General features: G+C 43.0%; 2 protein-coding genes across 2 annotated transcripts; both read right to left on the bottom strand.

The window, feature by feature from the left end:
* Positions 1-32,470: 32,470 nt before the first annotated feature.
* LOC145465566 (uncharacterized) lies at positions 32,471-33,920 on the bottom strand. Its single transcript, XM_081449340.1, has one exon. It carries the CDS (start codon positions 33,865-33,867, stop codon positions 33,013-33,015), a length of 855 nt encoding a protein of 284 aa, XP_081305466.1. The 5' UTR covers positions 33,868-33,920; the 3' UTR covers positions 32,471-33,012.
* Positions 33,897-56,025, bottom strand: LOC145466218 (uncharacterized). The gene is made up of 10 exons (XM_081449954.1): positions 52,629-56,025; positions 46,341-46,487; positions 45,772-45,899; positions 44,658-44,802; positions 44,292-44,373; positions 40,754-43,968; positions 40,276-40,430; positions 38,175-38,296; positions 34,063-37,184; positions 33,897-33,941 (listed from the first exon to the last, which is right to left on the bottom strand). The coding sequence occupies exons 1-10, from the start codon at positions 52,638-52,640 to the stop codon at positions 33,897-33,899; spliced, it is 7,173 nt and encodes a 2,390-aa protein (XP_081306080.1). The 5' UTR covers positions 52,641-56,025.
* Positions 56,026-72,089: the final 16,064 nt, after the last annotated feature.

Genomic DNA, 72,089 nt, shown 5'->3' with positions numbered 1-72,089 from the left:
AACTTTTTAAACGGTCAGTTTCGAGCTTCTGGGCCGAAATATAGTCCCACTTCACTTTAAGACTGAAACAATAGCCAAGATCGCGTTTCGCGCATCGTGATTTTGACCAACTTCGGATCGATATCCCGGAACTTGGGGGATATTTTCCAGTCCCACGGACTCTAAACTAACTCCTGATCGCCTTGCTTTGCATTGAAACTGACAGAGCAAAACGTTGTGAAGACTCACCTTCAAGCTTCTGGGCCGAAATATAGCCCCACTTCTTTTTAAGAGTAAGAGTAGCCGAGTCTGTCTTACGCAAATCGTGATTTTGACTAACTTCGGCTCGATTTGCCGGAACCTGGGGGATATATTCCAGTCCCGGGAACACTAAACTAACTCCTGATGGCCTTGGTTTCCAGTGAAATGGACACAGCAAATTTTTTTGAACCCTTACTTTGGAGCTTCTGGGCCGAAATAGAGCCCCACTTTATTTTAACACTAAAAGAGTAGCCGAGACGGCCTTACGCGCTTATTTATTTTGCCAAACTTTGTCTCGATATTTCGGCACTTACGGGATATTTTCCAGTCCCTGGGACTCTACACTAACTCTTCGAAGTGAAATTGACACAGGAAAACTTTTTGAACGCTCACGTTCGAGCTTCTGGGGCGAAATATAGCCCCACTTCACTTTAAGACTGAAAGAGTAGCCGAGATCGCCGTACGCGCGTCGTCATTTTGACCAACTTTGGCTAAATTTCCCGGAACTTGGGGGATATTCTCCATTCCCGGGGACTCTAAACTGGCCCCCGACGTCCTTGGTCTGCAGTAAAATAGACACAGCAAAACTTTTTGAACGCTCACTTTCGAGCTTCTGGGCCGAAATATAGCCCAACTTCACTTTAAGACTGAAAGAGTAGCCATGACCGTCTTACGCGCATGGTGGTTTTGACCAACTTCGGCTAGATTTCCCTAAACTTCGGGAATATATTCCAGTCCCAAGGACTCTAAAGTAATTCCTGATGGCCTTGGTTTGCAGTGAAATGGACACAGCCAATTTTGGTGAACGCATACTTTCGAAATTCTTGGGAGAAATATAGCCCCACTTCACTATAAAACTGAAAGAGTAGCCGAGACCGCCTTAGGCGCATCGTGATTTTGACCAACTTCGGCTCGAGTTTCCGGAACTTAAGGGATATTTTTCAGTCCCGGGGACTCTAAACTAACTCACGATGGCCTTGGTTTTCAGTTCAATTGAGAGAGCAAAACTTTTTGAACGCTCACTTTCGAGCTTCTGGACCGAAATATAGCCCTACTTCACTTTAGGACTGAAAGAGTAGCCGAGACCGTCTTACGCGCATCGTGATTTTGACCAACTTCGTCTCCATTTCGCGGAACTTGGGGGATATTTTCCAGTTCCGGGGACTCTAAACTAACTGCTTATGGCTTTGGTTTGCAGTGAAATGCACACAGGATAACTTTTTGAACGCTCACTTTCGAGCTTCTGGGCCGAAGCATAGCCCTACTTCACTTTAAGACTGAAAGAGTAGCTGAGATTGCCTTACGCGCATCATGATTTTGGGTTACTTCGGCTCGATTTCCCGGAACTTGGGAAATAATTCCCAGTCCCGGGCACTCTAAACTAATTCCTGATGGCCTTGGTTTTCAGTGAAATGGACACAGCCAAACTTTTTGAACGTTCACTTTCGAGCTTCTGGGCCGAAATATAGCCCCACTTCACTTTAAGACTGAAAGAGTAGCCGAGATCGCCTTACGCGCATGGTAAATTTGTCCAACTTCGGCTCTATTTCTCGGGGTTTGGGGGATATTTTCCAGTCCCGGAAGCTCTAAACTAACTCCTGATTGCCTTGGTTTTCAGTGAAATGGACAGAGGTAAAAGCAGCGCACGCTAGGTTTCCAGGTTGTAGGCCGAAATCTAGCCCCACTTTATTTTAAGACTCAAAGGGTAGACGAAACCGCCTTAAGCGCATCGAAATCTTTAGCCACTATGGCTCGATCTGCCAAAACTTGGGGGATATTTTCCAGTCCCGGGTACTCTAAGCCAACTCCTGATAACCTTAGTTTTCAGTAAAATGGTCACAGGTAACAGGAGCGCACGCTCCCTGTCAAGCTTCTAGGTCGAAATAAAGCCCCACTTCATTTTAAGACTGAAAGAGTAAACGAAACTGCCGTACGCTTATCGTAATTTTAAGAAACTATAGCTCAATTTGCCGAAACTTGGAGGATACTTTCCAGTCTCGAGGCCTCTAAACTATCTCCTGATGGACTTAGTTCTTAGTGAAAAGGACACAGGCAAAAGGAGCGCACGCTCGGTGTCAAGCTTGTAGAACCGAAATATGGCCCCACTTCATTTTCAGAGTGAAAGAGTAGCCGACACCGCCTTACTCGCATCTTGATTTTGAGCATCTTTGGCTCGATTTGCCGGAGTTCGGGCAATATTTTCCAGTCCCGAGGACTCTATGCTAACTCATGATGAACTTAGTTTTCAGTGATATGTACACAGGCAAAAGGAGCGCACGCTCGCTCTCGAGCTTCTCGGCCGAAATATAGCCCCACTTCATTTTAAGACTGAAAGAGTAGCCGAGACCGCCTTACGCGCATCGTGATTTTGAGCAACTTTGGATCGATCTGCCAGAATTTGGGGAATATTTTCCAGTCCCAAGGACTCTAAACTAACACCTGATCGCCTAAGATGTCAGTGAAATGGACACAGGTAAAATTAGCGCACGCCTGGTCTCGAGCTTCTAGGTCGAAATATAGCCCCTTTTAATTTTAAGACTGAAAGAGTAGCCGAGACCGCCTTACGCGCATGCTGATTTTGGGCCACTTTTGCTCGATTTCCCGGAAGTTGGCGAATAATTTCAAGTCCCGGGGACGCTAAACTAACTCCCGATGACCTTGGTTTCCAATTTAATGAACACAGCAAAACATTCTGAACGCTCACCTTCGAGCTTCAGGGTCGAAATATAGCCCTACTTAAATTTAAGACTGAAAGAATAGCCGAGAGCCCGTTACGCGCACCGTGATTTTGATCAACTTGGGCGCGATTTCCTGCAACTTGGAGAATATTTTCCACTCCCGGGGACTCTAAACTAACTCCTGACGGCCTTGGTTTTCAGCGAAAGGGACAGAGCAAAACTTTTTCAACGCACACTTTCGAGCTTCTTGGCCGAACTATAGCCCAACTTCACTTTAAGACTGAAAGAATAACCGAGAGCGGCTTACGCGCATCGTGACTTTGACCAACTTCGGCTCGATCTGGCGGAACTTGGGAAATAGTTTCTAGTCCCAATGGCTCTAAACTAACTCCTGATTGCCTTGCTTTGCAGTGAAATGGACACAGCAAAACTTTTCGAATGCGCACTTTCGAGCCTCTGGGCCGAAATATAGCGCAGCTTCACTTTAAGACTGAAAGAGGAGCCGGGACCGCCTTGCGCGCATCGTGATTTTGACCAACTTGGGCTCGATTTCCCGGAACTTCGAGGATATTTTCCAGTCCCGGGATTTCTAAACTAACTCCTCATTGTCGTGGTTTGCAGTGAAGTGGACTTAGCAGAACTTTTTGAACGCTTATCTTCGAGCTTCTTGGCCGAACTATAGCCCAACTTCACTTTAAGACTGAAAGACTAACCGAGAGCGCCTTACGCACATCGTGACTTTGACCAACTTCGGCTCGATCTGGCGGAACTTGGGAAATATTTTCTAGTCCCAATGGCTCTAAACTAACTCCTGATGGCCTTGGTTTGCAGTGAAATGGACACAGCAAAACTTTTCGAATGCGCACTTTCGAGCCTCTGGGCCGAAATATAGCGCAACTTCACTTTAAGACTGAAAGAGTAGCCGGGACCGCCTTGCGCGCATCGTGATTTTGACCAACTTGGGCTCGATTTCCCAGACCTGGGGGGATATTCTCTACTTCCGTGTACTCTAAACTAACGCCTGATGGCCTTGGTTTGCAGTGAAGTGGACACAGCAAAACTTTTTGAGCGCTCACTTTCGAGCTTGTGGGCCGAAATAGAGCCACATTTCACTTCAAGACTGAAACAGTAGCCGAGACCGCATTACGGGCATCCTGATTTTGATCAACTTCTGCTCGATTTCCCGGAACTTGGGCAATATTTTCCAGTCCCAGGGACTCTAAACTAACCCCTGAAGGGCAAGCTTTGGAGTGAAATTTACACAGCACAAGTTTTTGAACGCACACTTTCGAGGTTCTGGACCGAAATAGAGCCCCACTTCACTTCAAGACTGAAAGAGTAGCCGACACCGACTTACGCGCATCCTGATTTTGACCAACTTCGGCTCGGTTTCCCGGAACTTAGGGGATATATTCAAGTCTCGGGGACTCTAAACTATCTCCTGATTGTCTTGGTTTGCAGTGAAATGGACACAGCAATTTTTTTTGAACGCTCACTTTGGACCTTCTGGGCCGAAGTAGAGCCTCACTTCACTTTAAGACTGAACGAATAGCCGAGATGGCCTTACGCGTATCTTCATTTTGACAACCTTTGTCCCTATTTTCCCGCCCTTAAAGGGTATTTTCCAGTCCCTGGGACTCTAACCTAACTTCTGCTCGCCTTTGTTTGCAGTGAAATTGACACAGGAAGACCTTTTGAACGGTCACTTTCGAGCTTCTGGGCAGAAATATAGCCCCGCTTCACTTTAAGACTGAAAGATTAGCCGAGACCGCCTTACGCACATGGTGATTTTGACCAACTTCGGCTAAATTTCCCGGAATTTGGGGGATATTTTCCACTTCCTGGGTCTCTAAACCAGTTCCTGATGGCTTTGGTTTGCAGTTAAATTGACACAGCAAAACCCTTTTAAACACTAACTTTAGAGCTTCTGGGCCGAAATATAGCCACTTCACTTCAAGACTGAAAGAGTAGCCGAGACCGCCTGACGCGCATCGTGATTTTGATTAACTTCGGCTCGATTTTCCGGAAATTGGGGGATATTTTCCAGTGCCGGAATCTCGAAACTCAACCCTGATATCTTTATTTTTTGCTGAAATGGACACAGGATAAAGAAGTGCAAGCTAGGTGTCGAGCTTCTAGGCCAAAATATAGCCCCACTTCATTTTAAGACTAAAAGAGTAGCCGAGACCGCCTTACGCGAATGGTGATTTTTGAGCATCTTTGGCTGGATTTGCGGGGACTAGGGGGATATTTTTCAGTCCCGGGGACTCTAAACTAACTCCTGATTGCCGCATTATTAAGTGAAAAGGACAGAGGTAAACGAAGCGGACGCTAGGTGTGGAGCTTCTAGGCCGAAATATAGCCCCACTTAAATTTAAAACGGTAAGAGTACCATAAACTCTTACGCATATCGTGATTTTCAGCAACTTTGGTTGATTTGCCGGATTTTGGTTGATATTTTACAGTCCCGGGGACTCTAAACTAACTTCTGATGGCCTTAATGTTTACTAAAATGGACACAGATAAAAGGAGCGCTCGCTCGGTATCGAGCTTCTAGACCGAAATATAGCCCCACTTCACTTTAAGACGGAAAGAGTAGCAAAGAACGCCTTCCGCGCATGGTGATTTTCACCAACTTCGGCTCGATTTCCCGCAACTTCGAGGATATTTTCCAGTGCCGGGATTTCTAAACTAACTCCTCATTGTCGTGGTTTGCAGTGAAGTGGACTTAGCAGAACTTTTTAAACGATCACTTGTGAGTTTCCGGAACAAAATATAGTCCAACTTTACTTTAAGACTGATCGGGTAGCCGAGACCGGCTTACGAGCATGGTAATTTTGACCAAATTTGGCTCGATTTCCCGGAACTTGGGGGATATATTCCAGTCCCGGGGACTCTAAACTAACTCCTGATGGCCTGGGTTTGCAGTGAAATGGACACAGGAAAACATTTTGAACGCTTCCTTTCGAGCTTCTGGGCCGAAACATAGCCCCACTTCACTTTAAGACTTAAAGAGTAGCCGACACCGCCTTACGCGCATCGTGATTTTGACCATCTTCGGCTTGATTTCGCGGTACTTGGGGGATATTTTCTAGTCCCGAGGATTCTCAGCTAAGTCCGGATGGCCTTGTTTTGCAGTGAAATTGAAACAGCCAAACTTTTTGAAAGCAGAGTTTCGAGCTTCTAGGCCGAAATATAGCCCCACTTCACTTGAAGAGTGAAAGATGAGCCGAGTCCGCCTTACGCGCGTCGTGATTTTGACGAACTTCGGCTCGATTTGCAGGAACTTAAAGAATATTTTCCAGTTCTGTGGACTCTAAACTTATTCCTGATGGCCTTGGTTTGCAGTGAAATGGACACAGCAAAACTTTTTGAACGCTTATCTTCGAGATTCTGGCCTAAAATATAGCCCAACTTCACTTTAAGACTGAAAGAATAGCTGAGACCGCCTTCCGCGCATCGTGATTTTGACCAACTTCGGCTCGATTTCCCGGAATTTGGGGGATATTTTCCAGTCCCGGAGACTCTAATCCAACTCCTGATCGTCTTGGTTTGCATTAAAATAGACACAGCCAAACGTTTTGAACGCTCGAGCTTCTGGCCCGAAATATAGACTGAAAGAGTAGCCGAAACCGTCTTGCGCGAATCGTGATTTTGACCAACTTCGGGTCGATTTCTCGCAGCTTGGCGGATATATTCGACTCCCGCGAGCTCTAAATGAACTCCTTATAGCCTTGGTTTTCGGAAAAATGGACAGAGCAGAACTTTTTTAACACTCACCTTCTAGCTTGTGGGCTTAAATAGAAGCCCACTTCACTTTAACCCTGAAATAGTGGCGGAGACCGCCTTACGCGCATTGTGATCTTGACCAAGTTCAGCTCGATTTCTCGGAACTTGGGGGATATTTTCCGGTCCGCGGGACTCTAAACTAACTCCTAATGGCCTTCGTTTGCAGTGAAATGCACAGAGCATAACTTTTTTAACGATAACTTTGCAGCTTCTGGGCCGAAATATAGCCCCACTTCACTTTAAGACTGAAAGAGTAGCGGAGACCGCCTTACAGGCATCCTGATTTTGACCAACTTCAGCTCGATTTCCCGGAACTTGGCAGATATTTTCCAGCCCGGGGGACTTTAAACTAACTCCTGATGGCCTTTGTTTGCAGTTAAATGCACAAAGCGTAACTTTTTAAACGGTCACTTTCGAGCTTCTGGGCCGAAATATAGCCCCACTTCACTTTAAGACTGAAACAATAGCCGAGATCGCGTTTCGAGCATCGTGATTTTGACCAACTTCGGATCGATATCCCGGAACTTGGGGGATATTTTCCAGTCCCGGGGACTCTAAACTAACTCCTGATCGCCTTGCTTTGCATTGAAACTGAAAGAGCAAAACGTTGTGAAGACTCACCTTCGAGCTTCTGGGCCGAAATATAGCCACACTTCTTTTTAAGAGTAAGAGTAGCCGAGTCTGTCTTACGCAAATCGTGATTTTGACTAACTTCGGCTCGATTTGCCGGAACCTGGGGGATATATTCCAGTCCCGGGAACACTAAACTAACTCCTGATGGCCTTGGTTCCCAGTGAAATGGACACAACAAATTTTTTTGAACCCTTACTTTGGAGCTTCTGGGCCGAAATAGAGCCCCAATTTATTTTAACACTAAAAGAGTAGCCGAGACGGCCTTACGCGCTTATTTATTTTGCCAAACTTTGTCTCGATTTTTCGGCACTTACGGGATATTTTCCAGTCGCTGGGACTGTAAACTAACTCTTGATGGCTTTGGTTCGAAGTGAAATTGACCCAGGAAAACTTTTTGAACGCTCACTTTCGAGCTTCTGGGGCGAAATATAGCCCCACTTCACTTTAAGACTGAAAGATTAGCCTAGGCCGCCTTACGCCCTGGTGATTTTGACAAACTTCGGCTAAATTTCTCGGAATTTGGGGAACATTTTCTACTCCCTGGGTCTCTAAACTAACTCCTGATGGCCTCGGTTTGCAGAGAAATTGAGAAAGCAAAACTTTTTAAACACTCAGTTTCGAGCTTCTGGACCGAAATATTGCCCCCCTTCACTTTAAGACTCAAAGAGTAGCCGAGAGCGGCTTACGCGCATCGTCATTTTGACCAACTTCGGCTCGATTTCCCGGAACTTGGGGGATATTTTACAGTCCCGCGGACTCTAAAGTAACTCCTGATGGCCTTACTTTGGAGTGAAATGGACACAGCAAATCTTTCTGAACGCTCACTTTCAAGCTTCTGGGCGGAAATATTGCCCCAGTTCACTTTAAGAATGAAAGAGTAGCCGAGACCGCCTTACGCTTATCGTGATTGTGACCAGGTTTGGCTCGATTTCCCGGAAAATGGGGGATATTTTCCGGTACCGGGGACTTTAAAGTAACTCCTGATTGCCTTGGTTTGCATTGAAATGGAGAGAGCAAAACTTTTTGAACGCTCCCCTTCGAGCTTCTGAGCCGAAATATAGTCCCACTTCACTTTAAGACTGAAAGAGTCGCCGAGACCGTCTTACGCGCGTCGTGGTTTTGACCAACTTCGGCTAGATTTCCCGAAACTTCGGGGATATATTCCAGTCCCAAGGACTCTAAAGTAATTCCTGATGGCCTTGGTTTGCAGTCAAATGGACACAGCCAAATTTTTTGAACGCATACTTTCGAAATTCTGAGGAGAAATATAGCCCCACTTCACTTTAAAACTGAAAGAGTAGCCGAGACCGCCTTAGGCGCATCGTGATTTTGACCAACTTCGGCTCGAGTTTCCGGAACTTGGGAAATACTTTCTAGTCGCAAGGGCTCTAAACTAACGCCTGATGGCCTTGGTTTGCAGTGAAATGGACACAGCAAAACTTTTTGAACGCTCACTTTCGAGCTTGTGGGCCAAAATATAGCCCCACTTTACTTTAACACTAAAAGGGTAGCCGAGCCCGCCTTACGCGGATCGTGATTTTGACAAACTTCGGGTTGATTTCCCGGAACTTGCGGGATATTTTCCAGTCCCGGGGACTCTAAACTAACTCCTGCTTGTGTTGGTTTGGAGTGAATGGAAACAGCAAAACTTTTTGAACGCTGACTTTCCAGCTTCTGGGCCCAAAAGTTTAGCCCCACTTCATTTTAAGATTGAAAGAGTATCCGAGGCCGCCTTACGCACATCGTAATTTTTACTAACTTAAGCTCGATTTTCGGAAACTTCGGGGATATTTTCCAGTCCCGGGGACTCTAAACTAACTCCTGATGGCCTTGCTTTGCAGTGAAATGGACACAGGAAAAATTTTTTAACGCTCTTGTGCGAGCTTCTGGGCCAAAATATAGCCACACCTCACTTTAAGACTGAAAGAGTAGCCGAGACCGCCTTATGCGAATCGTGATTTTGACAAACTACGCCTCGATTTCCCGAAACTTGGGGGATATTTTGCATTCCCGGGGACTCTAAACTGACCCCCGACGTCCTTGGTCTGCAGTAAACTGGACACAGCAAGGCTTTTTGAACGCTCATTTTCGAGTTTCTGGAACGAGATATAGCCCCACTTTACTTTAAGACTAAAAGAGTAGCCGAGCCCGCCTTACGCGCATCGTGATTTTGACCAACTTCGGCTCGGTTTCCCGGAACTTAGGGGATATATTCAAGTCTCGGGGACTCTAAACTATCTCCTGATTGTCTTGGTTTGCAGTGAAATGGACACAGCAATTTTTTTTGAACGCTCACTTTGGACCTTCTGGGCCGAAGTAGAGCCTCACTTCACTTTAAGACTGAACGAATAGCCGAGATGGCCTTACGCGTATCTTCATTTTGACAACCTTTGTCCCTATTTTCCCGCCCTTAAAGGGTATTTTCCAGTCCCTGGGACTCTAACCTAACTTCTGCTCGCCTTTGTTTGCAGTGAAATTGACACAGGAAGACCTTTTGAACGGTCACTTTCGAGCTTCTGGGCAGAAATATAGCCCCGCTTCACTTTAAGACTGAAAGATTAGCCGAGACCGCCTTACGCACATGGTGATTTTGACCAACTTCGGCTAAATTTCCCGGAATTTGGGGGATATTTTCCACTTCCTGGGTCTCTAAACCAGTTCCTGATGGCTTTGGTTTGCAGTTAAATTGACACAGCAAAACCCTTTTAAACACTAACTTTAGAGCTTCTGGGCCGAAATATAGCCACTTCACTTCAAGACTGAAAGAGTAGCCGAGACCGCCTGACGCGCATCGTGATTTTGATTAACTTCGGCTCGATTTTCCGGAAATTGGGGGATATTTTCCAGTGCCGGAATCTCGAAACTCAACTCTGATATCTTTATTTTTTGCTGAAATGGACACAGGATAAAGAAGCGCAAGCTAGGTGTCGAGCTTCTAGGCCGAAATATAGCCCCACTTAAATTTAAAACGGTAAGAGTACCATAAACTCTTACGCATATCGTGATTTTCAGCAACTTTGGTTGATTTGCCGGATTTTGGTTGATACTTTACAGTCCCGGGGACTCTAAACTAACTTCTGATGGCCTTAATTTTTACTAAAATGGACACAGATAAAAGGAGCGCTCGCTCGGTATCGAGCTTCTAGACCGAAATATAGCCCCACTTCACTTTAAGACGGAAAGAGTAGCAAAGAACGTCTTCCGCGCATCGTGATTTTCACCAACTTCGGCTCGATTTCCCGCAGCTTCGAGGATATTTTCCAGTCCCGAGATTTTTAAACTAATTCCTCATTGTCGTGGTTTGCAGTGAAGTGGACTTAGCAGAACTTTTTAAACGATCACTTGTGAGTTTCTGGAACAAAATAGAGCCCAACTTTACTTTAAGACTGATAGAGTAGCCGAGACCGGCTTACGCGCATTGTGATTTTGACCAAATTTGGCTCGATTTTCCGGAACTTGGGGGATATATTCCAGTCCCGGGGACTCTAAACTAACTCCTGATGGCCTGGGTTTGCAGTGAAATGGACACAGGAAAACATTTTGAACGCTTCCTTTCGAGCTTCTGGGCCGAAACATAGCCCCACTTCACTTTAAGACTTAAAGAGTAGCCGACAGCGCCTTACGCGCATCGTGATTTTGACCATCTTCGGCTTGATTTCGCGGGACTTGGGGGATATTTTCTAGTCCCGAGTATTCTCAGCTAAGTCCGGATGGCCTTGTTTTGCAGTGAAATTGAAACAGCCAAACTTTTTGAAAGCAGAGTTTCGAGCTTCTAGGCCGAAATATAGCCCCACTTCACTTGAAGAGTGAAAGATGAGCCGAGTCCGCCTTACGCGCGTCGTGATTTTGACGAACTTCGGCTCGATTTGCAGGAACTTAAAGAATATTTTCCAGTTCTGTGGACTCTAAACTTATTCCTGATGGCCTTGGTTTGCAGTGAAATGGACACAGCAAAACTTTTTGAACGCTTATCTTCGAGATTCTGGCCTAAAATATAGCCCAACTTCACTTTAAGACTGAAAGAATAGCTGAGACCGCCTTCCGCGCATCGTGATTTTGACCAACTTCGGCTCGATTTCCCGGAATTTGGGGGATATTTTCCAGTCCCGGAGACTCTAATCCAACTCCTGATCGTCTTGGTTTGCATTGAAATAGACACAGCCAAACGTTTTGAACGTTCGAGCTTCTGGCCCGAAATATAGACTGAAAGAGTAGCCGAAACCGTCTTGCGCGAATCGTGATTTTGACCAACTTCGGGTCGATTTCTCGCAGCTTGGCGGATATATTCGACTCCCGCGAGCTCTAAATGAACTCCTTATAGCCTTGGTTTTCGGAAAAATGGACAGAGCAGAACCTTTTTAACACTCACCTTCTAGCTTGTGGGCTTAAATAGAAGCCCACTTCACTTTAACCCTGAATTAGTGGCCGAGACCGCCTTACGCGCATCGTGATTTTGACCAAGCTCAGCTCGATTTCTCGGAACTTGGGGGATATTTTCCGGTCCGCGGGACTCTAAACTAACTCCTGATGGCCTTGGTTTGTAGTGAAATGCACAGAGCATAGCTTTTTTAACGATCACTTTGCAGCTTCTGGGCCGAAATATAGCCCCACTTCACTTTAAGACTGAAAGAGTAGCGGAGACCGCCTTACAGGCATCCTGATTTTGACCAACTTCAGCTCGATTTCCCGGAACTTGGCAGATATTTTCCAGCCCGGGAGACTTTAAACTAACTCCTGATGGCCTTTGTTTGCAGTTAAATGCACAAAGCGTAACTTTTTAAACGGTCACTTTCGAGCTTCTGGGCCGAAATATAGCCCCACTTCACTTTAAGACTTTAACAATAGCCGAGATCGCGTTTCGAGCATCGTGATTTTGACCAACTTTGGATCGATATCCCGGAACTTGGGGGATATTTTCCAGTCCCACGGACTCTAAACTAACTCCTGATCGCCTTGCTTTGCATTTAAACTGAAAGAGCAAAACGTTGTGAAGACTCACCTTCGAGCTTCTGGGCCGAAATATAGCCACACTTCTTTTTAAGAGTAAGAGTAGCCGAGTCTGTCTTACGCAAATCGTGATTTTGACTAACTTCAGCTCGATTTCCCGGAACCTGGGGGATATATTCCAGTCCCGGGAACACTAAACTAACTCCTGATGGCCTTGGTTTCCAGTGAAATGGACACAGCAAATTTTTTTGAACCCTTACTTTGGAGCTTCTGGGCCGAAATAGAGCCCCACTTTATTTTAACACTAAAAGAGTAGCCGAGACGGCCTTACGCGCTTATTTCTTTTGCCAAACTTTGTCTCGATTTTCGGCACTTACGGGATATTTTCCACTCCCTGGGACTCTAAACTAACTCTTGATGGCTTTGGTTCGAAGTGAAATTGACCCAGGAAAACTTTTTGAACGCTCACTTTCGAGCTTCTGGGGCGAAATATAGCCCCACTTCACTTTAAGACTGAAAGATTAGCCAAGGCCGCCTTACGCCCTGGTGATTTTGACAAACTTCGGCTAAATTTCTCGGAATTTGGGGAACATTTTCTACTCCCTGGGTCTCTAAACTAACTCCTGATGGCCTCGGTTTGCAGTGAAATTGAGACAGCAAAACTTTTTAAACACTCACTTTCGAGCTTCTGGGCCGAAATATTGCCTCACTTCACTTTAAGACTGAAAGAGTAGCCCAGACCGCCGTACGCGCGTCGTGATTTTGACCAACTTTGGCTAAATTTCCCGGAACTTGGGGGATATTTTCCATTCCCGCGGACTCTAAACTGGCCTCCGACGTCCTTGGTCTGCAGTAAAATGGACACAGCAAAACTTTTTGAACTCTCACTTTCGAGCTTCCGGCCCGAAATATAGCTCCACTTTACTTTAAGATTGAAAGAGTAGCCGAGACCGGCTTACGCGCATCGTCATTTTGAGCAACTTCGGCTCGATTTCCCGGAACTTGCGGGATATTTTACAGTCCCGCGGACTCTAAAGTAACTCCTGATGGCCTTGCTTTGGAGTGAAATGGACACAGCAAAACTTTCTAAACGCTCACTTTCAAGCTTGTGGGCGGAAATATTGCCGCAGTTCACTTTAAGAATGAAAGAGTAGCCGAGACCGGCTTACGCTTATCGTGATTGTGACCAAGTTTGGCTCGATTTCCCGGGAAATGGGGGATATTTTCCGTTACTGGGGACTCTAAAGTAACTCCTGATTGCCTTGGTTTGCATTGAAATGGAGAGAGCAAAACTTTTTGAACGCTCCCCTTCGAGCTTCTGAGCCGAAATATAACCCCACTGCACTTTAAGACTGAAAGAGTAGCCGAGACCGTCTTACGCGCGTCGTGGTTTTGACCAACTTCGGCTAGATTTCCCGAAACTTCGAGGATATATTCCAGTCCCAAGGACTCTAAAGTAATTCCTGATGGCCGTGGTTTGCGGTGAAATGGACACAGCCAAATTTTTTGAACGCATACTTTCGAAATTCTGGGGAGAAATATACCCCTACTTCACTTTAAAACTGAAAGAGTAGCCGAGACCGCCTTAGGCGCATCGTGATTTTGACCAACTTCGGCTCGAGTTTCCGGAACTTAAGGGATATTTTTCAGTCCCGGGGACTGTAAACTAACTCACGATGGCCTTGGGTTTCAGTTAAATTGAGAGAGCAAAACTTTTTGAACGCTCACTTTCGAGCTTCTGGACCGAAATGTAGCCCTACTTCACTTAAAGACTGAAAGAGTAGCCGAGATCGCCTTACGCTCATCGTGATTTTGACGACCTTCGTCTCGATTTCGCGGAACTTGGGGGATATTTTCAGTACCGGGGACTCTAAACTAACTCCTGATGGCTTTGGTTTGCAGTGAAATGGACACAGGAAAACCTTTTAAACGCTCACTTTCGAGCTTCTGGGCCGAAGCATAGCCCTACTTCACTTGAAGACTGAAAGAGTAGCTGAGATTGCCTTACGCGCATCTTGATTTTGGGTTATTTCGGCTCGATTTGCCGGAACTTGGGAAATAATTCCCAGTCCCGGGCACTCTAAGCTAATTCCTGATGGCCTTGGGTTTCAGTGTCATGGACACAGCTAAACTTTTTGAACGTTCACTTTCGAGCTTCTGGGCCGAAATATAGCCCCACTTCACTTTAAGACTGAAAGAGTAGCCGAGACCGCCTTACGCGCATGGTAAATTTGTCCAACTTGGGCTTGATTTCTCGGGGTTTGGGGGATATTTTCCACTTCCGGAAGCTCTAAACTAACTCCTGATTGCCTTGGTTTTCAGTGAAATGGACACAGGTAAAAGGAGCGCACGCTAGGTTTCCAGGTTGTAGGCCGAAATGTAGCCCCACTTTATTTATTTAAGACTGAAAGGGTAGACGAAACCGCCTTAAGCGCATCGAAATTTATACCCACTATGGCTCGATCTGCCAAAACTTGGGGTATACTTTCCAGTCCCAGGGACTCTAGGCTAACTCCTGATAACCTTAGTTCTCAGTTAAATGGTCCCAGGCAACAGGAGCGTACGCTCCCTGTCGAGCTTCTAGGTCGAAATAAAACCCCACTTCATTTTAAGACTGAAAGAGTAAACGAAACTGCCGTACGCTTATCGTAATTTTAAGAAAGTATGGCTCAATTTGCCGAAACTTGCAGGATAGTTTCCAGTCTCGAGGACTCTAAACTATCTCCTGATGGACTTAGTTCTTAGTGAAAAGGATACAGGCAAAAGGAGCGCACGCTCGGTGTCAAGCTTATAGAACCGAAATATGGCCCCACTTCATTTTCAGAGTGAAAGAGTAGCCGACACCGCCTTACTCGCATCTTGATTTTGAGCATCTTTGGCTCGATTTGCCGGAATTCGGGGAATATTTTCCAGTCCCGAGGACTCTATGCTAACTCATGATCAACTTAGTTTTCAGTGATATGTACACAGGCAAAAGGAGCGCACGCTCGCTGTCGAGCTTCTCGGCCGAAATATAGCCCCACTTCATTTTAAGACTGAAAGAGTAGCCGAGACCGCCTTACGCGCATGGTAAATTTGTCCAACTTGGGCTTGATTTCTCGGGGTTTGGGGGATATTTTCCACTTCCGGAAGCTCTAAACTAACTCCTGATTGCCTTGGTTTTCAGTGAAATGGACACAGGTAAAAGGAGCGCACGCTAGGTTTCCAGGTTGTAGGCCGAAATGTAGCCCCACTTTATTTATTTAAGACTGAAAGGGTAGACGAAACCGCCTTAAGCGCATCGAAATTTATAGCCACTATGGCTCGATCTGCCAAAACTTGGGGTATATTTTCCAGTCCCGGGGACTCTAAGCTAACTCCTGATAACCTTAGTTCTCAGTAAAATGGTCCCAGGCAACAGGAGCGCACGCTCCCTGTCGAGCTTCTAGGTCGAAATAAAGCCCCACTTCATTTTAAGACTGAAAGAGTAAACGAAACTGCCGTACGCTTATCGTAATTTTAAGAAAGTATGGCTCAATTTGCCGAAACTTGCAGGATAGTTTCCAGTCTCGAGGACTCTAAACTATCTCCTGATGGACTTAGTTCTTAGTGAAAAGGATACAGGCAAAAGGAGCGCACGCTCGGTGTCAAGCTTATAGAACCGAAATATGGCCCCACTTCATTTTCAGAGTGAAAGAGTAGCCGACACCGCCTTACTCGCATCTTGATTTCGAGCATCTTTGGCTCGATTTGCCGGAATTCGGGGAATATTTTCCAGTCCCGAGGACTCTATGCTAACTCATGATCAACTTAGTTTTCAGTGATATGTACACAGGCAAAAGGAGCGCACGCTCGCTGTCGAGCTTCTCGGCCGAAATATAGCCCCACTTCATTTTAAGACTGAAAGAGTAGCCGAGACCGCCTTACGCGCATCGTGATTTTGAGCAACTTTCGCTCGATCTGCCAGAATTTGGGAAATATTTTCCAGTCCCAAGGACTCTAAACTAACACCTGATCGCCTAAGATGTCAGTGAAATGGACACAGGTAAAATTAGCGCACGCCCGGTCTCGAGCTTCTAGGTCGAAATATAGCCCCACTTCATTTTAAGACTGAAAGAGTAGCCGAGACCGCCTTACGTGCGTCGTGATTTTGGGCCACATTTGCTCGATTTCCCGGAAGTTGGGGAATAATTTAAAGACCCGGGGACGCTAAACTAACTCCCGATGACCTTGGTTTCCAATTTAATGAACACAGCAAAACATTCTGAACGCTCACCTTCGAGCTTCAGGGCCGAAATATAGCCCTACTTAAATTTAAGACTGAAAGAATAGCCGAGAGCCCGTTACGCGCATGGCGATTTTGATCAACTTCGGCGCGATTTCCTGGAACTTGGAGAATATTTTCCACTCCCGGGGACTCTAAACTAACTCCTGACGGCCTTGGTTTCCAGTGAAAGGGACAGAGCAAAACTTTTTCAACGCGCGCTTTCGAGCTTCTTCGCCGAACTATAGCCCAACTTCACTTTAAGAATGAAAGACTAACCGAGAGCGCCTTACGCGCATCGTGACTTTGACCAACTTCGGCCCGATCTGGCGGAACTTGGGAAATATTTTCTAGTCCCAAGGGCTCTAAACTAACTCTTGATGGCCTTGCTTTGCAGTGAAATGGACACAGCAAAACTTTTCGAATGCGCACTTTCGAGCCTCTGGGCCGAAATATAGCGCAACTTCACTTTAAGACTGAAAGAGTAGCCAGGACCGCCTTTCGCGCATCGTGATTTTGAACAACTTGGGCTCAATTTCCCGGAACTGGGGGGATATTTTCTACTTCCGCGTACTCTAAACTAACGCCTGATGGCCTTGGTTTTCAGTTAAATTGAGAGAGCAAAACTTTTTGAACACTCACTTTCGAGCTTGTGGGCCGAAATACAGCCACACTTCACTTTAAGACTGAAACAGTAGCCGAGACCGCGTTACGCGCATCGTGATTTTGATCAACTTCTACTCGATTTCCCGGAACTTGGGGAATATTTTCCAGTCGCGGGGACTCTAAACTAACTCCTGATTGCCATGCTTTGCAGTGAAATTTACACAGCACAAGTTTTTGAACGCACACTTTCGAGGTTCTGGACCGAAATATAGCCCCACTTCACTTGAAGACTGAAAGAGTAGCGGAGACCGACTTACGCGTATCCTGATTTTCAGCAACTAGGCTCGATTTGCCGGAACTTAGGGGATATATTTCAGGACTCTAAACTAATTCCTGATGGCCTTGGTTTGCAGTAAAATGGACACAGCAAAACTTTTTGAACGCTCAATTTCGAGCTTCTCGGCCAAAATATAGCCCCACTTTACTTTAACACTACAAGGGTAGCAGAGATCGCCTTACGCGCATCGCGATTTTGAGAAACTTCGGGTTGATTTCCCGGAACTTGGGGGATATTTTCCAGTCCCGGGGACTCTAAACTAACTCCTGAGGGCGTTGCTTTGCAGTGAAATGGACACAGGAAAACTTGTTTAGCGCTCTTGTGCGAGCTTCTGGGCCAAAATATAGCCACACTTCACTTTAAGACTAAAAGAGTAGCCGAGACCGCCTTATGCGAATCGTGATTTTGACAAACTACGCCTCCCTTTCCCGGAACTTGGGGGATACTTTCCAGACCCGGGAACTTTCAACTAACCTCTGATTGCCTTGGTTTGCAGTAAAATGGAAACGGCAAAACTTTTTCAACGCTCACTTTAAAGCTTCTGGGCCAACACATAGCCCCACTTCACTTTAAGACTTAAACAGTAGCCAAGACCGTCTTAAGCGCATCGTGATTTTGACCAAGTTCGGCTCCATTTCCCGGAACTGGGGGGATATTTTCCAGTCCCGGGGACTCTAAACTAACTCCTGATTGCCTTGGTTGGCCAAGCAATGGACACAGGAAAACTTTTTGAACGCTCACTTTCGAGCTGCTGGGTCGAAATATAGCCCCACTTCACTTCAAAACTGAAAGAGTAGCCGAGACCGCCTTGCGCGCAACGTGATTTTGACCAACCTCCGCTTGATTTCCCGGAACTTGGGGGATATTTTACAGTCCCGGGGACTCTAACGTATTTCCTCTTGGCCTTGGTTTGCAGTGAAATGGACACAGGAAAACTTTTTGAACGCTCACTTTCGAGCCTTTGGGCCGAAATATAGCCCATTTCATTTTAAGGCTGAAAAAGTAGACGAGATCGCCTTACGCGCATCGTGATTTTGAGCCTGTATGGCTCGATTTCCCGGAACTTGGGGGATAGTTTTCAGCGCTGGGAGCTCTAAACTAACTCCTGATTGCCTTAGTTTTCAGTGAAATCGACACAGATTAAATTAGCGCACGCTCGTTGCCGAGCTTCTAGCTCGAAATATAGCCCCACTTCATTTTAAGACTGAAAAAAGAGACGAAACGGCCTTACGCGCATCGTGATTTTGAGCAACTTTGGCTCAATTTGCCGGAACTTGTGGGATATTTTTCAGTCCCAGGGACTGTAAAGTAACTCCCGATCGCCTTGGTTTGCATTGAAATGGACAGAGCAAAACATTTTAAACGCTCACCTTCAAGCTTCTGAGCCGAATATAGTTCCACTTCACTTTAAGCCTGAAAGAGTAGCCGAGACCGTCTTACGCGCATTGTGATTTTCATCAACTTTGGCTTGATTTTCCGGAACTTGGGGGATATTTTCCAGTCCCGGGGACTCTAAACTAACTCCTGATGGCCTTGCTTTGCAGTGAAATGGATACAGCAAAATTTTTCAACGCTCACTTTCGACCTTCTGGGCCGAAATATAACCCCACTTCACTTTAAGACTTAAAGAGTTGCCGAGAACGCTTTACGCGCATCGTGATTTTGACCATCTTCGGCTTGATTTCCCGGGACTTGAACGATACTTTCTAGTCCCGGGGACTATAAACTAAGTCCTGATGACCTTGTTTTGCAGTGAAATTGAAACAGCAAAAGTTTTTGAAAGCAGAGTTTCGAGCTTCTGGCCCGAAATATAGCCCCACTTCGCTTGAGGAGTGAAAGATGAGCCGAGTCCGCCTTACGCGCATCGTGATTTTGACCAACTTTGGCTCGATTGGCCGGAACTTAAGGAATATTTTCCAGTTCTCTGGACTCTAAACTAATTCCTGATGGCCTTGGTTTGCAATGAAATGGACACAGCAAAACTTTTTGAAAGCTCATCTTCAAGCTTCTGCGCCAAAATATAGCCCCACTTCACTTGAAGACTAAAAAGAATAGCCGAGACCGCCTTACACACATCGTGATTTTGACCAAGTTCAGCTCAATTTCCCGGAACTTGGGGGATATTTTCCAGTCTTGGGGACTTTAAAATAACTCGTTATGGCCTTTTTTGCAGTTCAAGGCACGAAGCGTAACTGTTTAAACGGTCACTTTCGAGCTTTTGGGCTGAAATATTGCCCTACTTCACTTTAAGACTGCAACAATAGCCGACCCGCGTTTCGCGACTCGTGATTTTGACCAACTTCGGATGGATATCCCGGAACTTGGGGGATATTTTCCAGTCCTGGGGACCCTAAGCTAACTCCTGATCACCTTGGTTTGAAGTGAACTTGACAAGGGAAAACTTTTTGAACGCTCACTTTCGAGCTTCTGGGGCGAAATATAGCCCCACTTCACTTTAAGACAGAAAGATTAGCCAAGACCGTCTTACGCCCATGGTGATTTTGACAAACTTCGGCTAAATTTCCCGGAATTTGCGGCATATTTTCCACTCCCTGGGTCTCTATACTAACTCCTGATGGCCTTGGTTTGCAGTGAAATGCACAGAGCATAACTTTTTTAACGATCACTTTGCAGCTTCTGGGCCGAAATATAGCCCCACTTCACTTTGAGACTGAAAGAGTAGCAAAGACCGCCTTACAGGCATCGTGATTTTGACCAAATTCAGCTGGATTTCCCGGAACTTGGCAGATATTTTCCAGTCCGGGGGACTTTAAACTAACTCCTGATGGCCTTGGTTTGCAGTTAAATGCACAAAGCGTAACTTTTTAAACGGTCACTTTCGAGCTTCTGGGCCGAAATATAGCCCCACTTCACTTTAAGACTGAAACAATAGCCGAGATCGCGTTTCGCGCATCGTGATTTTGACCAACTTCGGATCGATATCCCGGAACTTGGGGGATATTTTCCAGTCCCACGGACTCTAAACTAACTCCTGATCGCCTTGCTTTGCATTGAAACTGACAGAGCAAAACGTTTCGAAGACTCACCTTCGAGCTTCTGGGCCGAAATATAGCCCAACTTCTTTTTAAGAGTAAGAGTAGCCGAGTCTGTCTTACGCAAATCGTGATTTTGACCAACTTCGGCTCGATTTGCCGGAACCTGGGGGATATATTCCAGTCCCGGGAACACTAAACTAACTCTTGATGGCCTTGGTTTCCAGTGAAATGGACACAGCAAATTTTTTTGAACCCTTACTTTGGAGCTTCTGGGCCGAAATAGAGCCCCACTTTATTTTAACACTAAAAGAGTAGCCGAGACGGCCTTACGCGCTTATTTATTTTCCCAAACTTTGTCTCGATATTTCGGCACTTACGGGATATTTTCCAGTCGCTGGAACTGTAAACTAACTCTTGATGGCTTTGGTCTGAAGTGAAATTGACACAGGAAAACTTTTTGAACGCTCACTTTCGAGCTTCTGGGGTGAAATATAGCCCCACTTCACTTTAAGACTGAAAGATTAGCCAAGACCGCCTTACACCCTGGTGATTTTGACAAACTTTGGCTAAATTTCCCGGAACTTGGGGGATATTTTCCATTCCCGGAGACTGTAAACTGGCCCCCCACGGCCTTGGTCTGCAGTAAAATGGACACAGCAAAACTTTTTGAACGCTCACTTTCGAGCTTCTGGCCCGAAATATAGCTCCACTTTACTTTAAGATTGAAAGAGTAGCCGAGAGCGGCTTACGCGCATCGTAATTTTGACCAACTTCGGCTCGATTTCCCCGAACTTGGGGGATATTTTACAGTCCCGCGGACTCTAAAGTAACTCCTGATGGCCTTGCTTTGGAGTGAAATGGACACAGCAAAACTTTCTGAACGCTCACTTTTAAGCTTCTGGGCGGAAATATTGCCCCAGTTCACTTGAAGAATGAAAGAGTAGCCGAGACCGCCTTACGCTTATCGTGATTGTGACGAAGTTTGGCTCGATTTCCCGGGAAATGGGGGATATTTTCCGGTACTGGGGACTCTAAAGTAACTCCTGATTGCCTTGGTTTGCATTGAAACGGAGAGAGCAAAACTTTTTGAACGCTCCCCTTCGAGGCTTCTGAGCCGAAATATAGTCCCACTTCACTTTAAGACTGAAAGAGTAGCCGAGACCGTCTTACGCGCATCGTGGTTTTGACCAACTTCGGCTAGATTTCCCGAGACTTCGGGGATATATTCCAGTCCCAAGGACTCTAAAGTAATTCCTGATGGCCTTGGTTTGCAGTCAAATGGACACAGCCAAATTTTTTGAACGCATACTTTCGAAATTCTGGGGAGAAATATAGCCCCCTTTACTTTAAAACTGAAAGAGTAGCCGAGACCGCCTTAGGCGCATCGTGATTTTGACCAACTTCGGCTCGAGTTTCCGGAACTTAAGGGATATTTTTCAGTCCCGGGGACTCTAAACTAACTCACGATGGCCTTGGTTTTCAGTTAAATTGAGAGAGCAAAACTTTTTGAACGCTCACTTTCGAGCTTTTGGACCGAAATATAGCCCTACTTCACTTTAAGACTGAAAGAGTAGCCAAGACTGCCTTACGCGCATCGTGATTTTGACCAACTTCGTCTCGATTTCGCGGAACTTGCGGGATATTTTCCAGTACCGGGGACTCTAAACTAACTCCCGATGGCTTTGGTTTGCAGTGAAATGGACACAGGATAACTTTTTGAACGCTCACTTTCGAGCTTCTCGGCCGAAGCATAGCCCTACTTCACTCTAAGACTGAAAGAGTAGCTGAGATTGCCTTACGCGCATCGTGATTTTGGGTTTTTTCGGTTCGATTTCCCGGAACTTGGGAAATAATTCCCAGTCCCGGAACCTCTAAACTAATTCTGGATGGCCTTGGGTTTCAGTGAAATGGACACAGCCAAACTTTTTGAACGTTCACTTTCGAGCTTCTGGGCCGAAATATAGCCCCACTTCACTTTAAGACTGAAAGAGTAGCCGAGACCGCCTTACGCGCATGGTAAATTTGTCGAACTTCGGCTTGATTTCTCGGGGTTTGGGGGATATTTTCCAGTCCCGGAAGCTCTAAACTAACTCTTGATTGCGTTGGTTTTCAGTGAAATGGACACAGGTAAAAGGAGCGCACGCTAAGTTTCCAGGTTGTAGGCCGAAATGTAGCTCCACTTTATTTTAAGACTGAAAGGGTAGACGAAACCGCCTTAAGCGCATCGAAATTTTTAGCCACTATGGCTCGATCTGCCAAAACTTGGGGGATATTTTCCAGTCCCGGGGACTCTAAGCTAACTCCTGATAACCTTAGTTCTCAGTAAAATGGTCACAGGTAACAGGAGCGCACGCTCCCTGTCGAGCTTCTAGGTTGAAATAAAGCCCCACTTCATTTTAAGACTGAAAGAGTAAACGAAACTGCCGTACGCTTATCGTAATTTTAAGAAAGTATGGCTCAATTTGCCGAAACTTGGAGGATAGTTTCCAGTCTCGAGGACTCTAAACTATCTCCTGATGGACTTAGTTCTTAGTGAAAAGGATACAGGAAAAAGGAGCGCACGCTCGGTGTCAAGCTTATAGAACCGAAATATGGCCCCACTTCATTTTCAGAGTGAAAGAGTAGCCGAGATCGCGTTACTCGCATCTTGATTTCGAGCATCTTTGGCTCGATTTGCCGGAACTCGAGGAATATTTTCCAGTCCCGAGGACTCTATGCTAACTCATGATGAACTTAGTTTTCAGTGATATGTACACAGGCAAAAGGAGCGCACGCTCGGTGTCGAGCTTCTCGGCCGAAATATAGCCCCACTTCATTTTAAGACTGAAAGAGTAGCCGAGACCGCCTTACGCGCGACATGATTTTGGGCCACTTTTGCTGGATTTCAAGGAAGTTGGCGAATAATTTAGAGTCCCGGGGACGCTAAACTAGCTCCCGATGACCTTGGTTTCCAATTTAATGAACACAGGAAAACATTCTGAACGCTCACCTTCGAGCTTCAGGGCCGAAATATAGCCCTACTTAAATTTAAGACTGAATGAATAGCCGAGAGCCCGTTACGCGCATGGTGATTTTGATCAACTTCGGCGCGATTTCCTGCAACTTGGAGAATATTTTCCACTCCCGCTGACTCTTAACTAACTCCTGAGGGCCTTGGTTTCCAGTGAAAGGGACAGAGCAAAACTTTTTCAACGCGCGCTTTCGAGCTTCTTGGCCGAACTATAGCCCAACTTCACTTTAAGACTGAAAGACTAACCGAGAGCGCCTTACGCGCATCGTGACTTTGACCAACTTCGGCTCGATCTGGCGGAACTTGGGAAATATTTTCTAGTCCCAAGGGCTCGAAACTAACTCCTGATGGTCTTGCTTTGAGGGTAAATGGACACAGCAAAACTTTTCGAATGCGCACTTTCGAGCCTCTGGGCCGAAATATAGCGCAACTTCACTTTAAGACTGAAAGAGTAGCCGGGACCACCTTGCGCGCATCGTGAATTTGACCAACTTGGGCTCAATTTCCCGGAACTGGGGGGATATTTTCTACTTCCGCGTACTCTAAACTAACGCCTGATGGCCTTCGTTTGCAGTGAAATGGACAAAGCAAAACTTTTTGAACCCTCACTTTCGAGCTTGTGGGGCGAAATACAGCCACACTTCACTTTAAGACTGAAACAGTAGCCGAGACCGCGTTACGCGCATCGTGATTTTGATCAACTTCTACTCGATTTCCCGGAACTTGGGAGATATTTTCCAGTCCCGGGGACTCTAAGCTAACTCCTGAAGGCCATACTTTGCAGTGAAATTTAGACAGCACAGGTTTTTGAACGCACACTTTCGAGGTTCTGGACTGAAATAGAGTCCCACTTCACTTGAACACTGAAAGAGTAGCCGAGACCGACTTACGCGCATCCTGATTTTGAGCAACTTCGGCTCGATTTGCCGGAACTTAGGGAATATATTCCAGTTCTGAGGACTCTAAAGTAATTCCTGATAGCCTTGGTTTGCAGTAAAATGGACACAGCAAAACTTTTTGAACCTTCAATTTCGAGCTTCTGGGCCAAAATATAGCCCCACTTTACTTTAACACTACAAAGGTAGCCGAGACCGCCTTACGCGCATCGTGATTTTGACAAACTTCGGGTTGATTTCCCGGAACTTGGGGGATATTTTCCAGTCCCGGGGACTCTAAACTAACTCCTGCTTGTCTTGGTTTGGAGTGAAATGGAAACAGCAAAACTTTTTGAACGCTGACTTTCCAGCTTCTGGGCCTAAAAGTTTAGCCCCACTTCATTTTAAGATTGAAAGAGTAGCCGACGCCGCATTACGCGCATCGTAATTTTGACTAACTTAAGCTCGATTTTCGGAAACTTGGGGGATATTTTCCAGTCCCGGGGACTCTAAACTAACTCCTGATGGCCTTGCTTTCCAGTGAAATGGACACAGGAAAACTTTTTTAACGCTCTTGTGCGAGCTTCTGGGCCAAAATATAGCCACACTTCACTTTAAGACTGAAAGAGTAGCCGAGACCGCCTTATGCGAATCGTGATTTTGACAAACTACGCCTCGATTTCCCGGAACTTGGGGGATATTTTCCAGACCCGGGAACTTTCAACTAACTCCTGATTGCCTTTTTTTGCAGTAAAATGGAAACGGCAAAACTTTTTCCACGCTCACTTTAAAGCTTCTGGGCGAACCCATAGCCCCACTTCACTTTAAGACTTAAAGAGTAGCCGAGACCGTCTTAAGCGCATCGTGATTTTGACCAAGTTCGGCTCCATTTCCCGCAACTGGGAGGATATTTTCTAGTCCCGGGGACTCTAAACTAACTCCTGATTGCCTTGGTTGGCCGAGCAATGGAGACAGGAAAACTTTTTGAACGCTCACTTTCGAGCTGCTGGGTCGAAATATAGACCCACTTCAGTTTAAAACTGAAAGAGTAGCCGAGACCGCCTTCCGGGCAACGTGATTTTGACCAACTTCCGCTTGATTTCCCGGAACTTGGGAGAAATTTTACAGTCCAGGGGACTCTAAACTAACTCCTGATGGCCTTGCTTTGCAGTGAAATGGACACAGCAAAACTTTTTCAACGCTCACTTTCGACCTTCTGGGCCGAAATATAACCCCACTTATCTTTAAGACTTAAAGAGCTGCCGAGAACGCTTTACGCGCATCGTGATTTTGAACATCTTCGGCTTGATTTCCCGGGACTTGGGGGATATTTTCTAGTCCTGGCGACTATAAACTAAGTCCTGATAACCTTGTTTTCCAGTGAAATTGAAACAGCAAAAGTTTTTGAAAGCAGAGTTTCGAGCTTCTGGGCTGAAATATAGCCCCACTTCTCTTGAGGAGTGAAAGATGAGCCGAGTCCGCCTTACGCGCATCGTGATTTTGACCTACTTCGGCTCGATTGGCCGGAACTTAGGAAATATTTTCCAGTTCTGTGGACTCTAAACTAATTCCTGATTGCCTTGGTTTGCAATGAAATGGACACAGGAAAACTTTTTGAACGCTCATCTTCGAGCTTCTGCGCCAAAATATAGCCCCACTTCACTTTAAGACTGCAACAATAGCCGACCCGCGTTTCGCGAATCGTGATTTTGACCAACTTCGGATCGATATCCCGGAACTTGGGGGATATATTCCAGTCCTGGGGACCCTAAACTAACTCCTGATCACCTTGGTTTGAAGTGAACTTGACAAGGGAAAACTTTTTGAACGCTCACTTTCAAGCTTCTGGGCTGAAATATAGCCCTACTTCACTTTAAGACTGAAAGATTAGCCAAGACCGTCTGACGCCCATGGTGATTTTGAGAAACTTAGGCTAAATTTCCCGGAATTTGGGGGATATTTTCCACTCCCTGGGTCTGTATACTAACTCCTGATGGCCTTCGTTTGCAGTGAAATTGACACAGCAAAACGTTTTAAACACTCAGTTTCGAGCTTCTGAGTCGAAATATTGCCCCACTTCACTTTAAGACTGAAAGAGTAGCCGAGACCGCGTACGCGCGTCGTGATTTTGACCAGCTTCGGCTAAATTTCCCGGAACTTGGGGGATATTTTCCATTCCCCGGGACTCTAAACTGACCCCCGACGTCCTTGGTCTGCAGTAAACTGGACACAGCAAGGCTTTTTGAACGTTCATTTTCGAGCTTCTGGGACGAGATATAGCCCCACTTTACTTTAAGACTAAAAGAGTAGGCGAGCCCGCCTTACCCGTATCGTGATTTTGACCAACTTCGATTCGGTTTCCCGGAACTTGGGGAATATTTTTTAGTCCCGCGGACTCTAAAGTAACTCCTGATGGCCTTGGTTAGCATTGAAATGGACACAGCAAAACTTTTTGAACGTTCGCTTTCGAGCTTCTTGGCCCAAATATAGCCCCACTTCACTTAAAGACTGAAAGAGTAAGAGAGAGCGCCTTACGCGCATCGTGATTTTGACCAACTTCGGCTCTATTGCCCGCAACTTGGGGGATATTTTTTTAGTCCCGGGGACTCTAAACTAACTCTTGATGGCCTTGGTTTGCATTGAAATGGACATAGGAAAACATTTTGAACGCTCACCTTCGAGCTTCTGGGCCTAAATATAGCCCCACTTCACTTTAAGACTTTAAGAGTAGCCGACACCGCCTTACGCGCATCGTGATTTTGACCAGCTTAGGCTCGATTTCCCGGAACTTAAGGGATATTTTCAAATCCGACGGACTCTAAACTAACACCTGATTGCCTTGATTTGTTGTGAATTGGGCACAGCATAACTTTTTCAACGCTCACTTTCGACCTTCTTTGCCGAAATATAGCCCGACTTCACTTTAAGACTGAAAGAGTAGCCGAGACCGCCTTACGCGCATAGTGATTTTGACCAACTTCGGATCGATTTCTAGGAACTTGGGGGGTATTTTCCAGTCCCGAGGACTCTAAACTAACCCCTGATCGCCTTGGTTTGTATTGAAATGGACAGAGGAAAACATTTTGAACGCTCACCTTCGAGCTTCTGGGCCGAAATATAGCCCCGCTCTACTTTAAGATTGAAAGAGTAGCCGAGTCCCTCTTACGCGCATCGTGAGTTTGACAAACTTTGGCTCGATTTCCCGGAACGTAGGGGATATATTCAAGTCTCGGGGACCCTAAACTATCTCCTGATTGCCTTGGTTTGCAGTGAAATGGACACAGTAATTTTTTTTGAACGCTCACTTTGGACCTTCTGGGCCGAAGTAGAGCCTCGCTTCACTTTAAGACTGAACTAATAGCCGAGACGGCCTTACGCGTATCTTCATTTTGACAACCTTTGTCCCAGTTTTTCCGCACTTACAGGATATTTTCCAGTCCCTGCGACTCTAACCTAACTTCTGCTCGCCTTTGTTTGCAGTGAAATTGACACAGGACGACCTTTTGAACGGTCACTTTCGAGCTTCTGGGCAGAAATAAAGCCCCACCTCACTTTAAGACTGAAAGATTAGCCGAGACCGCCTTACGGGCATGGTGATTTTAGCCAACCTCGGCTCGATTGCCAGTAAGCTGGGGGGTTTTTTCTACTCCCGGAAACTCTAAATTAACTGCTGATGGCCTTCGTTTGCAGTGAAATAGACAGAGCAAAACTTTTTAAACGCTCACTTTCAAGCTCTTGGGCACCAATTTAGCCCCACTTCACTTCAAGACTAAAAGAGTAGCCGAGACCGCCTTACGCGCATGGTGATTTTGATCAACTTCGGCTCGATTTTCCGGAAATTGGGGGATATTTTCCAGTGCCGCAATCTATAAACTAAACCCTGATGTCTTTATTTTTGCTGATATGGACACAGGTTAAAGAAGCGCAAGCTAAGTGTCGAGCTTCTAGGCCGAAATATACCCCCACTTCATTTTAAGACTAAAAGAGTAGCCGAGACCGCCTTACGCGAATGGTGATATTTGAGCATCTTTTGCTGGATTTGCAGGGACTAGGGGGATATTTTTCAGTCCCGGGGACTCTAAACTAACTCCTGATTGCCGTATTATTAAGTGAAAAGGACAGAAGGAAACGAAGCGGACGCTAGGTGTGGAGCTTCTAGGCCGAAATATAGCCGCACTTTAATTTAAAACGGTAAGAGTAGCATAAACTCTTACGCACATCGTGATTTTCAGCAACTTTGGTTGATTTGCCGGATTTTGGTTGATATTTTAGTCCCGGGGACTCTAAACTAACTTCTGATGGCCTTAATTTTTACTAAAATGGACACAGATAAAAGGAGCGCTCGCTCGGTGTCGAGCTTCTAGGCCGAAATATAGCCCCACTTCACTTTAGGACGGAAAGAGTAGCAAAGAACGCCTTCCGCGCATCGTGATTTTCACCAACTTCGGCTCGATTTCCCGCAACTTCGAGGATATTTTCCAGTGCCGGAATTTCTAAACTAACTCCTCATTGTCGTGGTTTGCAGTGAAGTGGACTTAGCAGAACTTTTTAAACGCTCACTTGTGAGTTTCTGGAACAAAATATAGCCCAACTTTACTTTAAGACTGATAGAGTAGCCGAGACTGGCTTAGGCGCATGGTGATTTTGACCAAATTTGGCTCGATTTCCCGGAACTTGGGGGAAATATTCCAGTCCCGGGGACTCTAAACTAACTCCTGATGGCCTGGGTTTGCAGTGAAATGGACACAGGAAAACTTTTTGAACGCTTCGTTTCGAGCTTCTGGGCCGAAACATAGCCCCACTTCACTTTAAGACTTAAAGAGTAGCCGAGACCGCCTTACGCGCATCGTGATTTTGACCATCTTCGGCTTGATTTCGCGGTACTTGGGGGATATTTTCTAGTCCGGGGGATTCTAAACTAAGTTCGGATGGCCTTGTTTTGCAGTGAAATTAAAACAGCCAAACTTTTTGAAAGCAAAGTTTCCAGCTTCTAGGCCGAAATGTAGCCCCACTTCACTTGAAGAGTGAAAGATGAGCCGAGTCCGCCTTACGCGCGTCGTGATTTTGACCAACTTCGGCTCGATTTGCCGGAAATTAGGGAATATTTTCCAGTTTTGTGGACTCTAAACTTAGTCCTGATGGCCTTGGTTTGCAGTGAAATGGATACAGCAAATCTTTTTGAACGCTTATCTTCGAGCTTCTGGCCTAAAATATAGCCCAACTTCACTTTAAGACTGAAAGAATAGCTAAGACCGCCTTGCGCGCCTCGTGATTTTGACCAACTTCGGCTCGATTTCCCGGAATTTGGGCGATAGTTTCCAGTCCCCAAGGGCACCCAACGGAATATTTCGGTAAAATATCTGTTCGGATGGAAGGTTGCCTAAGAATTTCGAAATTTTTTTCCCAGCGACGCTCTAGACTTCTCAAATTTTTTCGGAAAACCATAAAGTTTCCCTAGAATTTTCGGAATTGATGTGCTCACTTTTATCATGTCCCATAATTTTCGGACGGTTTTGTTTGTTCTCTAAAATTTTCGTTTGGCTTAATAATTCCAAAAGCTGCTAAAAGTTTCGGTGAGCATTAGAGGTAATCAGGAATGTACGTGAACCTAATGAAAGATAAAGGCAATTGAGGTGATTGAGCTCGGCATTAGCCTACTTATCAGATTATTGGAGAAGTTATTTTTGTGGTCAGAGCATCTAAAACGATCAAATTATTCGGTTTTGACCGTAAAAAGATTCCTACGCCAACAACAATCCCTTGATCGGTTCAGAAACGCTCGTAAACCTACAAGAAAAGGTGTTTGTCCTTGTACAGTATATGCAGTGTTTCGTCACCAAATATGAGATCAGAACGGAAATATAAAGAAAAGCCTATGTTTTCAGCTTTGCTTCTTTCTAAATGCCAGCAGTGCGTGCCTATTATGTATTATCACTTCTCCTTCCTCGCCACGTTAAAGAAAGCCATATATGCAGGATTCATCTCTGCTTCGTTTGTTTGACCCTGTTTACACCTATTATTTGTCAGCTCTCCAAAAACCTTCATTTTTTTAAGCCCTGAATTTGATTGAAGACCGGGATTTCATTAGCTTGTTCAATAAACAGATGGCTGTCTAGCTTGCTCCAGTTTCAGAGTTTGTGGAAGCCAGTTAGCCGTCATGTCAGCGTGTGTCCTGATTTTAACTTGCGCAAGCTTCTATTCCCATTTTTTCGCGCTTTAACTTTTTAGTTTATCGTATCTATAACAAAAATCTCGATCGTGATTGGTTTTCAGCGCGCCTATTTGTCACGTAATCCGCGCGCGATCACGTGGGTGTCCAATTACAGGTATCCAATTTGAACTTTTGTCGCTGGATACCTGTAATTGGACACCCACGTGACTCGCGCGTAAATTACGCGCAATTTAATGGCTTCCTTCGCACTGTTTCTTACAGTTCTCAAAATTTCTGAAAAGCGTACAGACGTTTTCGCTCAAAAGAATTTCTCAAAAAGACATTTTTAATCCCAAAATTTCTTATAGATACGATTAATTAGTAATTGGACCTCGTGTCGTACAATTCAGGGAGTAATCGTGCTCGTAATTTCAAATCGGCATCGCGCTTCGCGCTCGTCAGATTTTGAAATTACTCGCGCGATTACTCCCTGAATTGCACTCCACTCGGTCCAATTACTATTACTTCTCGGGCGATAATGGCGCGGCGACGTTATTTTATCGCGCGATAAAATTGAAAGACGTGTCCTTTATAGGGCACTGTGAAACTGACTTACAGCAGTCAATAGTGCTTTCGTAAATAAAACCACGCATAGAAACGCGGGAAATTCGGCCAATTTAGCGGTTTTCGGCTCAACTTCAAGGTGGATTACATTGTAATGCAAATGACAAAAGTTCAAGTATATGTGAAAAGAACAGTTCAAAGGGTAGTTGATTAATTTTACTTGAATTTGTCAAAAGGTGCGCAATTTTGTAGTTTCTCGTTTAAATTGTTTGTTCACAGATTTCCATCCAAGTTTTCGACGAAGACTGGTGGTTTTTCGACCAGTTATCGTTGGTGGTCAAGTTTTGAGCTAAAATAGACAATTTAGCCATACAATGCTATTTATTCATTTCTCCCAAGTGGGTTTTTGAGAACTAACTATACAGCAATATACGACTTGAATTTATACGAAAAATTAAAATTACAACAAGGTATTAAGGTATATATATAATATGTATTGGATCTGAAAAATAGCAGGAAAACCCTAACGTGTGCAATGAGAACACACAGAGGTCCAAAATATAGTGTGTATATATAGTATGCACTATTTTATGTCTGGATGAAAATGCTAGATTTTAATGATTGAAGGCTAATTAAACATACAGTAGAACCCCCATTTTCCCCGAGAGGGGCTGTTTAAGAGGGGTTGAACCGTACTTTCTAACCCTAAAAACTGCTAAGGGTACAACAATAGTGTTTACACCAGGTTATAAGACAACGCGGATAAAACCAATGGACCTGAACGTATTCCATGGGGTTAGCAATAGTCTGGCTAGTAGTATCCTGATGTTGTAAGGGCCCATTAACCCGATTTGCTAAGGTCAGCCTAAGCACGGAAAATTTGAACAATTCAAAAGCTTTCACATTCGGTGACATTTATATATTTTTTTTCTTAGTGTTTAACACAATTCAAAGTAACAAAGTGACAAAGTACAAACCAAAACAAACTAAACGAAAAACAGAAAAACAAGCACAAAAGAGAAATCTTAATCACCTCCGTGGGGCTTTCGTGAGCTTCGTTTGACCTTATCGAGCTGCTGGTAGTGTAGACTGCGTACGCGCTGATAGAGTAACTTCCGATAGATATCGTGGGGACTTTAAATGCTAAGGGAAATGCTGTTTCCATTAAAAACAACTCTTTTTGACGAGTTACGAATTAAGCCAACGTTGGAAACAAAAAAATCATACTTTTTTCCCCGTAAATTACGAAGTTTTCAATATTTTGAAATTCTCTCAAAATCTGACCTTTTAGAAATGAAGCAAAATCTATGCATAGCGTAATATAGATTTAGGTTAGAATACTGAATCAAGGTATAAATCCCCACGAGGTAATATGCTTGGGTGACTTTACATTTTTTCAGATTGAGTCACATGACCATGCGCGTGGCCTGATGACTTCAACACTTGTGTAACTGATGATGGTTAAGATAAAGTACATGAAATAACCCTGAACTATGTACAAATGACAAGGTTATAAGAAAATAAATTTTCCTCAGCAACGGCTTAAAAAGATAAGTTAATGGGCCCTTAAAGTTGTAGTGATGCAAGTTATCACTCTAAAAGATATACCAGTTACCGCAAAGTGCCTACAAAACAACTCAACTTTTGTCTTCTAGGAATTAATAAGAACAGAACATATACGCACATTTCTTAATTTAAAGTCGTTACGAAATCTAACTGAAAACAGTAACTTATGATTCTTAGTTTAGGCAGATTTGGTCCGTCAAATCAAAGGCCCCAGTAGTTTCGTATACATAATACTACAACTTGCTGCTTATCGCTGCCACGTAAAAAATCACAAATACCCTTCGACCTTCTCACTTTCTTCGCTTCTCGGGCAACTACAGGAACATTCTATTGTTTAAATAGAGTGTGGTCTATTGCTTAATTATTCAAACTCTTTTTCACTTACTGGATACTTCATCCATAATAGTATTTTTAACTATCTTACGGAGGGAGAGAATGTCTCGGTGGGAGAAGTTTGGCTTCCATGTAGACCACTGCAAGTCTCTGTTGACTAATTCCAAGAACTGTTCGAAACATTTCATTACGTATAAACCACAGTCTTTGTCGTTTGGCTGTTGAGGGACTGTAGGATAGCTGACCTCTTCCACCTCCAGGGTCTTTTTTCCACCTTGTGGTGGTCTAGCTGACCACATGTCTTTAAGGTATCTAACTATCCTACGTTCAACAGTTTTTTGCTCCTTGTGTAGGGAATCGAGTATCATCAGCCTGATGCTGGAATCTATCCTGACGATTACCAAAATCCAATGGCGACTATTACACACGGGAATTACTAGATACTTCTTGGAGAAAATGTCTGTATTTTTTGTCCATTTCATTAACGCCTGTGGGTTGAATTGCGATAATTTCTTATAGAAACAGGAATTATATAGATATAACATCTTCTTTAAATCGCAATGTAGCTGATTTTCAGCGGCGTGGAGCAAATAAAAATCCAGAACGTCATCATTCATTTCTTGGTCTTTCTCGAGGCACACTGTAAAGCAACTGTGCACATCTACACTTCCAAAGCTGGTTTGATACGATAACAGACTGGACACAGGAAAAATGAGGACATCGTCACTTTCTGCTGACTTTCGTTCTTTGATGTTCAAGACGAGTGCTTCAAATGTTAGATCATCTATGGTGAGACTTCTTTGAGAGGTTGCAGCCTCAACGAAGGATCTTGTGTAATAAATAAGGGCATTGAAGTTGTCGAATTTAAGCACCACTGAAGACCCCTTTTCATCTACCATTCCTCTCGAATTTCTTGCATGAGAATCTATTACATGCCATGTGGAATAGTTTGGTGCACAGGCAATAGTGTAGTCTAAAATTCGTAACAATAATCCAGTTGCTTTCTCTTTTTGACATTTTTCAAAGATGTCCTCTAATCTAGCGAAGTCATCATCGTCTGAGGTAGTGTCCCTTTTATCAATTGTCCCACCTACTATTTCTCTCTCTGTAAAAAACTGAAAACGGAAACATTGCAAGTCTTTAGGAAGTTCATCAAGAGCTAACTTAAGTCCACCGCTTGCGGATTTTCCAATGTAGCAAAGCTGGTTGAAATGTACTTTGTCTCCTGTGAGTAGGACTTGGTCAAGATCACTTGCTTTCCAGGACTCTACAGGTTTAACTGTAGTATATAGCAAAGAGGTAAGGGTTATCGATGAACACTGCTGTCCAGGACACTGGAAGTCCTCATGCCAAGACTGGTGAAAGGAGCCTCTGCACACTTGTAATTGGTCTCCATCGCTTTTTCCGTTATCAGACCAAGAGCCGCGACTGCTGTGGGTGGTTGATGGGTCAATATCATCTCCATGATCATCACCAGCGTATGACTGTCTTTTCTCCAAAATAACATTTACGCTTTCACCTAATTTACTGCCAGGTTTTTCACTTGGAGTCTTTCGTTTACATTTCCTCTTGGTTTGCGGAGCAAAATGGGTTTCCAGGTCGCTTCCACTGGAATTGCATTCTGGTAGAGACTGGCTGCGAAGGGACTTTCTGAAGTTTTTTCCGTCTTTCTTTTTGGTAGATTTCTTCTTTTTACCTGTCTTGGTGAGGGGAGTTTTCTTTCTTGGTAATGGAATCTTACCAGTAGGCACATCTTTCTTTATTCTTTCATGACTCTCTGAATTTGGATTATTGGCTGTCGTAACATTTGAACTCTTCATCTTCTTCCGTTGCTGGACTTCAACTTCGCCTTCATCTTTGGTTCTATGTTTCCGCGCTCTCCCTCTCTTTGAAACAGTCTGAAACTGAACAGGCTCTCGGAAAGAAGAACTTGGAAGCCACATGTCGTCCTCAGAGCTATATCCTTTGAAACGCACTTTGTACTCCTCGGAGTGGTACTGTCTATTTAGACGGACGTCAATTATTTTTTCAACCTCGTAAAATTTGTTGTCGTCAGCACACTCAGCAATTTCATCAATGCCTGTTTCACTACGGTTGTAATTTGCAAGCCCAGTCTCCAGGTCGAGTTGGCTCTTTTCAGATAACTTTGCTATGCCATCACTGTCGGTCTCAAGCACTACTTCCATTAGTACTTTACTGACTGGAAACCATCGAGAGACAAAAACAGAGCTCACAAAACCATACTGGTTACTTTCTACATCTCGGTAGATTATGCCTCTGACGATGTGTCTGCATTTAGAACTGGTGCTGACTAGTTCTTTTCCATCTTCAGATAAGATAGACAAAATATGAAGAATGAAGTAGTCATCTTTGTCTGCAACTGCCACGTCCCTAAACTGAATTACATCGTGAGATGGGTCAATGGGTTTGAGAGAAGTGTGGAGGGAATTAGTAACCCAATGTCTGCGGCTTCGTTCTTTCGAGATAAACTCTCTTGGGATCAGCAACTTCAAAGCTTTCTTTATATGAATCGGAGAACCATTCCTTTCAATGTACCATTTAGATTTCCTCTCGCTAGGTTGTTCTGAATCTAGGTCCTCATCATCATCTGACTCCAATTTCTCTGTTTTATCTGCAGTCATTTGCTGCTCATCGTCGACTTCATCAAGTTGGAAGGGTTGTCTCATAAACTCGTCTTCCTCGTTTTCTATAAGTAGGCTCTCCATCACTACTTCGTTTTCTACACTGTTCGGCGTATTTATGTCAAGAAAAACTTCCAATTTATCATAAGACGGCGGTTGGTCTGATACTATAACGATCTCAGCAGGCTTGGTAAATCTGTAAGGCATTGTCCAACAACCATTTACTGTTAGGGTAGTCTCGAACTCATCTGGTAAGAATTTTCTTATAACATCCTGTGCCTGTTTAACGCCAGCTCTATGCATAGAACGCTGTCTTTCTAAAAACTCTTTATAGGTACATGGGTACTGGTATGGAGTATCATTCCCTTTGCGGACTTGGAAGTGGGACAATTTCCTATTGCTTGTGGCAGGGATTCGTATTCCTTCATATGATGATAACTCAGACAGAGCTTCGTTGATGAATGCCAGATCTTTCGTCTTACTGATCATATCAGCGTATGTCGGCGAGGTATCTAGTGACTGGAGTTGATTGGTTTTGCCCTGCAACTGTCCAATGATCTTCTCTGTGGTAATTGTTCCGGATCGATGTGGCGAACATACTTCAGGTCCAAGATGCTTGAAGTGTAAGAACATTGCCAAGGAGTGTTGGCAGCCAGCAGAGAAGAGTAGTTCAGATGTTGTGTAGGCTCCATATGTAATGAAGTTTCCTCTCCTTTCTTTGATTTTAGCTGCATTTTTTTGGGAGTGGAGCTTCATTTTCTTGATTTCAAGGTATCTTTTCCAAAGTCGCAAGATTGTAATTCCTGTTGAGAGAGCCTTTTGGATTTCTTCTGGAGAACCATAGCTCGCATTGAAGAAAGGTTCAGTTAAAAAATGTACAGCAGTAATATAGAGGCAAGTTCCTTCCGAGCCCTTGACATATTTATGAAGCATATCGACAACCTTTAGTGTAAAGATTCTATTGGCCGTGTCTGGTCGTTGGTCAAAAAAACTTATTAGGAGAAGATCGTTTGCTGAGAATGGAACACTCTGACCTTTTTCTTTACATATATGCATCAGTTCATGAAGGTGATTGATTGTGGCTACAGCACTTCCACGTGCATCTTTGTAGAATGTGAGATTTCGAGTGCTATATTTCAGTACACGCAGAAATGTTCTCCTTAAATGGTCATAGTCTCCATACGCAATACTAGGCAGCTTCCAAAAGTATGGGGCAACAAATTTTTCATCTGGAACATCAAGGCCTAAATAGTTAATACCCTCAGCAACTGCAGATTCTGTTGGTGTCATGAGCTGCACAGATGCTGAGAGAGAAAAACCAGCCGAGTCAACAGAGTGTCCAACAAGGTTAACATTATTTGCTGCACAGTGTTGTATAACCTTTCTCCAAATTTTCAGAAGATGGGAGCCACCGTAACCGCTGTTTGGTGTTGGCCACATAAGATATACTAGAGGCTGAGATACTTGACCTGTTAGGTTACACAAATTGTGTATAGCAACTTTAGAAGCTAACTGTCGGCTTGCAATGATTTCATCCACCATTCTCTTAAGGGACGCAAAGTCATCTTCATCACCTTCAAATAAAAAGTCCATAATCATCAGAGAACTTCAATATGACACCTAGAACCTTGCTCCTAACAGCGAAAGTTCAGTAGGGAATTTTTGAAATGTTGCATCTTTTAAAGAGGCACTGTCAAGGAGAATAGAAAAATACTGCTTTCAAAAGACGACTAAATAATATTTTAAATAGGTAGAGAAAGTGTTCAAGAGTCTACTTTCATCTATCATAGCCCAGAATTTCCGCTCAAAGAAACGTTGTGTCTTGCTACCTGTATTGACCGGTCACCTCTGTTAAGCAGTTGCGGTCACCCTTTTTTAGTCCCATATTGCCTGTCTTCGATACGGTTACCTGTATAAGTGGCCATACTTGGAGGGCTCCTATACCCACATTTTATTACACGACTTTATTTTGCTTGAAAAAGGATTCATCATTGCTGTGCTTTTACCGATTTCGCAATTGCTCTCTAGAAGTCAGTGAACGTACTCTAGCATACAGCGGCGGATCCAGACCTTAAGCTAAGAGGGGGGCCCGGTGTTGTTTTGATTGCCCTGCTGGCTTTTCTTTGTTCTGTGATTTCTTCCTTTTTTACCCCAAATAAGGGAGAGGCGGGCCCCCCGGGCCCCTCCCCTAGATCTGCCACTGGCATAAAATGATAAGAAATTGTTTATGTTATATTTGTTTATTATATATTTTATTGTGTTTTTACTGGAACGAGTCGCCATCCAGAATATAATATCACAGGGTTCTCAGACCACAGCCGCCATTTGCACCGCCCATCAAAGCAAACAAAGAATCCTCGCGCGGAGTGGATTCTTCGGTTCCTTTGATGCACCATTAGACGAGCGATCCTGGATTAACCTGTTTGTAAAGAGACTCAATATCCGTTTTTGGATTTAAGAATGCAATCTTGGATTTCCCTTCCGCAAAACACCCTTAATCTGGGCCAAGTGTTCCAGGGCGACTCAGGAGCAAAAGAAACTTACTGACATAGCTATAATCGTACCTTTGCTCTCATCTTTCTTTGGAATTCTAAGAACATCATTGTCCCATTTGTCAACATCAGCATTCCAGCATTTTCCGATTAACGTAACATCCCCACTTTCATTCTGGACTGCCTGGAGGAATCTGCATTACAAGGAAACATATTTTACTAGCTGATATATGTGGTCTACACAATTATGGTATATTCAGTGACTTAGGCATACAAGGAGTTTGTGCTTAATCAGTAATTAGACATTTACGGTGACGAGGGTCCCCTGGTGAGACAACGACCAACGAATCAAATGCATCAATGTGTCGAATCAATGTATTAGTTATCCCTGCGGGAAACAGGTCAGCAGTGGTCACTGGGGCACTTGTTCTATTCAGATTTTCAATTCTATCACAGCTCTGCAAGCTCAAGGTTTTCAGAGATCGCCTTTTGGCGACCTTCTTCTATAAAATGTTCGCCTCTAAACTGCAATATTTAGAGAGGTAACCACATCAGCCTTAGTTGGTTTTCATGCGGGCCCTCTATCCTGGTCCAAATGGAATTTGTAGTGATGATTTCGTGGAGGAGGAAAACCGGAAAACCCGGAGGAAAACCCTCGGAGCAAGGCGAGAACCAACAACAAACTCAATCCAGATATGGTACCGGGCCGGAATCGAACCCGGGCCAAATTGTAGGAGGCGAGCGCTCTCACTACTGCGCCCTGTTCCCTGCTCACTCAGACAAATCTGGTCACCAAAATCTAAGCTTTTTCAAAGAAGGACACTTCGAGACTAATTCTTTTGACTATATTCGTTCGAGGAACGTTCCGACGCTATTAGTTTCGTTTGCCACTACTGTTCGCTCTGTGATCGGGAGGTCACCAGTGCTCCATAGGAAAATACCTTGCCAAAAAATCGCGTTAATTCCGATTTCTATCAAATTTGTACTGCATGAATCGGATGGAGTATAATCAATGACCCAATCACTGGCTGATTTTGATCCAAGACACTTGAATATGGTATACATGACCATTCTTCTATCTTCAAGCCCTTTCGTAATGGCGGAGACACCACAACGAATCTAAGAGATTCTGAAGATGGTTTTTGGGGAGGAAAATAACGCAGGAGGTATCGTAAATAATTAAGGAAGTAAGTTCCAGAATTATCTTGAAATTCGGAGCAGGAATTATGGGTAAACGTTCCCACGTGTCGTTTTACACGAGTTCTCGATGTGAAGACGTGTGTCCAAATTCGACTAAATACTCCTCGGATCGCCAGTTTGGAGCGATTTTACAATACCGGGCCACTTAATTACACATGTCTCACTGCCTTTAAGAACGAAGCATACAGAAACAAAAGGAACCATTCAAATTCAATAAGATGCAGATGAGTGGCCCGGTAATCTACAATCCTGCCGAGTTTTGGTTACTTTTAGAATCTCACTTAATTCTTGAATGAAACTTAAGGCTTATGTGTATTAAGCCAACTTACGAAGCGTAGAGCTCAGTAACTTTGGATAAAAGGTTTGCTTTGCAGCGTTCGTTCCAGACTGCAATTTGCACATTTGTGCAGTTGCCATGGCGACTGAAACGCAATCTTTCTGTTAACGTCTCGCAAAAAATTATTGTTAATTCTAGGTTTTCTCGATTTCTGTTTTGTTTTTAGGATGCGTCTGCTCATATATACATGAGAAATGTTTCTTTCTGCAACAAATTCGAACAGCAGAGTTTAACAGTATTTTTTGTTTCTCTCAAATTTTTACTTTTTATTTTTACCAAGTTCTGCTGATTAAAATTCTGTAAATTTAATATTAGTTTCCATGGAGCCAGCCTATTTTTTTCTGGAAACTACCTTTTTGCCCTTTCAAATGATTAAGAGATGTGATATTAAATCTGCAATACTGTAAATACTTGGCAAGATATTAAATACAGAATCTGATGTGGTCAATTGTGATGTTTTTGTGAGCTTCCATTAAGGTTAAATTCATTAACATAGAACTCATGATGGCTAAGCCAGCGAAAGAATTGCATTATCCAATGATCCAGTTTTTAATACATGTCTATTCAACAATGTGCTATTGCATGACAATGCTATTTGAAAGGCTGCTGTATATGTAACAGGTATACAGATCTTACCTAAGAGCCCTTGCTTCATCACTAGCTTCAATCACTGGTACACCATTGTATAGTTGAGCTGCATGTTTAATGACAGGAAGATTAAAGCCTGGCTGAAGTTTTTCTTTGAGCATGTAACTGTCACAGGTAGTGCTACAAGGAAGGCCAAACATACTCTGAAGAAGAGAAGAAAAATAAAATTAACATGAGGTTTTCATTGTAGCCATAATATACAAACTTCTGTTTCAGGAAATCAGTGTTACTCTGAGGAATGAAAAAAATGTCATTTATAATAACCGTGCCATATTCCTAATTCATTGGTATATTCATGATATTCAAAACCCTAAAACCACATAGAAGCTTCTACACCAAACTTTTAGGCTAAAAGAGGTTCTCAATGTACAATGGGTCTAGAAGGCAAATCTTGGCTTAGATTCTTAACCAACATGTTTATTTTTAAATACAGGCGTTTTTGCTGTATTGCAGATTACATACTTACACTCATTAGATCGTAGTTGGTCTCCCCAAGTCGTGTTTTGTGTAACTTGGCAATCATTTTTATGAGTGGTATGTATTTGTGATTGACATTTCCTTTAAGTTTTCCCACGAGGTTGGTGAGAACTGTGACTTGCACGGGTTTTTTTACGTCTATATCCTCTCTAAACAATGCAAGTAAGTCAACAATCAGTTTCTCTTGATAACCATGCTTGCAACTGTTATGCAGCATCTCCTCCCAGCTCAGCACATCTCTTTGCTGCATCCTTGTTACGACTGTTTTCTCCAAATTCCTCTTCTCTGAAGTTATTGTATGCAGTTTTTCCTTTAACTCAGTCTGTGTTGCATAATCAAGGCGAAAACCTCTTTTTCCTACTCTTCCTTCTCCCTTCTGTGTCAGTTTTGCTCGAGACTTTTTCTTGTGTAGATCCAACAGATAATGCTGAAGGTTGTAACAGTTATCACAAGTGAATGGGTGATTGATGTTTCCGCTAGGTTTACCAGAACATGGAGGGTCTAAACTCTTGATTGCTGCTTTGACTTGGATGCTTTTTCCATCATAATTAACTTTCCTGTTAACTGTTACATATGCTGCCCTGCTTGATCTACTCTCAGTCAACTTTGCGGCTTCCTCTGCATGTATCTCTTTCCATCCTGCCCATGTTAAACATTTTTCATGTCCAACCTTGTGGAAGCACTGGAACTTTCCTTTACTCCTTTCTCGTTGAAACAATGTCTTGGCTGTCATCCGTCTTATACCAGAACTGTCTTTGTAGGATTCCACTATTTCTTGATTTTCGAAGAAGCCAAGACAATGTGCAACCTTACTTGTAGTGTTGGACTCATTCAGTTTTAGGGCCTGGAAAATAGTTCTCTGTTGTGTTTGGCGAACATCCCTATTGACGTTCGATTCCACCATTGTGACTGTTGCAGAAGAGCCACTGAAGTATGCTAATGCCGACTGGTGCAGACGGAGCTTATGGTGTATCATGGCCTGCGAGATTCCATCTAGATCTTTACCTCCACAACTAGACACTTTTGAGAAAACACCTTGTCTGGTACATCTTTCTTGGTAGAGAGGGCACACCACACATTGTATAGAGAATCTGGTTCGATTCCTAATGGAGCTGTAGCATGTACCAGTGAACTGTGGCAGGACATCACTAGGGAAAGTTAAGCTGCTAAAATCTTTTGCTGCAGCGTTGCACACCGGAACTGGTGGGAAGGCCTTGATCAGGAATGCCCTCAGACAGTTGTTTGAGTGGCTTGTTGAGTAACCAGATGACTGGTAAATCGCCATCCTTTCTTCACTGTTTACTCGTGGCAGTGGTTTAGGAACGGAAAAAGACAAGTACTGTTTAAAATTCTGGCAATCTAACTCTTGAGGCTTTAGATCCTTGACATTTGCATTGTTCCACTGTCTACTTGACAGCATTACCTTGTTACAAAACATATCCTCAGCACTAGCAATAGTACATGTGTGTTTTAGTGTTACTTCATCTGCCTGATCCATATCATCTGAATCAAGGTCGCCATCACATTTCATTTTCATTGCATTCAGGTCCCACCAAGTTTGCTCTTTCTCAGTGTCAATTGTTACACCTTCAATATCTTCACTGACGGCTTTGCTGTTGACATTCCTTTCTTTTTCATCTTCTCTTCCTATCTTGTCTTCTTTGTTTCCACCAGTTTGCTCTATCTCAGTGTCAATTGTTACACCTACAATATCGTCACTGACCGCTCCACCATGGACATTCCTTTGTTCTTCATCTTCTACTCCTATCTTCTCTTCTTTGTTTCCACCAGTTTGCTCTATCGCAGTGTCAGTCATGACACCTTCAATATCTTCACTAACTGCTCCACCGTTGACATTCCTTATATTTGCATCTTCTCTTCCCTTTTTGTCTTCTTTGTATCCACCAGTTTGCTCTTTCTCAGTGTCAATTGTTACATGTTCAATATCTACACTGACTGCTACACCACCAGCACTCCTTTCATTTTCATCTTCTACTCCTATCTTCTCTTCTTTGTTTCCACCAGTTTGCTCTATCTCAGTGTCAGTCATTACACCTTCAATATCTCCACTGACTGCTCCACCATGGGCATTCCTTTCATTTGCATCTTCTCTTCTTATCTCTCTACCTTTGACATTCTTGTTATTTGTCATTTGCATCTTCTCTTCCTTTTCTTTGTTTCCACCAGTTTGCTCTATCTCAGTGTCAATAATTACACCTTTAATATAGTCACTGACTGCACCACCATGGACATTCCTTTCTTCTTCATCTTCTACTCCTAACGTCTCTTCTTTGTTTCCACCAGTTTGCTCTTTCTCAGTGTCAATTGTTACACCTTTAGTATCTTCACTGACTGCTCCACCACAAGCATTCCTTTCATTTGCATCTTCTACTCCTAACTTCTCTTCTTTGTTTCCACCAGTTTGCTCTTTCTCAGTGTCAATTGTTACACCTTTAGTATCTTCACTGACTGCTCCACCATGGGCATTCCTTTCATTTGCATCTTCTCTTCTTATCTTGTCTTTTTTGTTTTCACCAGTTTGCTCAATCTCAGTGTCAGTCATTACACCTTCAATATCTTCACTGACTGCTCCACTGTTGACATTCCTTTCATTTTCATCTTCTCTTCCTATCTTGTTTTCTTTGTTTCCACCAGTTTGGTCTATCTCAGAGTCAGTCACTACACCTTCAATATCTTCACTGACTGCTTCACTGTTGACATTCCTTTCATTTTCATCTTCTCTTCCTATCTTGTCTTCTTTATTTCCACCAGTTTTCTCTACCTCAGTGTCAATTGTTACACCTTCAATATCTTCACTGACCACTCCACTGTTGACAGTCCTTTCATTTTCACCTTCTCTGCTATCATTTTTAATTTCACATTTCATTTCTGTTGAATTGCGGTCTCTTGCTGATTGTGCAGCATTACTACCTGGTCGCACCCCTCTTTTCTGCAGCCCTCTTATTTGTTTCTTCGATTTAAGATTAACTGTCATGAACTCTGGGATCTTTCCAAAGATATTGCGGCCTATTATCTCAAAAAAAATTCTTTTATTGGATGCAGTGTCTGAAACCTTGAAGTAGTCGATGGCTTCTCTGAAAAGGTTGTCTTTAGAAATGTACCAGGATTTGTCTGTCTCCTCATAACTGCTGCACAACCACTCGGTTAGGGCTTCTAGAGAAAATTGGTTTTCTGTTTCTTTACCTAGAAAAAAAAATTGATCAGTTTTTTTAAGGTATCAGTTTATTCAAACCAAATTTGAGTTGTGAGTTTCTTATTCAACTTAACCAACAATAATCAATACCAACAGTAGTGGTTTATTGTGCAGTGAGTACAACATGTGTGGAAGTCAGCATTGGTTCTGCTAAGAGCATGATGAGGTTAAGTGACAAAATGAGCAAATGAATTTACCCCAGTATAATGAAAAAAATTAATTTTGCAACCAAATATTACTTTAACTTGTCCTTCAAAAAAATAACATTTTCTTAGATGCTAGTAGTTTATTTTGGTACACATTTGAATATTACCTCCTCCAAAGACAGGACCCTTTACCAGTGCTAAGGACATGGCATCACATTTGAAGTCTGCTAGGTTATGAGCAGATGTAATCTGTAAGGAAATTGAAGTAGAATGAATTCAAAGGGCAGTTTTTTCCCTTACTTAAAATAGATCACTATTGTGTGGTAAAACAATTATGGTCTTTAGATTTGCTCTACAACATGATTTTGAAATTGTTGTCACAGATATTAGAAGAGAATTACACTGCTTATTTTGTCCTGAGTGAATGCTCAGTTACTATGTCCCATCCTTGGGGAATTTCTCAAGTCATCACTCAGAGGTCTATGGCCAGTCATGGCTGGGTACCCACAGTGGCTATTTGGTTATTGACCTACCAGTGTGTCCTGATAAAACAGTCTCTGGTTCCGGGGTGGAATCTCTGTTAGGGTATACAGTTTTAATTGAAGTTGCTCAACACTTGTATGGCTTGGTAGACACATTTTTATTGTATACTGGGTATGAAACACTATAAATGTCATCCTATTAATAAACAAAAACAAACTGTATGTAAGCTAAGGAACCCATTTAGCAGTACCCTGTTATAATAGTACAGTGGATACCTCTTTGCTGTTTTATCACAATATGGGAACTAATTTGTTGTTCAAACAGCCTGTTGTCCTGCTGAAAAACTTTACAGGATCTTTTAGGATCTTACAACTATTATAACTTTTTAACACTTGCTTAAGATCCTTAAAGATAATGTTCTTGACCAGATCTTTGAGGATCTTGGTTAAGATGCTCGAGGATCCTTGAAAGATTCTCACTTGTGTGGCCCTGTGAACCTGCATGCTTGCCCACCGCATTGCGAATCTGGCACAATTTGTTTTTTTCCTCAATCACTACATGAACACATATAAAATAACCTCAGACTCAAGATACATCTGAGAAATGTACACTGTAGTTCCAGGGAATAATTATACTGAATAAACCAATGCTAGCTAAGCATTCCATTGAATGTACAACAATTTTTTTTGACATTATCCAGGGTTTTATCCTGGCCAATGTATCCCTGCCTTCATGGGATTTATTTAATCATTTACATGAAATGACTGAAAAGAAAAAGTAGATGGGAAGGTGAAATATGTTACCAGCTGGTTGCAGGTTAAAGCCGTTATGAGCCCAGAAAAAAATAATATATAGAAAAAATGTACACTTAATTGGCCACTCCCCATTGGGGCTTTTCAGGACCAATATGTAAACAATCAATGATAAATAAATATTGAAATAAACATAACTAGGTTGAGAATCCCAGCTGGCGGGAGTCATACCAGTTGGCTATAATTTACAAGTGTAGCCGAGAATTGAACTCGGAGCCACCGAGAACAACATCAGCTAGTGGTCAGAGCAGGATTTGAACCCGGGACCTACGGATTTCAATTCCAGTGCTCTAACCACGCAGCCAGACTGCCTCCACAAACATGAAAAAGACTGTTTGACTTGTACACTTACTTATCGACAGGATGAGAATCATCTTCAGAAAATGAATCTAATACAGGAGAATCAAAGTCTAGTGTGCTCCCATATGTGTCAGATGGAGGTAATCTCTTGCATTTCTTTCTGCTTACATGGGCTTTAGCCTATGACCAGATACAAATTAAATTAATTATGCTTTACATCACATGTCAAGCATGGTAACTTATGCACAACACTTTTTTTCAGAGAAGAATTGGAAAATGTGACTGCAAAAGGAAACAATGTGACCAAGATTATTCGGACTTAAAATATCAAATCTGCAGAATACTATCAATAAAATACGGCCTTCCTCGAGTTTTTTCATAACTATCGAAAGTTTACCCTTAATTTTCCACCAATGTCTTCAAAACATAAGGTGTTTCCTTGGTTGCTAAAATAATTAAGTGTTGGTTAATTCACTCTGAAGCACGTAAAAAAAAACCCTCCTCTTGAATAAGTAACAGTGGTACGGAATGTCATTTTCTAAATAAACCCCTGGAGAAGAAGGTATTTGAGCATTTACAAAAACAATGCCTTCATGATAGTTTGCTGACATGATAATTTACCTTTCCATTTTTATGGTTTGAGGGTATACAACTTGCTGGGGACTTGTTTCTTTTCCTCAACTTTTTTGAAGATTTGGGTAGGAATATATAGCTTGGCTCTGGTTTACGGAAAAATTTTCTGTATGCCACCAAATCAGTAGGATATTGCTGTAAACAGACAAAGAAAATTAAGCAAATGACCACTAAAAGATTCAGATACAAATATAGTAGATAGCTTATACTTATGGTGTAGAAATTGAAGTTAGTCAGTGTGCAAGAGACAACATTTGGTTAATTTGTTACAAGTTCCTTTTAAGCATAGAATTACTTTGTCTATATTTTTCTCAGTAAGGGTTTTATCCTTAAACTTTATGACCTAATTATATATTGTGTCATTGGCTATTCACAGAAAACAACTGTGAAGAAATAACTAACAAGTAAATGAAATAATCAGATGGGCAGAAAATCACTCTTTTCTTGCCCACCCCATGAGACTTCAACTAAGGGTGGCATCAGAAATATAAAAGCTACATTTCTTGCATCAGAACAATATGGCCATGCCACAAATTAATTAAAATTTTAAAAGTATCAAGATAATTGTTATAAAGGTGTTTTTGTTTAGACTGTCTTGTTTTTGTGGCATAAAACTGACTTCAGTCAACAATTCAGTTGGTAGAGCAAGTGGAAGAATTACAGTGGTCATGGGTTGCCTTGGAATTCAATTCAATCCTGAAATTTTTTTAAGCTGCTTTGTTTCTGCAGCTTACAAAGTAGCATACATAAATAAATTGAGATGATATTTCATGAAATGATGTTTCATCACTTTTACCCGAAAGTGTGCTCTCCTGACTCTTTACAAGAAAGATTTAAATCATCTGCATTGATGTAGTAGTTTTAAACCAAAAGACTCACTTTATGAGCTACATGTATTATAATTGGAGGGCTAGATTTTGAGTAAAAAATGGTGAAGTTCTTTCAATGAAAGCCTACACATACAGCAATGTATATATTAATGGCAGATATATGTGAAACTGGCTTGACTTTTTTTTTCCTTTATACTATATATGACTTCATTGCAAGGTTTTGTTACACCAGGTATTATTAGACCTCATTAACCAAGACCTGGGTCCTTGGCGATCAGATAATTAAGTGACAACGAAAAGTTACTTGCCCAGGAGGAAAATCTACTAGTCCCGGACAAACGGACGGCACTTTTTTCAAGCCCTGTGATAAATAGTGTGTGTTTTTGGGACCATTCATACACTAAATGATATCAATAATTTCTGGGACAAGTTTAGTGTTAATTATTGATTGATCATTAATTGACTAGCCTAAATCAGTGCAGCATGTCCAGTTCCTATTTTTTCCCCTTATTTTTTGAGCAGTTTCCTATTTCTTCTATTTTGTTGAAGTGAAACCTCCTATTTTTCCTTTTTTTGGCCAAGCATGTGTTACAAAATTAAAAATAGATTTAAGCCTTACTGGGTGTTTCAGATGTACATGTCGACTTATAATTAAACAATCGGTGTCATGACTTTGATGATATAAAATTAATCAACAAAACTGTTAGTGACAGTAATTCATTCTTTGTTCTCTGTTGCTTACTGGATTTCTTTCCATAAGTTAGACTTACTGTTTGAAACATATTTTTGCAATGATTTTCTTCTTCACCTCTTTTATCTACTACATTTATTAATGTAGTTCAGGTGACTTGTGTTAAAGTCAACAGATAATAACATTGTGCATTAAACCATGGAAAATATATTAGTTATCCATACATGTCCTTATGCCAAACTGTTGCATCACTGACTAAAGTGGCAGACTGACATAGCTGATGGGTTGCAGGGAAACTATCTTAGTCCATCAAAATAGCATTGATTTTCCTATTTTTTCAAAGAAAGTTCCTAATTTTCCTATTTTTTGCAATAACAAGTTTCCGATTTTCCCATGTTTCTGAACAACCATGCTGCTGAAACACACTGTCAGTGTCAAAATTAAACTTATGCTATTGATTGATTTAATTGACTGATTGAGAGTGCTTGATTGATTGATTGAATTGTTTATACTCCTTGGTCATTTTCATTGATAACATTAGCATTGTCTGGGACCATACAAATGGTTTTAACATAGCACATGAATTAATAACCAGTGCAGTACAATACAACCTCTCCTGTGACCTGTATATTACATATTAAATTGTTATATAGCTGGCTTTTTTCCCACTCATTACGCCCATTCATTGGCTAGTTAATGTTCACATGAAATATAACAATGAAACAGCTGTTTTCCGCCAAATGTCATGAGCGGGCAATATTGCAAAAACCATGACATCAAACAGGAAGCAGTTTACTGTTACCCGCGCAATGTTGACTGCTGTTGCATATCACTTGGCAATAAAGTGATTATTTGTTTTCTGTCGATTTGATCCATTTGTTTTGCTATACTGTAAATCTTCGCACTAGTGCCCCCCTCGAATAAGCGCCCCCTTTGAACAAGTGCCCTCTCGAATAAGCGCCCCTCCTATAGGCCAAAATTTACAATAAGTGCCCCCCTTCAAATGAGCGCCCCTTCCCCTCCCCCCATTTTGTGGACGACTAATACAAAGGATGTATACAGCAGTTTTCGTTGTGTAGTAATAGATTTGTGCATTGTTTCAGTTTGTGAACCGGTAAGTGAAAAAAAAAAATTTCAAGTACCAATGGTGCCGCAATTTAAAGTTTAGGATCAGCTTTTTATGTTGACATACAGTTTATATTGTTGTTTACGCACAGATGATTTTTTAAAAAATGATCATGTCAGGCCGTGATTTGGGAAAAATTAAATAAGCACCCCTCTCTCCCCCCCCCCCTTCTTCTCCTAAATTTGAAATAAGCGCCCCAGGTGCTAATTCGAGGATTTACGGTATAAGAAATCACTTGATGAATCGAAACTCAATGTTTCCTTCGACTTTGTCTCGGGAAACATTGAAATTCTTGGGAAACAAAATTCACTCTCCCCCAAGGGGCCAGTCACTAACATAACTGTTAATAATAATTATAATATTGTTTTGACGGTCCCACTGGTAATAATAATACAAATAATAACAACAACAACAACAACAATATTTAAACAGGGTGCATTCATCACATCAGTGTTTTCCAAATTGGTGCAGCTGTCTTCCAATATTACACCACAAAAATATGGATTAGATTTACAAAAACCTAGATAAAAACAAGAGTGAATTCCTCATTTCTCAAACCCCCAATGACTCAAACCAAAAGTTGTTTCCCTAGTACATGTAACTCCACTGTATACCTTTCATTTCGGTACAGTTTGCATTTACTATTATCATTATTATCTTTAAGAGTACTATTATCATTGTTGTTTTCACTTTTATTCTCATTAATTATTATAAATTTAAGAAATCGAATGTGGTTTATCGTGGTCTGCGCTCTTATCAACAACGATAACGTCATCACAGTGATCAAAATGTTGTGGACTCAAGAGGCGCAGCCAAGTGAGTCCACAACAAATCAATGTCAAAAAAAATGTTTTTTTTCAGAGTGCAAGCTGAAGAAGGCATTGCGTGACAACAGCAAATTACCTAATCAGATTGTGAGATTAATAGCAGTCGTGGTAAAATGATACATGTCCTCCTTGTATGTACATTTTGTAATTAGGTTGGGTAATTCAGTATCAACTGCAATAGAGTTTCAATTAATTATATGTCATGGTATTAGATATATTTTTAGTACTAAGGCCGGTATAATATGCAGTCCTTTACACCTACATGTACACATATGAACAGCTATGTGACTTTATAGAGACATACCTTTTTATGGCAACCAGATGGACAACATAACAATTTGCAATAAGCACAAAACAACACATTGCAGCACAAACTGTTTTCTGGGAAGCAACATTTCAAACTCAAAGTAACAGTAATTTACTACTTCATTTCATAGAGGCCAGAAACTTTCTGGGAACTGACTGGTCTGCTAGTTTTGTCCCTTATCAAGAACAGTCACTCATGGGAAGGTACTGATCACTTGGTGGTGGCAACTTCTAATCATTTGTGCCGATTATAAGGCTGCTTCTGACATTTTGTCGAGTTCAACATGTGAACTTCAAAGTAACAGTATACATTTTTATCACGGAAAGTGATAGGGAAACTTACTGTTCACTTGGTGGTAGAAGTTTCATAAGTCAGTTTCGCCAATCAAAAAGCTACTAGAGACATTTTGTCTTCACCAACTGAACTTCAAAGTAATGGCATACATCTTCATCATGAAAAGTGATACGGGAACTTACTGGTCACTTGGTGGTAGTAATTTCTAATCATTTCTGCCAATTAAAAAGCTACTTATGATATTTTGTCTTCACCAAGTGAACTTTAAAGTAACGGTATACATCTTTACCATGGAACGTGATACGGGAACTTAGTGGTCACTTAGTGGTAGTAATTTCATAAGTCAGTTTCACCAATCAAAAAGCTACTTGAGACACTTTATCTTCACCAAGTGAACTTCAAAGTAACGGTATACATCTTTATCATGAAAAGTGATACGGGAACTTACTGGTCACTTGGTGGTAGTAATTTCTCATAATCATTTGGTGCCAATCAAAAAACTGCTTGAGACATTTTGTCTTCACCAAGTCAACTTTAAAGTAACGGTATACATCTTTATCATGAAAAGTGATACGGGAACTTACCGGTCACTTGGTGGTAGTAATTTCTCAAAATCATTTGCTGCCAATCAAAAAACTGCTTGAGACATTTTGTCTTCACCAAGTGAACTTCAAAGTAACGGTATACATCTTTACCATGGAAAGTGATACGGGAACTTACTGGTCACTTGGTGGTAGTAATTTCTCATAATCATTTGGTGCCAATCAAAAAACTGCTTGAGACATTTTGTCTTCACCAAGTCAACTTTAAAGTAACGGTATACATCTTTACCATGGAAAGTGATACGGGAACTTACTGGTCACTTGGTGGTAGTAATTTCTCATAATCATTTGCTGCCAATCAAAAAACTGCTTGAGACATTTTGTCTTCACCAAGTCAACTTTAAAGTAACGGTATACATCTTTACCATGGAAAGTGATACGGGAACTTACTGGTCACTTGGTGGTAGTAATTTCTCATAATCATTTGCTGCCAATCAAAAAACTGCTTGAGACATTTTGTCTTCACCAAGTCAACTTTAAAGTAACGGTATACATCTTTACCATGGAAAGTGATACGGGAACTTACTGGTCACTTGGTGGTAGTAATTTCTCATAATCATTTGCTGCCAATCAAAAAACTGCTTGAGACATTTTGTCTTCACCAAGTCAACTTTAAAGTAACGGTATACATCTTTACCATGGAAAGTGATACGGGAACTTACTGGTCACTTGGTGGTAGTAATTTCTCATAATCATTTGCTGCCAATCAAAAAACTGCTTGAGACATTTTGTCTTCACCAAGTCAACTTTAAAGTAACGGTATACATCTTTATCATGGAAAGTGATACGGGAACTTACTGGTCACTTGGTGGTAGTAATTTCTAATCGTTTTTGCCAATGAAAAAGCTACTTATGATATTTCGTCTTCACCAAGTGAACTTCAAAGTAACGGTATACATCTTGATCATGAATAGTGATACGGGAACTTGCTGGTCACTTGGTGGTAGTAATTTCTCATAATCATAGGGTGCCAATCAAAAAACCACTTGAGACATTTTGTCTTCACCAAGTGAACTTTAAAGTAACGGTATACATCTTTATCATGAAAAGTGATATGGGAACTTACTGGTCACTTGGTGGTAGTAATTTCTCATAATCATTCGGTGCCAATGAAAAAGCTACTTGTGATATTTTGTCTTTAATTTCATAAGTCAGTTTCGTTAATCAAAAAGCTACTTGAGACATTTTGTCTTCACCAAGTGAACTTCAAAGTAACGGTATACATCTTTATCATGAAAAGTGATACGGGAACTTACTGGTCACTTGGTGGTAGGAATTTCAGATCATTGGTACCAATCAAAGAGCTGCTTGAGACATTTTGTTTTCACCATGAGAAATTACAAGCGGTAATGGTATACATCGTAATCATGACAAGTGATACGGGAACTTACTGGTCACTTGGTGGTAGTAAGCTTTTGTAATAATTTTTGCTTATTAAAAAGGTGCTTTTGTGTTCATCATGTGAATCTCTCTTATTTTAAGTTACGGTTATCATCTTTGTCATGAATACTTGACATGAAGAGTGACATTATCCAGGAAATGCACTGACCAAAAGATCACAACAGTAGTCTTATCTCAAATTTTTATTGTGCTACTCACCTTGGAAAACATGATTCAGAACCATCCCCTAGGATTTGGGCCTGTGATTGAGGTAAAATATAATATGAGGTATTATTATTATTATTGTTATTATTATTATTTCTGAATTTTTACCCTATACATGTAAGATGCAAGTTCCTTTTTATTATCATTATCAGTATCATTATCATTACCATTACCATTACCATTATCATTATCATTATCATTATCATTATCATTATCATTATCATTATTATTATTATTATTATTATTATGTCAGCATTAGTCAAGGTACAGAGAAAATTTAATACTCGGACTTTCGTAGGAAAACCCCAGCCATAGCCTTTTTGTCTTGTACGATGATTCTGTTTTAGTTTAGTGCGTGAACTTGCAGTTTAATGGTCACCCTCTTCTAAGCGGTCATTTCTTCTGAGAGGCCAGTTCCAGGTCCTAAAATGTTCACGTTATCAGTTTATGGTCAATGTGACCAGTAATATCTGTCATTGATAATTTCACTTTTCAAGAGCGGACGGTGAATTTACAGAAGTTGTCCACGTTCTTGCGTGATTGACATCTTGTGGTCATCAAATAATTTTGGATTTTAAAATGGCGGAGACGTTGACCAAATTGAAAATTGGTTGCAATAAGACTTTTCATAATTTTCAGCAAAGCCGAACGAATTTATTCAGCCTAGTTCGGATGGGTCCTATTGAAGTAAATGTTCCTGACTACTGAGTACGAAAATTCGAATTGGGGTTTTGTTCACTTTCCGTGCCATCGTCGAAACTGGGTCTCCATTTCCGGTAACAACTCAGGGATGCAAAATACATTGTCTACCAAAACCAAATGTGCGAAAAAACGCGCATTAACAAACGGAAACCCGTGAGAAAAAATAATGACGATTTTTGAGTTTAACATGATTACCTTCAGCTCTTTTCTGGCATGTGACAAGGCATGCCCTGATGTATTTTCCCTTCTAAATCGCAAAGTACAGTTATTAGATCCGTAAAAACCATAACTTCCACAAAGGCACAAATAAGCCCGAATAAAGATATAACACATATGAGAAGAATCCTGCCTGGCCGTTGTTAGATCAGAATTGTTTCTTGAATTGGCACCGTGCCTTTAGATCAGTCGAAGTAGAGTGGGACAGTAGAGTGTTGGTTAACACCTATTCCCGGGCAACGTTTCGGCTATACCAAAAGGCAATAACAGGGAATCAGCTTTCGGTTCTATAAAGAACACAATCGGACAGTAAAGAAACTGATGGAACAATACTTTCTTACGCCGGGGAAAAAATAATCAACAATCATTACACTATCTCGTTTTGTCAGAAAAGGCAGATGTGTTTCCATAGTCTGCATAGTTCATGTTCGCATTGAAAGTACCAGTACCAGGATTTGATTTTACTCAGTGGTCGTGACAGAAATTGCACTTGGAAGTAAGATCACAGTAGATAAAGAGACAACTTCGAAAGCCCTTCCAAGTTCGAAAACATTTTAGACCCTTTTGTGGTCTTGCCTTTGACCAGCTCAATGAAGCTGTACTTTCGGCAGTTCGGGTGCGTTTGAAATACAATAATTGCGAATACGGTTTGAAAAACAGTGCCGGCTTTTCCCGCGGACTTTGCTTAACGTTGGCAATATTAAATATAATAATTTATAGGCTCATTTATTTACAACTCGAAGTAGTTCTTACCTCAACCTCAGGCAGCAAACGCTCCAACAACGGGTCGGCAAATCCAGACCGCGCTTCCCACCGTTGGACACAAAGTATACACTAAACATAGGGGAACGATCAGAACGATGTTAATTACAAAATATTTTGACGCTGCAGCCTCGAGCAAAAAATTGCAAAATGTGAACAGACTCTACGTACCGAGAAACGTAATTTCCAGATGACCAGATGTATCTAGGCAGAATATGACAGCTATGATAATTTTCCGCGACCAGATCAACGGATACAACTCGACGTGGGAAAGGGAGCGTCAAAGGATAAGAACAACGATCTAATTTCACTAAAAATGACAGCAGAACAGACCACTATTGTTTGCAGGTAAGTAAAATTTTAATAAACAACTAATTCGCATTTTTCAAACAAAAAAAGGTTCTCTACGCAGTCAGAGGATCAAGTTGCACACCTCAGTTCACAGTAATCGCGTTTCCAGCCAGAATTAATTTACAACATTTACAAGATGGATATTTAAGCTTTACTTGATTTTTTACTGGTAAACATTGTGTGTGTGCGAGCGCCGCTCAAGATAACAGAAAGATAACAGAGGTAAAAGTTCGATTTTACCATGTGATCAGGCATGGTTTAAGTCGGTAATCGAGGTCGAGATGACAGATACATCCGCTTGCGGTCGCATATTATTTCACATCCCGTGGTGTCCAGATTGCGTCGGTCTCATTCTATCACGTTTTCCAGCAACATTTGTTTTCAATTTACGTACGAGTCCTGGCAAAACACAAAGACATTGGTTAATCCTTGTTTGCCAAATCCGGACCAATCACTCGGACAATATTCAAACGTGCATCTAGATATTTTGAAGTTATCTTTCCACCATTCTACGAAATTTCCGTGTAAGGCCCTCTACACGACCCCGGGTGGTTTTTCCTCCGGTTGAATCGCCGCGGCGGGCAACCCTTTTACAGTCAAATTTTTATAAGCGTTTACATGAAAGCAGTAGTCAAGCCGGGTCAGCCCCCCTTGCCGGGTAACCCTTGTCGAGACTCGGGTTGACCCGGCGAGAAGGGTTGAAATTTCGTCAATTCTTAGATGTAAACAGTGGCCTAAAAGCTCATGGTTGGAACTTTCAGTCAAATAACCATTTGTTTCACTTTTCTTTGGGTTCCATCAGGACCTACCACCATCCGTTATACCTGTTATACTTTCAATTTTTTTGTTGTTTGTTTGTTTGTCATCTTTCTAGCCCATGTTTTCAGTTTTGATCTGTATAAAGGCTGGCCCGGGTCAGGCTCGACGTTCCCTGGGTACCAGAGGTTTTTACTCGCGCGAGGCAAACGAAAATACTTCGCTTCGCTTGGGCTGCCGGAGGCCGTAGCCACGATCGGCGAAGTCGCGAGAAAAAGCCCGGAAAACCTCTGATACAGAACGGTTTCATTCACTGTTCTCGTTGAACTTTGATCAATTTTATTAGGTTACATTTAAACCAATCACAGCGAGCATCGCCCACTGTGATCACATGGACCGGCACGTGAAGACATGACACTGATGATACATTCGCGTGACATGACAGATCTGCTTTGGTTCGAATTCATGGTTTCTGCGGGACTAAAACCTACGTTATACTCCCGTGAAAAAGGTTCCTAATTCGAAGTCTTCGCTGTCGTGCCGTTTATTTGACGCTACTGTTGTGTGTAATGATGGATATTACAGCCTTGTATCCTGAAATGCTCAACAACTGAATCTCTCTTTTAGCGCTTTTCACTGTCGAGAATAGGCTCGATTTCCGCCGCTTTCTCGAGTCCGGTCTACGTTCCTCCCCGAGAAGAGACGGCTGGACGCGTGAGCGGCAAAGCATGTCTGTGACGTCTCAAAATAATGTAATTCTTGCGACGCTTCAGGTGGCCGGAAATGTCATCTGATGACAATCATAGGCAGGCACACATGACGCCTACGGCTCGTAAAATTTGTGGCGTTTTTTTCACATTATTGTTGCGGAAGGGCTTTACATGCTGTGTTCTATAGAAGGGTTTTTTTTTTTTTCTTTTTTTTTTTTAAAGTAGAGCAGAACGGTTTGACTATACTGTAGCAACTGTCATGTCAAAGGTCACACATATGTTGGTGTAAATGGTGTTGACACCATATTTATGTTTTACTTGTTCGGTTTGCTTTGGCTCATTTAAAAATTTAATTTTGTCTGGCTTCGCCAGAGACTGGTGTTGCTTCTCTTCAAGAAGACTAAGGTACACATCAATTTGACTGGGTGTTTTGTTTCTTGAAATCGATGTTTGCGTTTATTCCTCCCTTTGTTTACTTTGTTCGTTATCTCATATTCTGGTACCGCATGATTCAAATATAGATTCTAACGTATAAGTCTGTTGACTATTTTTCGTGTTCTATATGCTACTATGGTTTAGATCAGGTAAGATTTCATCAGTTGACGGTATTTGGTTAAATATCCCCCTAATGCGATCGCACTTCATATCGAACAACTCCTTTGCTACTGCGAGAAAGCTAATTTATGCAGCCTGCTCGATTCAGGCAGGCAGATTTCTTATTGGTTGAAATTAACAATGCCAAGTCCACGAGTCCAGCCGTGAGTTCGGGGGAGGAGCGCGGGCTCTTTTCCCGAACAGCGGCTGGTAATCGAGCCTATGTCGAGAACGACAATCTGTCCGTCCGTAAGGCCGCGTATTCTTTGTAAGACGTCACTGAGACGTGCAGGTTACAATACAGACATAACTAGAGACATGACCAACACCAGAAACCGTGTAAGAAAAACTTCCAGCGTCCAGGGTAAATACGAATCATACCAGACGCTATTGCAGACTTGGTGTAAAGTGTTTATTTTCAGCGCTCTCCACGGTGATTCAACCCGGGCTAACAAAGAAGCCGTGCAAGACCGAACAATCAGATAAACGAAAGTTTAAACGAAATTTTCAAGCAGACCTCCTCTCAGTTTCCTGGAAAACCCAGTACACTCAGACACTGTCCAGCTGCCTGAGCTGTGGCAGTGATAGAAAACACCAGAAACACATCGGAACAACGACTGACTCAAAGGAAACTCAATTTGGCCCGACATCAAATCCCGGGGGGGGTACTCCAAGAAAAATTGGGTGGGGATGTGCGGTTTGCTTCCCAAAACCCTTACCGTAAACTTTCGAAAGTAACGAGCCCCCGAAAGTAGCGATCCCCCAAAAGTAACGTCAAAATTTGTGACCGTTATTAAATCCCGAAAGTAGCGAGCTCAACCCAGCGACCCCTCCCAAAGTAGCGAACCCACCCCCCCCTCCCTTTCCGGTTTTTTATTCCGTAAAAAAGAGCTCATGCGTACCAACTTTAAATAATGTTTCTTGCTTCCCGAAAGTAACGAGGGTCGTTACTTTCGGAAGTTTACGCTACCCTATTTATGACCAAAATCGGCGATTTTCCATCGCCTATTTATGACCAGAAAAACTAGTTTATACAAAAAACATACCCAGTTGAAGACTAGAGTGCAAAAACCATACTGTATTTATGACCAAAATGGCCACAATCGATGCCCTATTTATGACCAAAATGGCTGAAAACCCAACCCTTTGGGGCCGCACTTACCTGTATAGACTATGTTAGGGAGTTCCCCCGATCATTGAATCAGCCTACTCACGAAAGATTTTTCAGTATGCGTCAAATGAACGAGGGGGGATTAGCGAAGTTTTCAGTTCATTCAAGTGAACAGCTAATAGTTAGAGAGGAATTGTGTCGAGTGACAACGTTAGCTGGAGACACATGCTTGAAAATTCTGGGCATTATGCTTTTGACATGTTTTGAGCGTCACCCACAAAACAACAGCATTATGCCTAAAAATTATGCTCGAGAGGTAGCATTATGCTCAACTGATCTTGGTTATATATGATGACATTTTCCATCCCTGCAGACAAAACACACCTCCATAAGTCAGAAACACAACATTTTATTGCATCAGTTACGACTTTACAAGCAATAAACAACAAGTAATCTGAAGTAATGCCCAAAAGCGCTCGATCAAAATGTCAAATGTCTTATTTCTATGGAACCCTCCATCGATAAGGATACTTCGATCAGTTTATGGCTTTGAAAAAAGCAACCAAGCTTTTGAATATGCTAAATCCTTACTAAAAGCACTTGAAAGTGAACATTTCTCATTACAGTTATTGAATTTTTTTCCTTATTATTATTATTATTATTATTATTATTATTATTAGTATTATTATTATTCTCTTTATGCTGAACAGATGCCCATTATGCTGGCATTATGCTCGATGCTTCGACTACAGCATTGTGCCCATAATGTATCCATAGACCCTAGACAACGTAACTTGACATTTCAAATGTCACTGAAATGTCTAAGGGCTTGTCAAAGGAGTTTTCAAAGGGCTTCAGTGTATGAAATCAAAGGTCAAACAAGAAAGGGTGAGTCTTGCGTCACTTTTTTGGGTTAAAATAAAAAACATGTCTTTCTTTTTCTAATTAGCGGTCAAATTTAGGGCCACGACCGCGTACTCGATCCTGTCGTATAATTTACACCCCCTAACGTTTTCGGATGAATAGGTTTAACGCCTATAATATTCGGATAAACATTTATATTGCCTAGTATTTTCGCGAAATTTCGATAGGCACACGTATAACGAAAAACTTCCCCTAAAATTTTCTAGTGAAAATATGGTCTCTCAATGTCCTCGAACTTTCGACAAGATCCATCAGGATAACTAAAACTTTCGGATGACTCAAAAAAGGACCCTAGAATTTTCGAAACGACGAAAGTTCCCCTTAAAAATCCGAACAGATAAATATTTTTTAGGGCATCTCCAAATTAACTAAAAAGCCTTCTAGAACATAGAGAAATCCATTTACGACACTTCTGACGTCTTTGGAAAGATTCGGTCGTTGGGTGCCCCTGAGTCCCGGGGACTCTAAACTAACTCCTGATCGTCTTGGTTTGCATTCAAATAGACACAGCGAAACTTTTTGAACGCTCACTTTCGAGCTTCTGGCCCGAAATATAGCCCACTTTACTTTAAGACTGAAAGAGTAGCCGAAACCGTCTTGCGCGAATCGTGATTTTGACCAACTTGGGGTCGATTTCCCAGAGCTTGGCGGATATATTCGAGTCCCAGGAGCTCTAAATTAACTCCTTATGGCCTTGGTTTTCGGAGAAATGGACAGAGCAGAACTTTTTTAACACTCACCTTCTAGCTTGTGGGCTTAAATAGACGCCCACTTCACTTTAACCCTGAATTAGTAGCCGAGACCGCTTTACGCGCATCGTGATTTTGACCAAGTTCAGCTCGATTTCCCGGACCTTGGGGGATTTTTTCCAGTCCACGGGACTCTAAAATAACTCCTGATGGCCTTGGTTTGCAGTGAAATGCACAGAGCATAACTTTTTTAACGACCACTTTGCAGCTTCTGGGCCGAAATATAGCCCCCCTTCACTTAAAGACTGAAACAGTAGCGGAGACCGCCTTACAGGCATCGTGATTTTGACCAACTTCAGCTGGATTTCCCGGAACTTGGCGGATATTTTCCAGTCCGGGGGACTTTAAACTAACTCCTGATGGCCTTTGTTTGCAGTTAAATGTACAAAGAGTAACTTTTTAAACGGTCATTTTGGAGTTTCTGGGCCGAAATATAGCCCCACTTCACTTTAAGACTGAAACAATAGCCGAGATCGCGTTTCGCGCATCGTGATTTTGACCAACTTCGGATCGATATCCCGGAACTTGGGGGATATTTTCCAGTCCCGGGGACTCTAAACTAACTCCTGATCGCCTTGCTTTGCATTGAAACTGAAAGAGCAAAACGTTGTGAAGACTCACCTTCGAGCTTCTCGGCCGAAATATAGCCCCACTTCTTTTTAAGAGTAAGAGTAGCCGAGTCTGTCTTACGCAAATCGTGATTTTGACTAACTTCGGCTCGATTTGCCGGAACCTGGGGGATATATTCCAGTCCCGAGAACACTAAACTAACTCCTGATGGCCTTGGTTTCCAGTGAAATGGACACAGCAAATTTTTTTGAACCCTTACTTTGGAGCTTCTGGGCCGAAATAGAGCCCCACTTTATTTTAACACTAAAAGAGTAGCCGAGACGGCCTTACGCGCTTATTTATTTTGCCAAACTTTGTCTCGATATTTCGGCACTTACGGGATATTTTCCAGTCCCTTGGACTCTAAGCTAACTCTTGATGGCTTTGGTTTGCAGTGAAATTGACACAGGAAAACTTTTTGAACGCTCACTTTCGAGCTTCTGGGGCGAAATATAGCCCCACTTCACTTTAAGACTCAAAGATTAGCCAAGACCGCCTTACGCCCTGGTGATTTTGAAAAACTTCGGCTAACTTTCCCGGAATCTGGGGGATATTTTCCACTGCCTGGGTCTCTAAACTAACTCCTGATGGCCTTGGTTTGCAGTGAAATTAAGACAGCAAAACTTTTTAAACACTCAGTTTCGAGCTTCTGGGCCGAAATATAGCTCCACTTTACTTTAAGATTGAAAGAGTAGCCGAGACCGGCTTACGCGCATCGTCATTTTGACCAACTTCGGCTCGATTTCCCGGAACTTGGGGGATATTTTACAGTCCCGCGGACTCTAACGGAAATCCTGATGGCCTTTCTTTGGAGTGAAATGGACACAGCAAAACTTTCTGAACGCTCACTTTCAAGCTTCTGGGCGGAAATATTGCCCCAGTTCACTTTAAGAATGAAAGAGTAGCCGAGACCGCCTTACGCTTATCGTGATTGTGACCAACTTTGGCTCGATTTCCCGGGAAATGGGGGATATTTTCCGGTACGGGGGACTCTAAAGTAACTCCTGATTGCCTTGGTTTGCATTGAAATGGAGAGAGCAAAACTTTTTGGACGCTCACCTTGGAGCTTCTGAGCCGAAATATAGCCCCACTTCACTTTAAGACTGAAAGAGTAGCCGAGACCGTCTTACGCGCATCGTAGTTTTGACCAACTTCGGCTAGATTTCCCGAAATTTCGGGGATATATTCCAGTCCCAAGGACTGTAAAGTAATTCCTGATGGCTTTGGTTTGCAGTGAAATGGACACAGCCAATTTTTTCAAACGCATACTTTCGAAATTCTGGGGAGAAATATAGCCCCACTTCACTTTAAAACTGAAAGAGTAGCCGAGACCGCCTTAGGCGCATTGTGATTTTGACCGACTTCGGCTCGAGTTTCCGGAACTTAAGGGATATTTTTCCGTCCCGGGGACTCTAAACTAACTCACGATGGCCTTGGTTTTCAGTTAAATTGAGAGAGCAAAACTTTTTGAACGCTCACTTTCGAGCTTCTGGACCGAAATATAGCCCTACTTCACTTTAAGACTGAAAGAGTAGCCGAGACCGCCTTACGCGCATCGTGATTTTGACCAACTTCGTCTCGATTTCGCGGAACTTGGGGGATATTTTCCAGTTCCGGGGTCTCTAAACTAACTTCTCATGGCTTTGGTTTGCAGTGAAATGGACACAGGATAACTTTTTGAACGCTCACTTTCGAGCTTCTGGGCCGAGGCATAGCCCTACTTCACTTTAAGACTGAAAGAGTAGCTGAGATTGCCTTACGCGCATCGTGATTTTGGGTTACTTCGGCTCGATTTTCCGGAACTTGGGAAATAATTCCCAGTCCCGGGCACTGTAAACTAATTCCTGATGGCCTTGGTTTTCAGTGAAATGGACACAGCCAGACTTTTTGAACGTTCATTTTCGAGTTTCTGGGCCGAAATATAGCCCCACTTAATCTTAAGACTGAAAGAGTAGCTGAGATTGCCTTACGCGCATCGTGATTTTGGGTTACTTCGGCTCGATTTGCCGGAACTTGGGAAATAATTCCCAGTCCCGGGCACTCTAAACTAATTACTGATGGCCTTGGTTTTCAGTGAAATGGACACAGCCAAACTTTTTTAACGTTCACTTTCGAGCTTCTGGGCCGAAACATAGCCCCACTTCACTTTAAGACTGAAAGAGTAGCCGAGACCGCCTTACGCGCATGGTAAATTTGTCCAACTTCGGCTTGATTTCTCGGGATTTGGGGGATATTTTCCATTCCCGGAAGCTTTAAACTAACTCCTGATTGCCTTGGTTTTCAGTGAAATGGACACAGGTAAAAGGAGCGCGCGCTAGGTTTCCAGGTTGTAGGCCGAAATGTAGCTCCACTTTATTTTAAGACTGAAAGGGTAGACGAAACCGCCTTAAGCGCATCGAAATTTTTAACCACTATGTCTCGATCTGCCAAAACTTGGGGGATATTTTCCAGTCCCGGGGACTCTAAGCTAACTCCTGATAACCTTAGTTCTCAGTAAAATGGTCACAGGTAACAGGAGCGCATGCTCCCTGTCGAGCTTCTAGGTCGAAATAAAGCCCCACTTCATTTTAAGACTGAAAGAGTAAACGAAACTGCCGTATGCTTATCGTAATTTTAAGAAAGTATGGCTCAATTTGCCGAAACGTGCAGGATAGTTTCCAGTCTCGAGGACTCTAAACTATCTCCTGATGGACTTAGTTCTTAGTGAAAAGGACACAGGCAAAAGGAGCGCACGCTCGGTGTCAAGCTTGTAGAACCGAAATATGGCCCCACTTCATTTTCAGAGTGAAAGAGTAGCCGAGACCGCGTTACTCGCATCTTGATTTTGAGCATCTTTGGCTCGATTTGCCGGAACTCGGGGAAGATTTTCCAGTCCCGAGGACTCTATGCTAACTCATGATGAACTTAGTTTTCAGTGATATCTACACAGGCAAAAGGAGCGCACGCTCGGTGTCGAGGTTCTCGGCCGAAATATAGCCCCACTTCATTTTAAGACTGAAAGAGTAGCCGAGAACGCCTTACGCGCATGGTGATTTTGAGCAACTTTCGCTCGATCTGCCAGAATTTGGGAAATATTTTCCAGTCCCAAGGACTCTAAACTAACACCTGATCGCCTAAGATGTCAGCGTAATGGACACAGGTAAAATTAGCGCACGCCCGGTCTCGAGCTTCTAGGTCGACATATAGCCTCCCTTAATTTTAAGACTGAAAGGGTAGCCGAGACCGCCTTACGCGGATCGTGATTTTGAGCCGCTTTTGCTCAATTTCCCGGAAGTTGGCGAATAATTTAAAGTCCCGGGGACGCTAAACTAACTCCCGATAACGTTGGTTTCCAATTTAATGAACACAGCAAAACATTCTGAGCGCTCACCTTCGAGCTTCAGCGCCGAAATATAGCCCTACTTAAATTTAAGACTGAAAGAATAGCCGAGAGCCCGTTACGCGCATGGTGATTTTGATGAACTTCGGCGCGATTTCCTGGAACTTGGAGAATATTTTCCAGTCCCGGGGACTCTAAACTAACTCCTGACGGCCTTGGTTTCCAGTGAAAGGGACAGAGGAAAACTTTTTGAACGCGCACTTTCGAGCTTCTTGGCCGAACTATACCCCGACTTTACTTTAAGACTGAAAGACTAACCGAGAGCGCCTTACGCGCATCGTGACTTTGACCAACTTCGGCTCGATCTGGCGGAACTTGGGAAATATTTTCTAGTCCCAAGGGCTCTAAACTAACTCCTGATGGCCTTTCTTTGCAGTGAAATGGACACAGCAAAACTTTTCGAATGCGCACTTTGGAGCCTCTGGGCCGCAATATAGCGCAACTTCAGTTTAAGACTGAACGAGTAGCCGGGACCGCCTTGGGCGCATCGTGATTTTGACCAACTTGGGCTCGATTTACCGGAGCTGGGGGGATATTTTCTACTTACGCGTACTCTAACCTAACGCCTGATGGCCTTGGTTTGCAGTGAAATGGAAACAGCAAAACTTTTTTAACCCTCACTTTCGAGCTTGTGGGGCGAAATACAGCCACACTTCACTTTAAGACTGAAAAAGTAGCCGAGACCGCGTTAGGCGCATCGTGATTTTGATCAACTTCTGCTCGATTTCCCGGAACTTGGGCAATATTTTCCAGTCCCGGGGACTCTAAACTAACTCCTGAAGGCCATGCTTTGGAGTGAAATTTACACAGCACAAGTTTTTGAACGCACCCTTTCGAGGTTCTGCACCGAAATAGAGCCCCACTTCACTTCAAGACTGAAAGAGTAGCCGACACCGACTTACGCGCATCCTGATTTTGAGCAACTTCGGCTCGATTTGCCGGAACTTAGGGGATATATTCCAGTTTTGAGGACTCTAAACTAATTCCTGATGCCCTTGGTTTGCAGTAAAATGGACACAGCAAAACTTTTTGACCGCTCAATTTCGAGCTTCTGGGCCAAAATATAGCCCCACTTTACTTTAACACTAAAAGGGTAGCCGAGACCGCCTTACGCGCATCGTGATTTTGACAAACTTCGGGTTGATTTCCCGGAACTTGGGGGATATTTTCCAGTCCCGGGGACTCTAAACTAACTCCTGCTTGTCTTGCTTTGCAGTGAAATGGACACAGGGAAACTTTTTTAACGCTCTTGTGCAAGCTTCTGGGCCAAAATATAACCACACTTCACTTTAAGACTGAAAGAGTAGCCGAGACCTTCTTATGCGAATCGTGATTTTGACAAACTACGCCTCGATTTCCCGGAACTTGGGGGATATTTTCCAGACCCGGCAACTTTAAACTAACTCCTGATTTCCTTGGTTTGCAGTAAAATGGAAACGGCAAAACTTTTTCAACGCTCACTTTAAAGCTTCTGGGCCAACACAGAGCCCCACTTCACCTTAAGACTTAAAGAGTAGCCGAGACCGTCTTAAGCGCATCGTGATTTTGACCAAGTTCGGCTCCATTTCCCGCAACTGGGGGGATATTATCCAGTCCCGGGGACTCTAAACTAACTCCTGATTGCCTTGGTTGGCCGAGCAATGGAGACAGGAAAACTTTTTGAACGCTCACTTTCGAGCTGCTGGGTCGAAATATAGCCCCACTTCACTTTAAAACTGAAAGAGTAGCCGAGACCGCCTTGCGCGCAACGTGATTTTGACCAACTTCCGCTTGATTTCCCGGAACTTGGGGGATATTTTACAGTCCCGGGGACTCTAACGTATTTCCTCTTGGCCTTGGTTTGCAGTGAAATGGACATAGGAAAACTTTTTGAACGCTCACTTTCGAGCCTTTGGGCCGAAATATAGCCCATTTCATTTTAAGGCTGAAAGAGTAGACGAGACCGCCTTACGCGCATCGTGATTTTGAGCCTCTATCGCTCGATTTCCCGGAGCTTGAGTGGTATTTTCCAGCTTTGGGAGCTCTAAACTAACTCCTGATTGCCTTAGGTTTCAGTGAAATGGACACAGGTAAAAGGAGCGCACGCTCGGTGTCAAGTTTCTAGCCGGAAATGTAGCCTTGCCTCATTTTAAGACTAAAAGAGTAGCCTAGACCACCTTACGCGCATTGTGATTTTTTAGAAAGTTTGCCTCAATTTGCCGGAAGTTGCGGGATATTTTCCACCTCAAGGAACTCTAAACTAACTCCTGATGGTCTTAGTTTCCATTGAAACGGACAGAGGTAAAAGGAGCGCACGCTCGGTGTCGAGCTTATAGGCGGAGATATAGGCCAGCTTTATTTTAAGACTGAAAGAGTAGCCCATACATTCTCACGCGCATCGTGATTTTGAGCATCCCTGATACGATTTGCCGAAACTTGGGGAATATTTTCCAGTCCTGGGGACTCCAAACTAACTCGTGATGGCCTTAGTTTTCCGTAAAATGGACACAGGTAAATAGAGCGCACGCTCGGTGTCGAACTTCTAGGCCGAAATATAGCCCCACTACATTTTAAGCCTTAAGGAGTAGACGAAACCGCCTCACGCGCATAATTATTTTTACCAACTTTGGCTATAGTTGCCCAAATTTGGGGGATATTTTCCAGTACCGGGGACTCTAAACTGACTCCTGATGGCCTTGGTTTTCAGTAAAATGGACACAGGTAAAAGGGGCACACGCTCGGTGACGAGCTTCTACGTCGAAATATAGCCCCACTTCATTTTAAGACTGAAGGAGTAGCCGCGAGCGCCTTCCGCAGATCGTGATTTTATGGAACTTTGGCTCGATTTGCCTTAATTTAGGGAATACTTTTCAGTCCGGGGGACTCTAAACTAACTCCTGATTGCCTTAGTTTTCACTGAAATCGACACAGATTAAATTAGCGCACGCTCGGTGCCGAGCTTCTAGCTCGAAATATAGCCCCACTTCATTTTAAGACTGAAAAAATAGACGAAACGGCCTTACGCACATCGTGATTTTCAGCAACTTTGGCTCAATTTGCCGGAACTTGTGGATATTTTTCAGTCCCGGGGACTGTAAACTACCTCCCGATCGCCTTGGTTTGCATTGAAATGGACAGAGCAAAACATTTTAAACGCTCACCTTCAAGCTTCTGAGCCGAATATAGCCCCACTTCACTTTAAGCCTGAAAGAGTAGCCGAGACCGTCTTACGCGCATCGTGATTTTGACCAACTTTGGTTTGATTGGCCGGAACTTAGGGAATATTTTCCAGTTCTGTGGACTCTAAACTAACTCCTGATGGCCTTGGTTTGCAATGAAATGGACACAGCAAAACTTTTTGAACGCTCATCTTCGAGCTTCTGCGCCAAAATATAGCCCCACTTCACTTGAATACTGAAAGAATAGCCGAGACCGCCTTAAAGACATCGTGATTTTGACTAAGTTCAGCTCGATTTCCCGCAACTTGGGGGATATTTTTCAGTCCGGGGGACTTTAAAATAACTCCTGATGGCCTTTTTTTGCAGTTAAAGGCACGAAGCGTAACTTTTTAAACGGTCACTTTCGAGCTTTTGGGCTGAAATATAGCCCCACTTCACTTTAAGACTGCAACAATAGCCGACCCGCGTTTCGCGAATCGTGATTTTGACCAACTTCGGATCGATATCCCGAAACTTGGGGAATATTTTCCAGTCCTGGGGACCCTAAACTAACTCCTGATCACCTTGGTTTGCAGTATACTTGACAAGGGAAAACTTTTTGAACGCTCAGTTTCGAGCTTCTGGGGCGAAATATAGCCCCACTTCACTTTAAGACTCAAAGATTAGCCAAGACCGTCTTACGCCCATGGTGATTTTGACAAACTTCGGCTAAATTTCCCGCACTTTGGGGGATATTTTCCACTTCCTGGGTCACTATACTAACTCCTGATGGCCTTGGTTTGCAGTGAAATTGAGACAGAAAAACTTTTTAAACACTCAGTTTCGAGCTTCTGCGCCGAAATATTGCCCCACTTCACTTTAAGACTGAAAGAGTAGCCGAGACCGCGTACGCGGGTCCTGATTTTGACGAACTTTGGCTAAATTTCCCGGAACTTGGGGGATATTTTCAATTCCCGGGGACTCTAAACTGACCCCCGACGTCCTTGGTCTGCAGTAAACTGGACACAGCAAGGCTTTTTGAACGCTCACTTTCGAGCTTCTGGGGCGAAATATAGCTCCACTTTACTTTAAGATTGAAAGAGTAGCCGAGACCGGCTTACGCGCATCGTAATTTTGACCAACTTAGGCCCGATTTCCCGGAACTTGAGGGATATTTTACAGTCGCGCGGACTCTAAGGTAACTCCTGATAGCCTTGCCTTGGACTGAAATGGACACAGCAAAACTTTCTAAACGCTCACTTTCAAGCTTCTGGGCGGAAATATTGCTCCAGTTCACTTAAAGAATGAAAGACTAGCCGAGACCGGCTTACGCTTATCGTGATTGTGACCAACTTTGGCTCGATTTCCCGGGAAATGAAGGAAATTTTCCGGTACTGGGGTCTCCAAAGTAACTCCTGATTGCCTTGGTTTGCATTGAAATGGAGAGAGCAAAACTTTTTGAACGCTCCCCTTCGAGGTTCTGAGCCGAAATATAGCCCCACTTCACTTTAAGACTGAAAGAGTAGCCGAGACCGTCTTACGCGCATCGTGGTTTTGACCAACTTCGGCTAGATTTCCCGAAACTTCGAGGATATATTCCAGTCCCAGGGACTCTAAAGTAATTCCTGATGACCTTGGTTTGCAGTGAAATGGACACAGCCAATTTTTTTGAACGCATACTTTCGAAATTCTGAGAAGAAATATAGCCCCACTTCACTTTAAAACTGAAAGAGTAGCCGAGACCGCCTTAGGCGCATCGTGATTTTGACCAACTTCGGCTCGAGTTTCCGGAACTTAAGGGATATTTTTCAGTGCCGGGGACTCTAAACTAACTCACGATAACCTTGGTTTTCAGTTAAATTGAGAGAGCAAAACTTTTTGAACGCTCACTTTCGAGCTTCTGGACCGAAATATAGCCCTACTTCACATTAAGACTGAAAGAGTAGCTGAGATTGCCTTACGCGCATCGTGATTTTGGGTTACTTCGGCTCGATTTCCCGGAACTTGGGAAATAATTCCTAGTCCCGGGCACTCTAAGCTAATTCCTGATGGCCTTGGGTTTCAGTGAAATGGACGCAGCCAAACTTTTTGAACGTTCACTTTCGAGCTTCTGGGCCGAAACATAGCCCCACTTCACTTTAAGACTGAAAGAGTAGCTGAGACCGCCTTACGCGCATGGTAAATTTGTCCAACTTCGGCTTGATTTCTCGGGGTTTAGGGGATATTTTCCAGTCCCGGAAGCTCTAAACTAACTCCTGATTGCGTTGGTTTTCAGTGAAATGGACACAGGTAAAAGGAGCGCACGCTAGGTTTCCAGGTTGTAGGCCGAAATGTAGCTCCACTTTATTTTAAGACTGAAAGGGTAGACGAAACCGCCTTAAGCGCACCGAAAGTTTTAGCCACTATGGCTCGATCTACCAAAACTTGGGGGATATTTTCCAGTCCCGGGGACTCTAAGCTAACTCCTGATAACCTTAGTTCTCAGTAAAATGGTCACAGGTAACAGGAGCGCACGCTCCCTGTCGAGCTTCTAGGTCGAAATAAAGCCCCACTTCATTTTAAGACTGAAAGAGTAAACGAAACTGCCGTACGCTTATCGTAATTTTAAGAAAGTATGGCTCAATTTGCCGAAACTTGCAGGATAGTTTCCAGTCTCGAGGACTCTAAACTATCTCCTGATGGACTTAGTTCTTAGTGAAAAGGACACAGGCAAAAGGAGCGGACCCTCGGTGTCAAGCTTGTAGAACCGAAATATGGCCCCACTTCATTTTCAGAGTGAAAGAGTAGCCGAGACCGCCTTACTCGCATCTTGATTTTGAGCATCTTTGGCTCGATTTGCCGGAACTCGGGGAAGATTTTCCAATCCCGCGGACTCTATGCTAACTCATGATGAACTTAGTTTTCAGTGATATGTACACAGGCAAAAGGAGCGCACGCTCGGTTTCGAGGTTCTTGGCCGAAATATAGCCCGACTTCATTTTAAGACTGAAAGAGTAGCCGAGACCGCCTTACGCGCATCGTGATTTTGAGCAACTTTCGCTCGATCTGCCAGAATTTGGGAAATATTTTCGAGTCCCAAGGACTCTAAACTAACACCTGATCGCCTAAGATGTCAGTGTAATGGACACAGGTAAAATTAGCGCACGCCCGGTCTCGAGCTTCTAGGTCGAAATATAGCCCCACTTCATTTTAAGACTGAAAGGGTAGCCGAGACCGCCTTACGCGCATCGTGATTTTGAGCCACTTTTGCTCGATTTCCCGGAAGTTGGCGAATAATTTAAAGTCCCGGGGACGCTAAACTAACTCCCGATGACCTTGGTTTCCAATTTAATGAACACAGCAAAACATTCTGAACGATCACCTTCGAGCTTCAGGGCCGAAATATAGCTCTACTTAAATTTGAGACTGAAAGAATAGCCGAGAGCCCGTTGCGTGCATGGTGATTTCCTGGAACTTGGAGAATATTTTCCAGTCCCGGGGACTCTAAACTAACTCCTGACGGCCTTGGTTTCCATTGAAAGAGACAGAGCAAAAATTTTTTGAACTCGCACTTTCGAGCTTCTTGGCCGAACTATAGCCCAACTTCACTTTAAGACTGAAAGACTAACCGAGAGCGCCTTACGCGCATCGTGACTTTGACCAACTTCGGCTCGATCTGGCGGAACTTGGGAAATATTTTCTAGTCCCAAGGGCTCTAAACTAACTCCTGATGGCCTTGCTTTGCAGTGAAATGGACACAGCAAAACTTTTCGAATGCGCACTTTCGAGCCTCTGGGCCGAAATATAGCGCAACTTCAGTTTAAGACTGAAAGAGTAGCCAAGATCGCCTTGCGCGCATCGTGAATTTGACCAACTTGGGCTCGATTTCCCGGAACTGGGGGGATATTTTCTACTTCCGCGTACTCTAACCTAACACCTGATGGCCTTGGTTTGCAGTGAAATGGACACAGCAAAACTTTTTGAACGCTCACTTTCAAGCTTGTGGGCCCAAATACAGCCACACTTCACTTTAAGACTGAAACAGTAGGCGTGACCGCGTTAGGCGCATCGTGATTTTGATCAACTTCTGCTCGATTTCCCGGAACTTGGGCAATATTTTCCAAACCCGGAGACTCTAAACTAACTCCTGAAGGCCATGCTTCGCAGTGAAATTTACACAGCACAAGTTTTTGAACGCATCCTTTCGAGGTTCTGCACCGAAATAGAGCCCCACTTCACTTCAAGACTGAAAGAGTAGCCGACACCGACTTACGCGCATCCTGATTTTGAGCAACTTCGGCTCGATTTGCCGGAACTTAGGGGATATATTCCAGTTCTGAGGACTCTAAACTAATTCCTGATGGCCTTGGTTTGCAGTAAAATGGACACAGCAAAACTTTTTGAACGCTCAATTTCGAGCTTCTGGGCCAAAATATAGCCCCACTTTACTTTAACACTAAAAGGGTAGCCGAGACCGCCTTACGCGCATCGTGATTTTGACAAACTTCGGGTTGATTTCCCGGAACTTGGGGGATATTTTCCAGTCCTGGGGACTCTAAACTAACTCCTGCTTGTCTTGGTTTGGAGTGAAATGGAAACAGCAAAACTTTTTGAACGCTGACTTTCCAGCTTCTGGGCCCAAAAGTTTAGCCCCACTTCATTTTAAGATTGAAAGAGTAGCCGAGGGTGCCTTACGCGCATCGTAATTTTGACTAACTTAAGCTCGATTTTCGGAAACTTGGGGGATATTTTCCAGTCCCGGGGACTCTAAACTAACTCCTGATGGCCTTGCTTTGCAGTGAAATGGACACAGGAAAACTTTTTTAACGCTCTTGTGCGAGCTTCTGGGCCAAAATATAGCCACACTTCACTTTAAGACTGAAAGCGTAGCCGAGACCGCCTTATGCGAATCGTGATTTTGACAAACTACGCATCGATTTCCCGGAACTTGGGGGATATTTTCGAGACCCGGCAACTTTAAACTAACTCCTGATTGCCTTGGTTTGCAGTAAAATGGAAACGGCAAAACTTTTTAAACGCTCACTTTAAAGCTTCTGGGCCAACACATAGCCCCACTTCACTTTAAGACTTAAAGAGTAGCCGAGACCGTCTTAAGTGCATCGTGATTTTGACCAAGTTCGGCTCCATTTCCCGCAACTGGGGGGATATTATCCAGTCCCGGGGACTCTAAACTAACTCCTGATTGCCTTGGTTGGCCGAGCAATGGACACAGGAAAACTTTTTGAACGCTCACTTTCGAGCTGCTGGGTCGAAATATAGCCCCACTTCACTTTAAAACTGAAAGAGTAGCCGAGACCGCCTTGCGCGCAGCGTGATTTTGACCAACTTCCGCTTGATTTCCCGGAACTTGCGGGGATATTATCCAGTCCCGGGGACTCTAAACTAACTCCTGATTGCCTTGGTTGGCCGAGCAATGGACACAGGAAAACTTTTTGAACGCTCACTTTCGCGCCTT

The sequence above is a fragment of the Orbicella franksi genome, chromosome 13 (assembly GCF_964199315.1).
Source record: "Orbicella franksi chromosome 13, jaOrbFran1.1, whole genome shotgun sequence".
Classification (NCBI taxonomy): domain Eukaryota; kingdom Metazoa; phylum Cnidaria; class Anthozoa; order Scleractinia; family Merulinidae; genus Orbicella; species Orbicella franksi.
The sequence above is the reverse complement of the archived record's forward strand: the minus strand, read 5'-3'. Positions and strand labels throughout refer to the sequence as shown.

What these genes read in the sequence shown, in the direction of transcription:
- LOC145465566 (XM_081449340.1), bottom strand. Translation starts at nt 33,867, where the DNA reads ATGGTAGATGAAAAGGGGTCTTCAGTGGTGCTTAAATTCGACAACTTC.
- LOC145466218 (XM_081449954.1), bottom strand. An exon ending in CCAACTACGATCTAATGAGT is followed by an intron (nt 40,431 to 40,753) that starts GTAAGTATGTAA and finishes TCTCTTCTTCAG; the next exon opens with AGTATGTTTGGCCTTCCTTG. An exon ending in TTTTTACAGAGAGAGAAATA is followed by an intron (nt 33,942 to 34,062) that starts GTAGGTGGGACA and finishes TACGAATTTTAG; the next exon opens with ACTACACTATTGCCTGTGCA.